This window comes from Aythya fuligula, chromosome 23 (genome assembly GCF_009819795.1).
Source record: "Aythya fuligula isolate bAytFul2 chromosome 23, bAytFul2.pri, whole genome shotgun sequence".
NCBI classification, from domain to species: domain Eukaryota; kingdom Metazoa; phylum Chordata; class Aves; order Anseriformes; family Anatidae; genus Aythya; species Aythya fuligula.
Window position 1 is genome coordinate 4341375 of NC_045581.1, and position 58212 is coordinate 4399586.

Below are 58212 nucleotides of genomic sequence, written 5' to 3' on the forward strand. Positions count from 1 at the left end.
TATGGTGCCAGTTCTGGTTTGGCTTAGCTCTGAAAGAGCGCCGCCAGCTCTGCTGCTCTCCGTGGCTGTGTGGCATGCTGGTGTAAGTCCTTCCTCTGCTGGGGAAGCTGCATCACCACCAAACAGTTCTGTCAAAATAAGATGAGTCGATCAGATAACAAAAAGAGAGTCTGTGGGACACTTTGTTTCTCCGTACAAGTCTAAACTGTATTGTGCCCATTGGTTTTCCCTTCTGTTTGCCTGAGTGTGTTGATAAGTTAAAGAACACTTAGTTTCATGTGAAACTTGATTATTTTTTTTTTTTTCCAGAAGTGGTTGGCTCTGAAGGCATCAAGCAGAATGGAAAAAAAGTTGCAGTTAATCAGAACTGGAGCCATGACAGCACTGATAAAGGTGCTCCCAGGTATGGTTTCTCTCTCACTTCTCGTGTATTTCTCTTGAAGCAGTTGAAGCAATGCTTGTGTGCATCATCTCTCTGGGCAGGGTGTAGCAAGGTGTAAAAGTGGTGGCAATGTTTCTTTGCCTGTCTAGCTGTGCTTCCCCTCTGCAGAGGCTCTTTGTTGACAGTAAATATATATAGCACCAAACTTCTGCGTGCTTCTGTATGATTGTGTACAGAAGGAATGAGCTGCAGTGGGCAAGCTGTTGATATTTTCATGTCGAGGGGAAGACAAATTGCAGAGGGCTTTCTGTCTGGGTTTCCTGGTTTTCAGCTGGAAACCGCATGGGGAAGTTGGTCTTTCTGGTCCCAGCGTGGCAGGTCTTTGCAGACACCAGTGCTTGAGGAATCTGCCTGCTGCCTTATCTGCTTCCACGTGCTGGCAACCCTGCCAGCTGCGGTCATCAGGGGTAGCAGGATCTGGAGCAGTAGCTGGCAACTTTTTGGGGAAGAGAATCACAGATTCTAGTTAAAAGGAAAAAAAAAAAAAAGCTCAGCATAAGCATGCTGTCAAAACTTGAGTGGGAATTTCAGCACTGCCTCTCAGAGCCAGTCGTGCTAGTCCCCCTATTTGGGCATATTTTGCTGTTTGGTGAGACAGGACCTGCTAGCGTTGTTTGTTTTGAATTCAGAGAGCTTTGGCTTAGGGCCACCATGTCTCATAGATACACTTTTAAAATGTTAGAGTTTCATTTTCCAGTTCCCAGGACTTTGTGGACCCTGCTGCATATCCTTCAAAGTCTGTCTCTGTGCCGTCCTTGGCACTCATGTGTAGGTTGTTGACCTTAAATTTATATCATGCACTTGCTTGTGGGAACTCCCAAGCTGTGGCATTACTACTGTTGCAAAAGGAGCCTGCAGTAAATCACAGAGCAACAAGATACTAAATAAAACCACCTCTGTCCCCATCTACTCTTTGCTGCCTCCTTTCTAGATAGAGCTGGGACTTTTCCACCATGAAAACAAACAGTTTTTCATTCTTCTGCTGAGGTCAGAAGGGTTGAGCAGAGGGAGATGACATCCACATCTCCCTGTTCCAGTAAGCAGGAAGTGTGGACGGCTTGGTGTACAGGTGAACAAGGTCTGCCCTGAATCAACAGGTCTGCCCTGACTCAACAGGCTGCACCAGCTTAGGGAGAACAGGTTGTCATTTCAGTTAGTTAAACTGGTTTTATCTAGAGAAGGCCTGAGCTGTTCTAAGAAATGCTCATTTCAGTCTTGTTTGCTTATTCTGCACAGTGAAACAGACTGGTAAATGAGAACCACGTCCTCAGCAGCAGAAATAAACTGTTCAGGGTGTGTTTTTATCCTGGGGTTCATCTAGCAGTTTTGTTTTCCCTTCCAGACAAAGCAAAGTCAAATCTGATGTGAAAGCTGAAATGGTGCGGTCCTCCGGCGTAATGGTTTCAAACATGGCTTCAATCTTGTCAGAACCACAGTTTGGATTAAGAGATACTATCGTTAAATCTCAGCTTGTACAAAGGGAGGATTCCTACACGTACATCCAGAACTTCAGGTGATGATCATTCCCGAGAAGAGCTTGTTTTGGGGGTGGGAGTAAGTTTCCTATGGCTGGAAGTGCATCAATTCTGTGCATTCCTGGCTTTCTCTCTCACTCCTTCTGTTTATTGTTAGCCTTGCAGTTGTTCTACTAATTTCATGAGAGCTTGGGTGAAATATATAATCGGGACAAAAACTTTACTGTGATTAAAATCCATTTATGCAGATTGTTGGATGAATTTATCATTTCGAACTGCTACTGCACAGCTCTATTCTTGTCTTTTTACACTCTATGCAAAAATGTGCATCCTTCTGTAAAACAGGCTATAAAGATGCTACTGTAATGAAATCGCTGTAGGAATTTAGACTTTGTCACATTGTCCTAATCCCTCCTGGAAACAAATTACTCCTACATAATTATTATTAAGTACATGGGCTAATACTAGTGGTATTTGCAGCTCTGGGATTTAACAAAAGTGAATTCTTTTCAGATTTTTTGTCGGGACTTACAATGTGAATGGTCAGTCACCCAAGGAAAGCCTCCAGCCCTGGCTGAGATGTGACACGGAGCCTCCAGACATTTACTGTGTGGGGTGAGTGTCTCCTTCTGGCTCTTCCTTCCAACCCTTGACACTGGCTGCTTGCTTGTGATCTGTAGCATGAGGTGTTCAGCCAAGACATCACAGCTGAGGAATGTTTGCGTTGCCTTACTCTGTTGCACAGCTCTAGAGTGTGTGTTTGCGTAGCCTGAAAGGGCTGTTATTCTGGTAGTGTTTGGGCTTTCTGGCACCGCAGTTTTACAAAATCTTTAATATGGTTCCATTTAATTCTAACAAATAGCTTTACGTTTAACTTGCCTCTGAAATCAGCATAACTGAATTTGAGTTTTAAGTCACAAATTTAGTGTGAGTATAAATTGTTTTAGTTCTTTCCTGGAGGGAAGGGCTGGAGTTATAAATAAATAAATAAATAAATAAATAAATAAATAAAATGCGTGCATACATGGATTTCTTCTTCTAATGCAGTTTCCAGGAGCTTGATCTGAGTAAAGAAGCTTTCTTTTTCAATGACACACCGAAGGAAGAAGAATGGTTTAAAGCTGTAACTGATAGTCTTCACCCAGATGCCAAATATGCAAAGGTAAATGGGGCTTTTGGGGAGGTTTGAATGTGGAATCATTTTCCACTCGGGCCTCTTTTCACTTTGCTTTTTCCTGTTTTCAATTGCTGTGTCTTCCAGAGGTTCATTGTCTGCAGCTTTTGCTCAGTCAGAAGTGCTCTGAAGGAGAAGTAGGTAGTGTTACTGTGCAGGGTGCCAAGGCAGAGGGCAGGACAGGAGGGAGCAGCTAGGCGCCATGCATAAATGAAGCTCCTGCTGTCTTGGGGGAAGTGAGTAGGAAGCGTCTTAGCATCTGCCATGTCTGTCTCCATAATGCATGGTGGAACGAGGCGTGAAGGTATCTTGGTAGGAACACTGCCTGTGTTTTGCCTCCTGCTCCGTGGGTCTGCTTTGTCTCCTGTCGCTTGTTTAAGGGAAGCTCCTTCTATGGGCTGCCAGTGCTTTGGCCTTTGCTTTGGGCTTCGACTTCCTTAACTGTGGTGTTGGTCCCTGGCTCCCTCTTGTGCTGTGCTGATGGAGTGCCTGTGTACTGTGTGGCGAGGTGGGCTGTTGGATGAGCCTCCTTCTTCATCTGTGTTTTGCTGGCCCTTGTTCTGGGCTGGGGGACAAGGTGCCTTCTCCCATTCCAGTATTTAATGCAACAGGATCTATTTTTCAGGTGAAACTTGTGCGGCTTGTGGGAATAATGCTTCTGTTGTATGTGAAAGCAGACCTTGCTTTGAACATCTCCGAGGTGGAAGTTGAGACTGTGGGAACTGGCATCATGGGGAGGATGGTAAGAATGACGACTGTGTGTGAGAAGGGGTGAGACTTCAGGGAGCCCTGGGGAGCTCCACTCCTTAGATGTAGTGGTTATTCCTCTAGCTAAAGGAGGCAGCTGCTTTTAGACACGTAGAGTCCCGTCTCTGTGACAGCTCAGGCTGTTGCTAGAGGGAATCACCGTGTGTTATCAAAAGCTCCTAGACCTTGTGGGAGGAGCTTCCTTGGGGGCTTTTTCCTGATTACGTGTGCTGGGCTGCTTGGGGCCCCACTCTCACGTAGCTTGATGCTGGCTGTGATTTTGCTCAAAGCAATTAATGTGAGGAAACATGAGTAGAAGGAACATGTCCATCCAGATTATAGTTTTGTGGAGGGGGACTTACTGGCCTCTTGCCCTTCTGCATCACAGGAATGAAGTCTGTGCCCTTTGGATGTAGTTTCATGAACACTGCAGCTATAACTTGGCAGAGGTGTTTTTGGCCAGCTAAGCCATGTGCTTCCTCCTCCACTTACTTTTTTTTTTTATTGTCTGTGTTGAAAGGTCTTGTTTGTTGCTAAACTGGTTTCAGGACTTGCTGAAGCAATTGACCAGCTCCCTTGTTGATTTGAATTTTCCTTTTGTATTAACTAAATCCTGAGTTACAAACTGTGTTCTCTAAATTTGCTTGCCATGTTCCCTTGCTGTGTGAAATCTTCACATGAGTTCCTGGCTTAAATTCATGATGCAATTATCACCAATTAGGTTTTCAGCCTTTTCCCTCTTCTGGAATTAAATGGTCTGCCTCAGTGTCTTCTGGCTTGTCCACTGCTGTTAACTCATTTCTGGATTCATCTGTCGTGTGCAGAAGAAAAGCTTCTGACCAGCGTCTTTGTCTTTATCTTTCAGGGTAACAAAGGTGGTGTTGCCATAAGGTTTAAATTCCATAACACTAGTGTGTGCATTGTGAATTCTCACCTTGCAGCTCACACCGAGGAATATGAGCGGAGGAACCAGGACTTCAAAGACATCTGCTCTCGGATGCAATTCTGCCAATCGGATCCAAATTTGCCACCTCTCACTATTAGCAAACATGAGTATGCTTCCCCTTTGATTACCTGATTCACTGCTCAAGGCAGAGCATTAGGAACATGGTGGGGTATAAGGTTCTCTCACAGGGATGTGAGAAGGGTGTCTAGCAATCCGATTATTAGCCTGGAAGGGCCAGAAAAGATTTACCATAACCCTGTTTTTGACAGTTCTGGCAATCACTTGTTTTTTTACAGTTTTCCAGGCCTTGTTTTATTTTCATGCTTGAAGTGGGAATGGGGCAATATGCATGAATCTTCTCAATTGGTTGTAGGATTTAGTCATTGAGGAATAGTAAAAGCACCAGTTAGTAAGAGATTTTGACAAACATGCAGAATGGGAATTAAAATCAGCCAAGGTAGGAAGAGTAGCTTTGGTCTACATTCTCTTTCAGTGTGATCTTATGGTTGGGTGACCTCAACTATCGGCTGGAGGAACTGGATGTGGCAAAAGTGAAGCAGCTTGTAGAAGAGAAAGCATTTTCAGAGCTTTGCCGATATGACCAGGTACTGATGCCTCCCTCACCTACCTGCAGGTGCTCCTTAGCCTTCTCAGTGCTCCCATTTAGCTCATATGGGAATTGTGCTTGAGCTTATTTTTCTTTTTCTTTTGTAGCTAAAGAGGCAAATGAATGCAAAAGCAGTCTTTGAAGGCTTTACAGAGGGAGAGATTTCTTTCCAACCAACATACAAATATGATGCTGGCTGCGATGACTGGGACACAAGGTACAGTGATTGCTTCATACGTGATGACATTGGCTGATGTTATCACTGAAGGTGGTAACAATAAAGTGGAAAAAAAAATGCAGAAATTGGCCTTGTCAGGAAAACACCGAGTCCCTGAGAGTGTTACTCCATCTGAACTGTGCCTGGAAACTGTAATTTTTACCTCTGTCCTAGTGAGAAGTGTCGTGTTCCAGCATGGTGCGATCGGATACTCTGGAAAGGGCAGAACATTGCTCAGCTGAGCTATCGCAGCCATATGGCTTTGAAGATCAGTGATCACAAGCCAGTTAGCTCTGTGTTTGATATTGGGGTAAGTATGTCTGTACCTAAGGAAACAACTCTGCTGACCTTGTGCTGTGTGTGGGGGAGGAGGGGAGAGGCTCTCATGCTGGATTATCCCCGCTTTTATGGCATCTACACAGAACAATGGCTTGTAAAGTGGGTTAGGTAATATATTGAAGTGGAATCATTGTTCATAGTAAGCTAGGGTTGTGTTAAGTAATACTTCACTTCAGCAGAACAATTTATGAGCATCTGTAAGCATTTTTTCAGAAGTGTTATTTTTCTTATTTTTCTTAACTGTTTTCACAGCAACTTGCAGTGCAGCCATGCTATATCATTGACAGCCCAGGAGTGTGGTTTAAAAAAAAAAAAAAAAAAAGAACAAAAAGCACTCTCAAAATGACTGGGTGACTTTCTTGCCTCTCTTGCTAGTTATAGCAAGGTAGCAAGGTCCTTTATTATTGGGTCCTGAGGAAGAATAAGAATATTAGTGCTCCAAGTGCCTCTTCATCAAATGTGTTGTATATGCTAGCATACTATTAAAACTGAGCCACTTTATATGTTTCAGGCTGTCCTGTAGAGGCACAGTAAATACCAATTGGTGCTGTGTGTGTCCTTTTCAGGTGAAGGTTGTGAATGACGAGCTGTATCGAAAAGTCTTTGAGGAAATAGTGCGCTCTCTGGATAAGATGGAGAATGCCAACATTCCCTCGGTGACCCTCTCCCAGAGAGAGGTAGGGTATGTTCATCTGCCCTGACTTGCTCGACATTGAGCATTCCTATTCCTACACCAGAAGTGTATTTGAGTGGTAGAAGTGTGTTAGATGGATACTAGAGCGTGGGGTCTGGTTCCAAAGAAACAGTATATTGACTTTCATCTGTTTTCTGTTTACAAATCCTTGAAATATTTGTTTCTGCTTTAGGTGCAGGCAAATTTCATTCATGGTACCAAGCTGAAATGCGCAGCTCTGTTACTCTCTGAGGTGGAGAGTGAGAGAGTAAAAGGGCAGTTTGTACCCCTTGCTGTTGCTTGTTTTTAGAAACATAAAATGTAAAATACTGAGGGATTTGGAGAAGGTCACAAAACCAGCATTTGCTTTGTGTGTTGGGAACTAAAACAGACAAGCAGCTGAGACATTTGAGGCTACAGCTATCTTGTTCTCAGGTTTCATTGAGGTTATTTGAGGGGAGCATTTGCTTTAAAGTGCACACTAATGCAAATGACTTGAGCATACATTGTAAACAAGTGTAATCCTATTTAATCCTGGAAGAGGTGGGATGTGGGAGCAAGAGGGTTAATCTGGATATCTTGCTGCTTAATGATTAAACTATGGGACGGGAATATGAGGAATTGCTGATGGTGCTTGGCAAGGGGGGATTGGCTGATGATGTTGATTGATGTTTGTTTCTAGTTCCATTTTGAGGATGTTAAATACATGCAGCTACAGATAGAGAAGTTTACAATCCGCAATGGACAAGTGCCTTGCCAGTTTGAATTTATCAGCAAACCAGATGAGGAAACCTATTGCAAGGAGTGGCTGATAGCTAATCCTAGTAAGGGCTTTCTGCTGCCAGGTGAGCTCCTCATTGTTCATTTCATGTTAATGAGCTAACATTGTCATCTTCTGGCTTAGTTTTCTCTGCTATTTTGACAATCTTATGTTTTTTACAGGCTTATGGGTTTAATATTGTTTTTTAACCATTATGGTTTTCTTATATTTTGGCAGATTCTGAGATCACAATTGAGTTGGAGCTATTTGTTAATAAATCAACAGCTACACGGTTAAACTCTGGAGAAGAAAAACTTGAAGATATCTTGGTCTTGCATCTAGACAGGGGGAAGGATTATTTTCTGTCTGTAACAGGAAACTACTTGCCCAGTTGCTTTGGGTCTCCCATTCATACACTGTGTTACATGCGGGAACCAATCCAGGACATGTCAGCAGAATCCATTCAGAACCTTGTGAGTTAAAGATAAGATTTCCTTCTGAGCCCACAAGAACCATTGAAACTAGGTAGTTAAGTCCTGTCTGTTACTACAGAGCCTTCTTTCACTTCCCTGGTCCATAGTCTGAGAATGCTGATACAGCCTGTGCTCCCTAGCATGCCATCTTCACACCTTGCAGTAATGCTTCATGTGAATGAAGCAACTCATTTCATGTAGAGCACTGACAGTAAGGCATTGTCTGTTCTGCCTGCACATTTAAAAAGGTGTGCTACTTCTAAACGTAGATCTTTTTCTCTGGAGCCTTTCGCTCCATACTAAATGGAGGTGTGTGCATATGTGAGGCATCAGTTTCCATAGAGCTGAATGTACATGAAGCATGTTTGAGAGCAGCTTGTTCTTTCTGCCTGCACTTTTGATACAATTATGACTGTTGGATCTGTCATGTATGAAGACTAGTGAGTGAAGCTGCACAGTTCTGTAACAAGTATTAATTGTCGGGTGTAAGCCCTGTGAAGCAATCTGCAGAGCTGAACAAGAAGTTGGCTAGCTCCTTTTTTTTCCTCCCCTCTCTCAGACACTGATGCCGCTGGAAACAAGTGATGCTGCTACTCAAGCTGAAAGGCCTCTGGAAATTCCCAAAGAGCTGTGGATGATGGTGGATCACCTATACCGCAACGCTTCCCAGCAGGTTGGCAGTGCTTGTGCTGGAATTGCAAAATAATTTGTTTGCATTACGTTTATTTTTGGACAAGATAATGGTAACGGCAGCCTTTGCTAACTGTGGATGTTTGGCCAATGGTAAAGAGTAAGAAAAGGACATCTTTGAGATAAGTGATCTTAGTACCCTGAGTTGCTGTGTTCCGTGTGTGGCATGCACCAGCAGCTGTCCTTCTGCATTGCTCTTTACTGCAGTCCCACAGCCTTAGTAGAACTGCTCATGGTGAGATTGGTAGTTATCAGCACCAATCTAGGGAGATTTTTCCAGCCAGTTCATAATGGCAGTGCTTTATTGACCCAAATATTTATTTTCCTTGAGATTGACTGATGGTGGTCTTTTCAGGAGGACCTGTTTCAGCAGCCAGGCCTCAGGTCTGAATTTGAGCAAATCCGAGACTGTTTGGACAAAGGAATGCATGATACCCTCCGTATCCTTTTAGACTGATGTCTGGTAGGGCTCACTTTGCCCAAACAAAAGATCTAAGCCAAGAAAGGTTTTATCAGTCTTCTGTGCTCCATCATGGTTTTGAAATTGCTGTCTCTCACCTTATGGTAGCTGAGATATGCAGATCTTCACTGCTGCTTGCAGTCAGTACTAATGCCTCTGCAGAGTCTTTGCTATGCTGATGAATGATCATTGATGAACTGCGTGAGTGTCTGACTGCCCAGGGAAACAGAGTTTGCTATGTGGACTCAAATCTGTGGACAACAGGAGTTCCTGGAGACCTAAGCAATGATTAATGTTTCAGCAGAAATACTACCAAAATAGACCATACTGTGCTCACCTCTTCCTTAACCATCTTTGGATCAGTTGGCAGCAACCACTCGGTAGCAGAGGCCCTGCTGCTCTTCCTGGAAAGCCTGCCAGAGCCGGTCATCTGCTACAGCTTCTACAACAGCTGTTTGGAGTGTGCCAACAACTACCTGCTGAGCAGCCAGGTAATGCCAGCGTTGCTGGGAGACCATTTCTGTTGTTCTGGAAGGAGGGGGAAGCAGACTGGTTTGTGCTAGACAAATAACAGGCTTTTGCTCTAAGAAACTTAATCATCTCATAATAGAATGGATCTAAGACCGATGTATCTTGGGTTATTAAGAGCTGTTTCTGTTGTGTTTGCAGACAGGTAGTAGATAAAGCTGCTAAGCCATTGCCATTTCTTCAGTATAAATGTTGTTTGTTTTCTCCACCCAGATTATCTCTAAGCTGCCAGAATGCCATAAAAATGTATTTGAGTATCTAATGGCGTTTCTACGAGAACTACTGAAAAATTCAGGGAAAAACCATTTGGATGTGAATATCCTTGGTAAGGAGAGCGAAATAACCATTTTGTTCAGAGGGGGGTTTCAGTTTGTGTAACACAACACGTTTCTCCAAAGTGCTTGCAGTCATGGCTTCTACTGTTTTGAAGCATTTAATTATCAAACAGTCCATAGAAACACACTGTCCTTGCAGTAGCCTGACAAAAATTTGTAAAGGGACACAGAAGAGATGCACGTGTTGTCAGCTTTATCTCACCCCATCCTGAAACAAGGCGCTCTCTCATTTTGACTGAGTGGGGTTGGTGGAATTACTTTTGATAGCCTGCTGTTGACTGGTGCTCTCTCTCTCTCTTTCTCTCTCAAAAATGCAGCTAGTATATTTGGTGGCTTGTTACTTAGACCTCCTCCTGGACATCCTACACCTGATATAGCAGAAAAGAGGAAAGCTCAGCAATTTATCCACCAGTTCCTCTTGAGAGAGGACACTTTACCGTGAATTCCAGATGCAGCTAATCTGATTTTTAAATATCAAACTACTGTAAAAAATATTTTTGTACAGTATACCAGCTTTTTCTTTTTTTTTTTTTTTTGAATATCACAGTATTTTATACAATCTATTGCTATTAAATGCAGCTCAGGCAGTTAGAATCAGGTGTCACTGTTAATAAGCTGTAAAATATATTGAATTTCTAAATAAGCTGTATGTAGACAAGCAAAACTATAAAAGCTGATATTTTCACTGTATTGTATTTAACTTGTATTAAAATTCAGAATTTTTAAGTCCTTGTTATTTAAATAAAAGCATCTCAGTGCATTTTTTCCAGCTCGTCTGCCCCATTTCAGTGTTGGCTGGTTTCGATTCTTGATTTGAGGGTGATTTAAGTCACACCTGTAAAAGGCAGGGAGGTGATCCAGTCCACAGTACTTCCAGTACCACATTGGCTGTGGTAGCAAAGCAGATGTGTTATATGAATATTTCTGGGCTTTCCCCAGTACTCTAACCCTGTGGGAACATGCAGCACCACGGGGCAGTGATCCAGTCAAAGTGAAAGAACCCAGTTTCTTGCAAACCTGTCGTTTCAAGAACATTTGCTGGCTGATGCCCACACTGCTGAGCCAGGGCAGCTGCAGGCAGGGACAAGATGAGCTGAGCACCAGTTATGACCTCAGCTGGAGCTTCTTGTGCTCAGGCATATGGTTCAAAGATATTCCCCCCACCATGGCAGGGGGACGGGAGCCAGCAGTGTGCCCAGGTGGCCAAGAAGGCCAACGGCATCCTGGTTTATATCAGGAATAGTGCAGACAGCAGGAGCAGGGAGGTGATCGTCCCCATGTCCTCAGCACAAGAAGGACATCGAGGCCCTGGAACATGAACAGAGAAGGGATGCAGAGCTGGTGAGGGGCCTGGAGCACAAGTCCTGTGAGGAAGGGCTGAGGGAACTTGGGGGTGTTTGGGCTGTGGAAGGGGAGGCTCAGGGCAGAGCTCATTGCTCTCTGCAACTGCCTGGAAGGAAGGGGTGGGGAGCTGGGGGCGGCCTCTGCTCACAGGGAACTGTGCCAGGAGCAGAGGGAACGGCCTCGAGTTGTGCCAGGGGAGGTTCAGGCTGGAAATGAGGAGACATTTCTCCTCAGCAAGAGCGCTCAGGCGTTGGGACGGGTTGCCCAGGGAGGTGGTGGAGTCCCCGTCCCTGGGGGTGTTCAGGGAGAGGTTGGACGTGGTGCTGGGGGACAGGGGCAGGGGGTGGTGATGGGGGCAGTTGGACCAGATTAGCTTGGAGCTCTTTTCCAACCTAACGATTCTAGGTTTCTATGAGCTGGGTGAGCTTTAACGTCCCTCGGAACCCAAAGCACACAGGACTTGGACTCGGTGACCCTTGCGGGTCCAACTGGGGACATTTTGTGCCTCTACACCTCTGTGTGCCCCTACCTCACAGCGGCGCTGCTGCCGGGCTCGGGACTCGAACCCCGGTCCTTCACCCCCGGAGCCCGAGCGCCTGGGCGCGGCTCCCCCCCCTCTCCCCCCTTTCCCGCGAGTCCCCGCGGCGGGGCGCGGTGCTCCCGGCGTGCCGCGCGCGGCCGGAAGCGGAAGTGAGTGCGCTGGAATCATGGTGCCGCCGGGGCGGGGAAGGAGCCGCCGCTGCCGGGGGCTCGGTGAGCGCGGCCGGGGGGCGGCGGGGGGCGGCCCCCGGAGCTTGGGGCGCGGAGGGAGAACGCAGTGAGAGCCCTGGGGGCGGCTCCCGGCGGGGCTCGGCCGCTCGAGGTTCGGGGGTGGCGGCGGTGGCGGGGGGGGGATCCGTGAGGAGCCGCCCGCGGCCCGGTGCCGCCGCCCGCGGCGGTCCCTGAGGGGCCCTGAGGGGGTTTCGAGGCCTGGCCCGGCCCCTTCTGACCCCCCCCGTCCTGCTCCTCTGTTGCAGATGAGCTGTCGCGGCCCGGCCTGAGGATGTCGCAGTGAGCGGCGGGGGAGCCATGGGGGAGAACAGCCCCGAGGGCACCGCGCTGTGCTGCGAGGCGGAGGAGGAGGAATTGAGCCGGGAGGACAACGGGATGAGGTTCGCCACTATCGCCGCTAAAAACGGGCTGGTCTCCTCCTCGTCCGGGACGGTGTACGACAGGACGACTGTTCTCATAGAGCAGGACCACGGCGTGTTGGAGGACGATGAGGATGAAGGACAGTGTAGCGATCACTTGCCTTTTTTACCCGAGGGTCATGAAGAAGGATTTCATTTAATAGCAGATCATGAAGGAATGTCCCAGGGTTACGTGCAACATATAATTTCTCCGGATCAGATTCACCTGACGATAAATCCTGGTTCGACTCCTATGCCACGAAATATCGAAGGAGCAACACTCACTTTGCAGTCTGAATGCCCAGAAACCAAGCTTAAAGAAGTAAGTAGCCAAAAACGTTTCTAGACTCTGTTCTCGTTTTGAGTAGTTTTTAGCTGGTGACCTCAAATGCTTTGAAAACATGTTTCTGCCAGGAGGCAGGCAGCAGATTCCCTTGTTCTTAAAGGTTCGTGTCTAGTTAGTTCTCTGCAGTCACTTCCTTACACGGGCTGTTGCTGTTAGTGACAGTAGCGCCCCGTGGAGGTAGGCGTGACCGTGTCCCACAGGTTGGTGTATCAGCAGCAGAGCTGCAAACGTCATCAGTTTTCGCTTTCATGCCCTGCTGCTCTCTTGTGAAGCAGCCAGGAAGTATTTCTTCATATCTGGTGACACACTAGATAACAGGAGAATGTGGCAACAAAAACCCATTTGCATTTGTAGTGTGTGTGATTTTTTTTTGTGGCCTTTTATTAGTTGGAGAACTATCTTCTGAGTTCAGAGACACGTAAAAAGAATGTGAACTCTGTTATTCTGTGGAGATCCCTGCTCCTGAGCAAAGCACATCCAAATTGCTGTTTAAATTCTGCCCTGTTTCAAATAGCTAAAATACGAAGCTGAAGGTGCCAAACTTAAAATTGCTTTATAGCTTTACTGTGTCACTCACGGGGGAACTGAGAAGAAACTTCAGAGTACTGGCTGAAGCAAATTTATATATTTAAAATAGAAACTCCTTTTAATTCCGTTTCCCTGATGAATTCTGCCTGAATGCAGAGTGGTGAAAGCTTGGCTTACTGCTTATGTGCAAAAGCAATGCAATGTTGCCTGCAATGCCAAGGCGTTTTTAACGACTGAGTGCTGCTTTTTTGGACCTTGTTTCGAGTTAAATTTATTCAAGTGTCTCTGCTAGGACTGGGGGTAGAAGCATTGACTTGATGTGTAACTGATAGTGTGAGCGAGGATTGCAGAAATGAGCCCTTGTTAGGAAGGAAGCTAGGTTCGAATGCTCTGAATAATTTAGATTAGCAGGGAACCTTGATTATCACTCACACGGCAGCAAGGAAATGTGGCTGTGGGAGGTCGGCTTCACGATTAGTCACAAAATTCTGGACCCAGGTTTGTTCTGTAAACCCATTTAAGTCTAAGGAATTTCTTTTACTCAATTATTCGTATTTGTAGCTGCTGAATCCTGCCTCCTTAGCTGCTGAAGTGTTTAATTTTGGTGTGTCAGTCATGCCAGTATTTTCTTTTCCTTTTTGTAGAAGGATCAGCTTGCAGTCTGCAATGTGTGAGAACAGTGTGTGCTAGCTGAATTGGTGGTGATGACTTTACCCATGCGATTAGCCTGCTTTATTTCTTCACCCTGCCCTTTTTTAAAAGGCTTGCAAGACCTGGAACTGCCTGGTGAAGTTCTTTATCTGAATTTATTTTCCAACTCCTAGCTTAATTTTCTAGCTGGGGGAAGGAATTATGCCGTAATTTGAAATAAGTGGAAATAAGCCCTGAGGAAGCAGAATCTCTTCTGTCTTGTCAAACCCCTTTTTAGTTCCATTATTTCAGATGCTTGTTAAGTTGCCAGGAGGAAAAAAAGCTTTAATACTCCTGTGCCTTTGGCTCAGCTCTGAGTGCCAGCAGTCTGATTCTTGGGTACTTCCAAAACATCTGAGGCAGCTCTAACAATTGAGAGGAATGCTTTAAAGTCCTAAACTTTCAAGTCAATCTTGGAGACCTATGAAGGGAAATTGTTACACTCCATTAATCCCTTCAACTTCCTTGTGTTGCAATACGCGTCTCTCATAATTGTCTGGTGGAAATACACGTGATTGTAGTCTTCTGTTTCAGTTTGATTGATTTGCTTTTGTTCAGTGTTGACACAGGAAAAAATATAATTTAAGGGGAATCTCTAGAACTGAAAATAAAGGCAAACAGCAACCTAAGTGGCCTTTGGTCAGTGTGATGTGCTCAGCTCTTGCGAGTCCTGTTGATTACTGGACAATTAGCTCCTACTTGTAAGGCAAATGCTTCGTTAAGCCTAATGAAGCCTCTTCCAGCTTCCCTCTGATGCATCTCCTGCGTAGCACGCTGTCCTCTGCAAGAAGTGTACGTGCTACAGCCCCGGCCTTTATCTCCAAAGCAACCCATTTCTGTGTGCTCCGTGTCCCAGCCATCTGTGGTTTCTATCACTGCCGTGTTTCTGTGTTGTTGCTTGCGTGTGGCGCTGCTCCCAGCTTCCCAGTGCTGGAACCACCAGCCCTTCGCGGTCAGCATCTGCATCGTTCTGTATGTAAGGCGCGTGTGATGTGCTCAAGTTCCTAATGTGAGATGAGAATTAAATGCTTTGCTGCTCTACAAGTCTTATTCACTTATAATGTGGTTTTAATATTGCTTCTGTTCGTGCAATAAAGATTTAGTCTCTGAGAAAAGGGGGGGACTGCAAGGCCTCTGCCATAGTCCCGCTGTTAAACTGGAATTGTCACCACCTTCCTTTGAGAAGTGCATCAGCAGCCAGGGACCAGATCCTTAATCACTAATTAATAAATATCCTCCTCTTCCTCTCACTGTCTAGGCGTAAACGCAAATGCACAGAAGGTTTCTTAGACTCCTCATCTGATTTTTAGGCAGCTCACATCTGCGTTGCTTCCCTTTTGCTATGAGATATCCTGTAATGCGCTGTGTAAAATGTTCCCCAGCAGCTGCCTTAACACTCCAAAGGGGAGCATTTCCCTCAGTACTGATACAAACCGTGCTGAATCTGATGACCCCTGAAGATAAAACACGCACGCGTTGATCTAATAAAATGTGTTTTCTGCCCTTGTGTCTGTGTTTTATCAGCCTGTGCTCTTGTGTTTTGGTAGCCGCAACACACAACCAAATTTTAATTATTTTGTAACTGTTGTAATGCCCAGATATTTGTTACCAACTTCAGCTGATTTGGAGGGTGGGTTGTTTTACAGTTAAATTACTGTCCTTCTCTCAAGACCACTTCGTATTATTAAAAGCAACTAGATAAGAATGCAAACATCTCCAAAACTTTTCAATTTCCTTGGGTGGGAGAACATCATGTGCTGTTGTAGGTGCCCACGCTGACACCAGGTTCTGGTGCAGCACACCACTGCCAGGGCAGTCACACACGTGCATTTCTGGGTTAGAAAAACTGTAGGAAGTGGAATGCTTTAGAGTAAAGCTTGGGTCAGAGGAGAAAGGCTGAGCTCCAGCCTGTGAATTTCGTGGTAGGCTGTCAAGTCCTGAGTGCAACCATAGCACTTCATTACGTGTTCTCCCAAGAGTTCATCACCTCTCCTGTGTGGAGAGCAGCTGAGGTAGCTAGTGTCCTTAGAAATAAAAGGAAAACTCTTGAAACAAACACAGTGTCAGAAGAAACTGAATCATGTCTCCACTGGCTTTTTTTTTTTTTTAATTATTTAAAGCTTTTGCAGTTAAGTGTACAGTAGGTCCTCTTCTGTGTCCCTTTTAAAAAAACAAAGCAAGAAACCAAATCCTTTATCCAGTGCTAGATGGAAACGTAGTAAGGATTGAAAGGAGATGGTATTCTGAAAAAGGAAAGTCTTTAGTCTGGTAAGACTTCTGAGCTCTAGTTTTTAGGAAGTCCCTTACTGTGAGACAGTTACCCATATTCTTTCTGCATCTATGGCAAAAAGCTTAGTTTGAACCTGTTCTTTCTCTTCTGCATCCTACGTAACTTCTTTAGCTCTCCTTTCCTCCCCGTTGAGTTTTGTGATAGCTAAATGTCTTTCACGGTGGCTACAGTTCTGGGGGATAATGTTTGTCAGCTGTCATGCACAACTGGAGAAGCACGGAGAGCAGCTGCTTGGCTGAGCAATTGTCAGCTCGAGGCTCCAGTTCGGAGGAAAGTCTCGCCCTGGATTAATCACGTAGTGAGACGAGTGTTGATATTAAAGCTTGGAAAACTCACCTCCAGTGAGCAATATGCTGTTAGCATCAGATATTCATGAGGTAGGAGTCAAGTCAGCGCTACCCAGAATGAAAACTGCTCCTAGTTAATTTACTCAGGTCTTCCTAGTGTCATAGTTCGGGTATTTGTATTCTTGTACACGTAACCTGCTGTAATGTCCTCCGAACAACAAGGTTTTATCAAAAGCAGGTGTAGGTGAATGCCAGCCTGCAGATGTGGTACCAACAAGAGGCTACAGCTCGAGACTACCCAAGAGATTTTGCAGCTCCTGTCCACTCACGTTTTATAAATCTTTCTTGAATCACATCCTAACAATTTCATACCCTACAAAACAAGGAAAATAGGTCGGTGTTACTATTCATTTATCTGCCCTTAATCCCAGTGAAAATTGGTGTTTGTGTTTATGCCGAGGCACTATCTGGCCATGCTGCTTCCTGGAGGGCTATTTAGATGTCCTCACGTCGTTGGGATCTAGCAGTCACGTTCATAAGAGGAAATGCTGAGCATGTGTGGCTCCCCTGACAGCACTAAGGGCTGCTACTTTGGACCTTCCTTCGGACCCTCTAGCACTGATGCAGTCTTCAACAGTGCCAACAACTGCTAGCGTCATATATAATGTGTCCCAGATCCCCTCCATTCTCCTTGTTCTTATGACATTGTGTAACGTGAATGGGAGACGAGTTTGGGGCAAAACAGTGTGGTGTGGAGTCATTTGGAGATCTCATACTGCTCCTACTGAGGGTCTGTTCCTTCACTGATGTGGTATTACACAAAGCGTTACTCAAATTACTTATTTTATGAAAGGATTAACAAATACTCAATTCCTAGGCACAAAAGAACGATGTGCTTCTGCTGTCTGGCTGCTTATGGCACCCACTGAAGTGCCAGATATTTCTGACAGGAGTGTGACTACAACTAAAGTGATTTTAAACTTACCTGAGCACAGGTCAAGGGGTCCTGTGTTAGTTTGTTTTCATACCCCCATCTGTGGTAATAAAACAATGAGTTTCAAACGTTGTTTTTCTGATGGGTGTATATATAAAGCAAAAAGTGAAGGACAGTTGTTGAGACACGAGATGGGTGGAAACCCTTGTTTATGTGTCATGTACAGGCTCATCCACTTCTCCCGGTATCAACCCACAATTCAGTATCTGTTAATTTTTTTTAAAGACGGTCTGTAGCCTCGTCTATGCAGCAATACTGGGTACTGTCAGGTTGTACCTTGGAAAAGAGGATTGCTGACTGTCCTGCTAGATTTTCCTCCTGTCTACTCATTACACTACCAGATCTGCAAGTTTCTGCTCCTCTCTTGTGACTTTGCATCGCCTTTTTAAACGTTTCAGACTCGACATCGTTTGGAATGCTCTTCTGCTGCTTGCCTGTCAGCCATCAACTCCTCTCCTGGGCTCTGTAATTACTTTTAGATGTTAAGGTTTCTCAATGGCAGCAGTCAAATGAAAGCCGTCAGTCTGATAATTAATGTTGGAGGGAGATTATTCGAGCATATCAGATGGCTTATTCCTTCTACTTCACAAGAGAGACTGAGATTTAATTAAGCGTTATGACTTGCACACAGGAAGCTTCTTCCGTGGTCTTTTTTCTGCCTGTAGTAGAGGCTGGGAAGACTGTCAGACCTAGTCCAGTACGAAACTGCTGCCTGGTGATGGAGATCGCTGGCTGAGAATCAGTGACGCTGACCTGTGATGGAAAGCACGTTGCCTGAGTCCCTGCACTTCAGCTGTTTACTGGTTAAGTCAAAGCAGAAGAGAAGAACAAAGCGCAACGAAGGCTGCCTTTGAGATAAAATTAAGTAATAAATGGTCTGATGGAGGCTGTAGGAGATTTTGGAAACTGTGGTTCTCGTTCAGGGTGTTAAGGTTCATCTTCCTTTATCTTCAGCCATTAATAGGAGCTCTGCTGTAAGCACTGGAGTGAAATACAGGTGGTTTGCTAGCCTATTAGGGTTCTTTTCAGCTATTGATTTCTAACTAGATGTATTTTGAATTATTTTTTTCCCTTTTTTCCCCCCTCTTCTATTAGTTTCCTATTGTTCTCTAAGGTCAGCCTGCTTTCCGACGTGTGCCACTCTTCTTCGCATAGTACAGCAGATGTATTAATTAGTCTGATGATTAAACTGCAATTCCCCCCTCCCTCCCCCCTTTTGCCTTTGAAGTCAGAATCTATCGCATCGTCTTTGATGTTTAACTGGCGTTCTACCCTGCCTGGATTCTAGAAATGCTTAAAAATTAAGCATACAATATTTTGTCTCCCAGGTTAAGAGATACCAGTGCACCTTCGAGGGCTGTCCGCGCACCTATAGCACTGCCGGAAACCTGCGCACTCACCAAAAGACACACCGTGGGGAATACACCTTTGTCTGCAATCAAGAAGGCTGTGGCAAAGCCTTTCTTACCTCCTACAGCCTCAAAATCCACGTTCGAGTGCACACTAAGGAAAAGCCGTTTGAATGTGATGTGCAGGGCTGTGAAAAGGCATTCAATACACTGTATAGGTAGGGATTCTCTGCGTGTTTCATGTAGACGTGGCTGCTGCTCTTTTTGCAAGTTACATCTACTTGTTGTTTGTGTCTGAATACAATTATTATTTTTCCAAGTACAGATGCAAATAAAAACTCCACAAAAAGTGAAAAAGCCATACCAAGATGGTATAACCATCCAGGATGATGAACTTGTAATAAAATAGTTTGTTTATTTTATGGTAGTATTGCAGATGCTGCACAAAAACAAGGAATTCTAAGATTTGTGTGAGGACTTTGAGAATGATATCAATTACTTCCATTAAGCTTTAATCCTGTCCTCACGTTTAAATGAATGGCTTGCTTGCCTCAGAGAGGGGCTGGCTTGTACTACAGACCATAAAAGGGATTTTTTGTGCATGCTTTTCAGGTTGAAAGCACATCAGAGGCTTCACACAGGGAAAACATTTAACTGTGAATCAGAAGGCTGCAGTAAATACTTCACAACGCACAGTGACCTGAGGAAGCACATTCGAACACACACAGGAGAAAAGCCATTTCGGTAGGTTGCTGGGTGGCAATTTTCGCTTCTCTAGAACTTCTGTAATGGATCACCTGTGCCAAATGGCAGCTATTACTGTCATTAATGAAAAATTATTCCCATTAAAAAAAAAGGCTAGCATTTGAGCATGTTTCTTCTAGAGTGCTCTTAGTTATTTGTAAAAGTGGGTGAAATAACTGTCTTCAAGTGACCGGAATAGTCAAGCTAGGAGAATTTTTTTGGACGTAAGTGTATTGCAAGATAAGCACGATTATAAAACATATTGGTGTATGTGTGATGTGATGCAGAGTTTATTCCATGAAGGAGACACCCACAACCCCAAATGACGACGTTATGCTTGACTTTTAAAGTCACATTCAGAGTTCTGCTTGCATATAGAATAACCTAGCAAGGTTTAACTACACATTTTTCCTATTGGGCAGTGTTGTGGTGTTTATTTTTTTTACATTTAGATGCAGTTCATAAAAAAGGAAAAGTTCTTCTAAGATCAGTCTTGGTACCATTGTTTTTATTCTTTAAGATAAGTCTGTGCAGCATGCATAGCAGCTGTAGGGACGTACCTGGTACTAGCAGAGACTGGTGGCAGGCCCCCTTTCAGAGTCCTGTGACATGAACATGACATGAGGTTGTAACAAATGCATGAAAGGAGCCTGATTCTAACTCTTCCCTGATTCAGGTGTGAGCATGACGGCTGTGGAAAGGCTTTTGCTGCAAGCCACCACCTCAAAACACATGTTAGGACACATACTGGTAAGTCCCAATGATTTATTTTATTTTATTTTATTGAGCCTGTGCAGTTTATACTAACTCTCAGAATCTCAATATGTATTTAAACTTGCATATAAAATAACCTAGCAGGGACATTTAACTACACATTTTTCCTATCAGGCAGTGCTGTATTTATTTATTTTTTTTACATTTAGATGTAGTTCATAAAAAAAAAGAAAGGTTCTTCTAGATCAGTCTTGGCACCATTGATTTTATTTTTTAAGTTACGCAATACATTCAGGACTCTTAAATACAGCTATGCAAATAGATGTAACTTAGTGAGTCAGCTATAAATCACTTCTTTCCTGGAGATATCTAGGAATGTATTCTGATTCTCCTCTATGACCTGTGTCAAGCACATGATAACATGAAAAAATGGGTGGACAATAAAAAATTCAGCTCATGTTTCTGCTGAGAACAAAGAAGCTGAACCACAGAGAAAAGTCACTTCCATTTATGCCTGACAGGTCTTGAATTTCATCAGCGTGTTTCACAGATGTCTCAGTAGTGATGCACAGAAATTAAGCATTCTGTTCTTGTGTCAGTTCACTTGATAAAATGGAACCTTTTATTTACAAGCCTCTTTCCAAGAATGACGAATGTGTTATGTGGCATTATAGCGACTCTCAAATCTATTCATACAAGTTCCAACATGTCGTATAGTAATTACCTACTGTTTTGCAGAGTATTATTAAGACTGTTTATAAGGTGGGACCCAGTCTTTTGAATAGGGCCATTGTGATAGCAAGTTAAGGAACTGCTCTTTCAGTTAGCCGTTGGTGCTGCTGGTTTGGCTGTAAGTAGCAATTTGTACAGAAACCAAGGTACTTCTTTTTCCTATCAAGATGTGCTCTGGTGCAGAAAGAGTTTGAATATACTTAACTTATGCTAAGGTTTCACTTTTTGTAATAACAAGTTGTGTTGGAGAAAAACAACCGTGTTTGTATAAAATACTACTGCTATTCTATGTGCTTTAAAAGTATCTTATGTAAGCTTGTATGTTTGTTATGTCCGGTTTTTGCTGCCTATAGGGGAGAAACCTTTCTTCTGTCCCAGTAATGGCTGTGAGAAGACTTTCAGTACACAGTATAGTCTCAAGAGTCACATGAAAGGTCATGAGAAAGGACATTCCTATAATGCACTTCCCAATAACAATGTGTCTGAGGTTAGTAGCTCTTCTTCCTAATGCTTCTGGTTTAGGTAGAGACAAAACCTTCCTTTGGTGAAAAAAATTATTTGATCTGTAACTTGTTTTAAAGGTGTAACATTTAAGGCTGAGATTTTCAAAAGAAATTATAACTAATCGATGCCTATCTCCCATGAAGTCACTGGTGGTGGCCTTTATTTTTTGAACTGAAAATTCAATTTCAATTCTGAAATTGCTGGCATTCAAGGTGGAAGTGTAGACTTTCTTTTCATAGGCTGTGTTCACAGCACACTGATAATAAAGAGTGGCATCAGCATTTCTGAAACTTGTAGCATGGCATGTGGTTACGAAGTTTTATTTAGAAAAGCACGTCTAAGTTTGTGTATTCATTTTAATCACATTAAAATTAGCTGCTGCTGCTTGGATGACTAGCAAGTACTGGCACAAGCATATAGGCAGTTGTATACATTATCAAGTTATTCCCTGTAGATTCTAATATTTCACTCAACACTTCGTAATATGTGTGTGAAGTAAAATAAACACTAACTGTTAATGACATGAATTTTTATATTCTACAGGCTGCTTTGCTCATATGCTAATTTGGAGTTCTAGGTTGCTTAATTTTTTTGCAAAGCAATGTGGGAGATGTTAAGATCCTTGAGAGCAGCTAAATATGTTTTGCTTAGCAATATTGTTCCTTAGATTTTAGAACTGAGACTCGGGTCATCCATAGGTAAAAACAAAACAAAACAAAAAATCTGTGTAGACAGAATAGCTCTGCTTATATTGTATGAACTTTAAAAAGTAATTAGAAACATTTCTGCCACTATTGTTTAATATTTAACCCCATTTCTTTTCTTCTTTACAGGATACAAGCCACTCGCTCTGTCTGAGTGACTTAAGCCTCATATCAACAGATTCAGAACTACGGGAGAACTCTAATCTAGTGAGTTACTGTCCCTGGATTGCCTCACCCATAATTTGAGTTTTGTTTTTTCCTAGCAATGTATCTGTCCTGTTGAGTGGAACACAGATTAGATACGTATGACTGGTTGCTTCTGTTTCACTTGCTCCAGCATGCTCTCCTTTAGACTTCCCTTTCGCTAGTGGAAGAGACATATTGTGTCACAAAATAAAATAACTCTAGCATTCATTTTCAATATGAAAATAACATTTGGTCAAAATGAATCAGCTTGAAGTGAATAGTGTATACAAATTAGATATTATGGTACTACCCAATATATGCCAGAGATGTAGCTATGATCAGCTCTGAGCTGTAGGATTAGAGCTGGCTGAACAGTGAATGAAACAGGTAGCTAGCTGATACACTATCCAGCATGTTTCTTGTGCTTCAGTGGGGGAATTTATACATGTCCAGACTAAGCATGGCAAGCTCGCTTCTTGAAGGCTTCAGACAGGAATACAGATAAGCAAATATTAAAGCAAGCTATTGTTTTTATACAGCTGAGTAAGATCTTTATTACTGAAAAGGAAAAACTTATTCTGCAACAGAACTAGTAGGACATGTTTAAACCATCTTCATCCCCACTGTTTGGATTTGTTCCCTGGTCTTTCCTGTTTAGATTTTGGTTTTAGGTATTAAGTTGGGTCACTTGTGTAGAGTAATCTGTTGAGTGACACAGTCACCTAATTAGGTTATTAAATATTAGCTGCCAGGTGTCGTTTAAATAGATTGCATCTTTTCACAAACACATCTGTGAATAAACTTGTAAGTACTTGAAGAGCCTGTTCAGGAAGCAATTGCACTTTACTGGCACTTTCAGCACAGAGCTTTGGCTTATTTTTTGCAATGGCTCTGATGTCTAACAGCAGAATAGCCAAGTGAAAGAGATGGATTTTCTTCCAAAATACGCAGTGATTAAATCAAGCTGTTTTAAAAGCTCAGCATCTGATTTTACCATAATGCTGTTCTTGCTTGCAGTTAACTGTTGACTGAGCTTAAATTTTACATGGAGGAAAATTATATGCTGATGAGAGTATGTCCTTATTTTGTGCTTCAACATGGAAGCAGCATGCAGGTTTTTAATATATTCTGTTCTGATAGCAGTGTGGGTGACAGCAGTGCATAGTTCAGAATATAGTCTAAGCAGAGTTATTTTATTTGTGCTCCAGAAGAGGTTTTGCAAAAAAAAAACAAGACCAAATTAATGTCTGTTTCAGTTTCTAGTAGAGTATTACAGTAAATAAATGTTGAACAAAGTATAAATGAGAAGAATGTATTTGACTTTTAAAGGCTTTGCTTATTTTTGTAAGGATTTGCTCATTATGTTGGTAAATTTTATTTTGGGTAATAAAAACTAAGTGTCATTTTACATTTTATGCTAGGTACATGAACTATGTACCTTTCCTGAAGGTGGCTGGTTAACTGGGCATGTGTTTCTGACGTTGATATGTTGGCTGCCTGGGATTCGTGCAAAGTTTATGGAGACCTGAGATGGAATGTTATCTGATATCTTCCTGTCTTTTCTATTTGCCAGACACATGGACAAGACCTGAGCACAATCTCACCAGCAAGTATCTTTGAGTCGATGTTTCAGAGCCCAGATCATACCACAAATCAGGAAGACTCTAAGCAGACAGGTACAAATTGTTTCTGCACTATTTTAAGAGAGAGTTTTTTGACAGTTTTCCCTCTCTGCGTGCAAGTGTTTGAATCAGCAACTCAGACTGAAAACTACTGCCCCACATAAGTTTAAGTAGCAAACCGACAACTTCAGCTTCAGTGTTGAAATATTTTTGTGTTGAAATACATTCACGGATGGTGTAACACTTGGGCAGTGACAAGGGAACTGACCATGTATTTACACAGGCTGTTGTACAGTGATGTTCTTGAACTTCATGTCTGTGTTATCTTTGAACTTCCTCTCTTGATGGAGCTGCATGAGCCTGCTGATGCTTTGGAGAGAGGGCTGAGGGGATTGATCAGCTAATGTGTATCAATCAGTGTTATCAGCTTCCTGAATTTGGACCTACTTTTAGATTTCATTGCCTAGTATTGTATGTTTTTGAGCTCAAAGTGGTAGTGCTTTATTGAGCAAAAATCTATTAGCTAGCTGATAAGTTTATTGAAAAGGTTGTTTATTCAGACATTATGACAACTGACGTATTTATATATTTTCTTTGTTTCTTTTGGCAGCTGCCTTGATTGAAGCTTTTAATGGTCATGCAGACTCAGTCACTGCTGTTCCGCCTTCTGCAGGAGATTCAGCATCGTTGTCTCTTCCACTCGTACTGCAGCTTGGCATCTCTGAGCCTTCGCATTCAGCACTACAAGCCTCAGCAGCACCCGCTGCTCCCTCCATAGGAACCAGCTCACAGCAAGCTGCATTTGGAAATCCTGCAACTGTTTTACAATCCCCAGAAGTGCCTGTTCCTCACAGCACACAGTTTCCAGCCAGTCACCAAGACTTCCTGCAGCACACTCAGACACCACCGCAGCCCGTTGTACAAGGACTTTCAGTGGTTGCTGGGGCTCCTGCCCCGACAGCACCAAGTGCCACTGAACCCCTGCCAGCTGTGGTTCAGACTGTGCCTGTTGGTGCGAACTCTGTTCTGACCAGTAATCCAACTATAACAATTACTCCTTCTCAAAGCACCGCTATTCTACAGTCCAGCATTGTCATGGGAGAGCAAAACTTGCAATGGATATTAAATGGTGCCACTGGTTCTCCACAAAGCCAAGAACAAATGGTTAGTATATCTAGTTTAGCTTTGAAACAGCTTGAACCATCCCTGTTCCTCATAGAGTCTTTCCCCTTGGGAAAAAAAAAGGGGATCAAACCTGGAATTGTAAGATCCAAACCAGGATGCAGTATTATATAAAGCTTATTGTATTAATATTGATAAGAACGTCAACAATGCAGCCCCTAAAATAGAGAAATAAATAGAGAATAGAGGCAGAGAAATCCCAAGGGCATAGAAATCTTGTTTTCTCCTTCTTTTCCCAAGTGACAAACTTCTCACAGAAGATAGCAACCTGGTTTATCCAGGACACTGCACCATATGGCCTGAGAATATGTTTTTTATTCTATTCCTTTTGACAAGTACAAAAGACACTGTAAAATTTCAGCATTCAGACATTTTGTAATCTCTGTCTCTTTGTAATGCAGCCTCATAAAGATAATACGTTTTCTGGGAAAATGGGATGTTTCTGGTTCTCCATTAAATCTGGATATTGAAGACTGTGTTTTATCAACTTTAGGTTTTGTCAGTTGCAAATAAGTAAGAATGAAAGGCTGCAAGTACAAGCAGTATGAGCAAGCACGGCAATTTTTTTAAGAATTCAGTCATTCAGCTGTCAAAACAAGCTGTGATAACAGGCACGTAGTGCAAAGGGAGATTACTCCCCATCTTTAGGACTACTGAAATATTACTCTTAGTTTCGGAATAGCCAGAACATAGCAGGGAACCAAACCAAATGCTAATTTTTTTATTAGTTTCCCCGCGTGTTCTCTTTGGAAAGCGTATATTTATGTTTCTTTTGCTTGCAGCTGTTTGGAGGTTGAACAGTAGAAATTTGTTTCGAATCATCTCATGCTCTCTTTTTCTTTTTTTTTTCCTTTAAGCCACAAGTTCCGAAAGTAGTAGAAAAGGTTTTTTTTACCACTGCATTACCAGTAGCTGGCAACACAGGTAAGCATGTTCAACACAGAACCTTCTTTTCCCTCTTTGCTTGTTTGCAGCAGTGTTATCTTAACCAGGATTTGTGGTGATTTGATTGCTTGCAGAACTCTTGAAGAAAATTGTTCAATTTTTCAAATCTTCCTGAGGTTTTAAGTGCAATCAGTAGACTTATGGCTTTGTGCTGAGATCTGTCTTGTAGTATTTTTTCTAACAACTTGTAAGATAACCATAAATTAGATCTAGGATTTATAAAAAGATGTGCTGTATAAAAATAAGTATTTCATAAAAGTAGAATGATGTTTTAATGGAACATATGTAGAAGAACAAAAGACAAATGCAAGGACGTAATTTGTGTTCTGTTCTTTTAAATGAAGACATTAAATGGGCAGTAAAGTGGTAAACTTAATCAGTTCTTCAGCAATTGTTTTTGGTAAGTACTATCTGCAAGATTCATCTAAATGATACACAGCCATAGACGTTCTGTTCTACAATGTGCTTTCTGTACAGTATTATTATATTGCAAATCTGAATCAATCATAGTCAAAAATAGGTAAGATCTCTTTAGACCGGGCTTCTTAAGTCTGGGTTCAACCTGTACAGGCTGCTCATCAGGAGAGAGCACCTCTAATTTATTTATTTATCATCTGCTAGGGGTATTCGTTGTGCTTGAAAAAACAGTGTGTAATCTCTTCTGCAAGGTGCATACGATCAAATCTAACAGTGATTTGTCTCTCCCCGTGGTGGAATTACGCACTTTGGTTATGTGTGTCTTGAACTCTGTTTCCCCTTCAGGAAGCCCCGTTCAGCAGATTGGTCTCAGCGTTCCTGTCATCATTATAAAGCAGGAGGAGGCCTGCCAGTGTCAGTGTGCCTGCCGAGACTCTGCCAAGGACAAAGCCACCAGTAAGAAGGAATGTCCCTCACCTGAAACGAAAGCTTCGGAGCAGCCAGCTCCCCAGCTGCAGCCTCAGACCTTTCCTTCCTCTTCCCCTTCTCCTTCGTGTGGGCAGAGCAGTCAGATAGTTACCCCTTCAGACTCGCAGACTGAAACGTTAAGTGCCATGGATGTATCGGACTACCTGTCCCTCCAAAGCCCTGAAACCCCATCCAATATAATTCCAATTGAAGCACTACTGCAGGGTGAGGAAGAAATTGGTTTGAATAGCAGCTTCTCTAAATGAAGATGTTCCAGATTTTCTTTTGCACCTGGAGGGTAAAACCCTTCTCCTTAGAAGCAGAAACTGAAGGATCGATTCTTTTTCCTTCCTCTCTGGAAGTTTTGTGGCTTATTTCTGCTTCACAGATGTCATCTTAGTCACATCCCAGGTACATCCATCTTTGAGAATCTATCTAAAAAAAAAAGAAAAGTCAAAAAAAAAAAAAAAAGCTAAGTTATATATGAACTGTTTTGGCTGCACTGTCTGTCACTTTTGCTTGTCATATGTGAACACGGAAGTTAAGGTTACTCGTGTGCAAAAAGATTTTAAAAAGAAAAAGGGGGGTTAGTTTGTCTCCAATTGCACATCACTTATGTTTGGAATTTAAGGTACTGGCAGCGAGTGGGTCTTTGTTACAACTCCTTGGGTCTATAATTTTCTTTTGTCTCTTGTGTCTGATACTAACCATGCACTATAAGGGGAGCCCGGGAAAGGAAATTGCTGTAGCAGAAAATGGTTTTATTGTAGTAGAAGGTGATTTATCTGCAATTTTTTTGGAATGTGATTGTCACATCACTGTGTTGGGAGGTGATGCCTGGATTTGCATTGTACTAACGCAATTACTAAAGCCTACAGACATTTTTGGGGAGCTTATTTCAGCAGAGCACAGGGTGCTTGTGCTCCTGATAGATCTGTTCATCTAATTTCATTAGGACTTGAGATGTGTTGGCAGGTACACTGCTTCACAACACGGAAACGCAATCGGAGCCCCTGCTCGCTCAGACTCACGGGTCTGTTTCCTTTGCCTCTCTTTGAAGGATGCAGTGAGTTCCAGACGTAGTCAGATCGGTGTCTGCTGCTCTTTTGATTTACTTGGCTCTGTTCAGAAACAAGTCATCCTCTTAAACAAGCCCTCTGACTGTTTAATCAGGAGCATGGTGCCTTTGCTGGTTACTATCATCTTTTGTCAAGAACAAACCTAGGAAAATTTCCAGAACGATTTGCCGCAAATTCCGTTTGAATTCAGTGAGTTTATCCTTCAGTTGTCCAGAAACGCTTCCTCCTTTCTGTTAAGCTATTTGATTTCTGCCTGAATCTGCCTCCAACCTACTGCAATGCCAGCTTTTGTGCACGGGGCTATTTCTTGACTAAAAGATGTTACACGACATAGTAGTTTTTCATATCAAACTGAAAGTCTATATTCTAACCTACTCAGGGTAAATAAAACACAAACCCCCCTTCCACCAAAAAGCCTGTAATGTTGCAATAAATGCAGTCTCATTCTAAATGGTTTATTTATGCTGCATTATTTTAAAAGATGTAATTTTATAGTGTTTTATCCATCTTTATGGCTTTGCCTGTCAGTCTTTTTGTGTTAAAGGAAAGAATATTAAATAGTCTTTATTCAGTTTACAGTGTTGTTATTAGTGAGATACAAAGATAACGACTGTAAGCCAATTAACGTGGAGTGTCTCTGTGCACTAAATTTAGGAATGCAGTCTCCTAGTGGATAGAGATCTTTCACTGCTCTTTGCTCCTATTTGATCAAAGCTGCTCTCTGCACCTGCTGGGGACAGAATCGTAGGAATGCAGCCAGACCTCCCCAGGATCCCTGAGGATTTGGAGGTTTTTAACCCTCTGGTGACATGCTCTGTGTAGCCTTACCAACGTCACTGTCACGGTTTTAGCCGAAACAGTGGCTTCAGCTATCTCTCTTTCGATTCCCTTGCAAATGCACTGCCACAGCACAGATGGAAGCGGGCTGAAGGGGGCTGGCTTCTCACCTCTCCGACATTTCCTTTCCACTTTTTAAGCGCCGAAGGGTGAAGCTAGGGTTGTGCCACTAGGGTGAGCGTGAGGGAGGAGAGGCTGTGCTGCGTGTCGTGCCACTCGACTAGGGCAGAGCGCTTGGGGTTTTGCTAATTGCAGTGACGAGCTTAGGGGCATCAACTGAACTGGAAACGCGCTGATTGTGTTTCCTCTCTGAGCGTTGGCTCAGCCGCGGTGCTGTGCAGCCCATCACGGAGGGGATGTGGGTCCTGCAGCAATAAGGTCTGCGTCCATAAACTGCGGATTGACAAAGCATTTGATGTTTTGTTCCAGTCATGGTAACCCTTGAGGACAGTGTGGTGGTGGCCCTCTGTTTTTTTTTTTTCTCTTTTTTTTTCCCCCTACAGTATCATTTTGTGATGCAGTTCGGTTGCATGGCAGCAAGAAACTGCTTTGAACACAGAAAAAAACAGCCTCAAGCCTGCGTGGCTGGGGCTGTCTGCCCACGGATGAGTGTCCTCCGGTTCCCTCGTGTAGAGCTTGGCCTTGAAGGAGCGTGAGAGGCGCCTGGGGTGTGCGTGGGGCTTCACCAGGGGGCAGAGGCCACCGAGTGGCCTCCTGCCTTCCCTTGGCATCGCGGTGTTTGAGGGTGCGTGGACGTGCGTGCGTGTGTGTGTGTGAGAGAGTCTGCTAATGCAGGAGCACATAGGTTCCCCTGGAGTCGTGGGGTGTTCTCTGAGGGGGACAAGGGTACCAGATGTGCCCCGAAATGTGACAGCTGGGGGGTTTGGCAACCTCTCCCGAGCCTTTCCAGCCTTCAGGGAAGCATTTTTCCTCGCTAGTCTTGCTACTTGTGACTTAGTTCACCTAAAACTCGGTGATTAGGCCAGATAGCATCTTCAGAAACTCCTTTGTGGTAGAAATCAGTCAAACATCTACCAAAGGCTTTGAAATTGGAAGCTAATTTGGAGGTGTGGTAATTAGCAGCAGTAGGATGCTGCTTAGATCCTTTCTGAGTGGAGATTAGAGGTTAACCCCTCTGCTGCTTTCTCTTCACAGCTACTGTGTCCTGTCGTTGTTTTAGGAAAAGCAACGTGTTCCAGCTTCATGCTGACTTCTAGGTGCTTTGGGTGTGCAGTTACCCTCTCGTGTGCGTGTCAGGCTGCAATTTAGGCAAAACTAATTAGAGCTTGTCACGAGCCAAGCGGCGTGATTCTGTGAGCGCAGAGCCTGCTCTGCCACGAGCTGTGCGGCCCGCCCGTTGCGTCGTAGAGCTGTGTGCTGCTGTTTAACTGTCGGTCTGTTTGCCCGAGTGTTCCACGCTGCGTGTGCCCCACACGGCTGCTTGTGTTATCCCCAGCACCGTGTGATCGCTGTGCTGCTGGGGTGGTCATTAACACGCTCGGCTGGGAGGAGGTGCGTGAGCAGCTGGCAAGGGGAGGCATCGGTCACAGCAAAACCCTGAGATCCTTGGTGCCAGGGAGCTTTCTGCCCTTCTTCCCCCGTTGCCCAGGCATTTCACATATTCACAATACAATTTTTAGTAAGGAATGGAGTTTCTACCGTTGCAGATCTGGTAAGATGTTGGATTCCCGGAAAGGGGCGCGTTCTGCTAGTGTACTAGAGCCTCTGAGATCAGCGTGCCCTCCGTCTGCGAAATTTGCATTTCCCAAATCCCTTTCATGATCAGTCAGAGAGCAGAGCTGCTCTGGGTCGTTCTGTGTTAAAGGATTTGCTCTTCGGTGGCCTGTGGGGATTTACTTGGTTCCTTAGACTTTCTAGATGGGTGCAGGGGCTTAAATGTGCCGAAGGGGTCTAATTACCACCGTCGGTAGCTGTAGCAGCCAAGCAGCGACCCAAGCAAGCAAACCTGGCATGAAGCTGAAGGCTGTAGAAGTTGCTTTTCATGCTCATAGTTGGTAGAGGAACGAAAAATCAGCACTGTTCCAATGCTGGTACTGAATTATTTAGAACAAAGTACGAATTGGGCACTTCTGTAATGCTAACTGTGTCCTGAAAGACTAGTTCGCAGAACCTCATACTGGTATCTAAAATGCACTTTAGGTTATTTTATCTTTAACCCAATTGCTGCAATTTCTTTTGTATATACTTTCACAAAGTTTATTTTTGCTCTGAGTAAAAGTTAACAGGGGTGTGCAAAGATGAGCACTTAACTTGGTGCAATACTTGTAGCTAAAGATCATTGTCCCGCGTGGTCGGTCTGTCTGTGTCTGTCTGATGGAGTGTGTTTAGTGACGAGCTCGGTGACGTGTTGCCCTACCCTGTCTGTACCCGAGAGAAATTATGCATCATTAGCAAACGTCCAATCTATGCAAATATCCCACTGAGAGCACTGTGCTTTAGCAGGCCTTTTCTCTCACGCTTTCTGGGGAGCTGCTTGTCACTTCTGTAGGGAATTAGTACCTTCCCCTGACCCCGTTCCTCGCCTCCGACCCCGTTCCTTGCCTCCTCCCTTCTCCCTCGTCCTCCCCTCTCCCCCAAAGTGACACAGAAGTGACGAGCTGTTCTGGAGCAGGCATGTTGCACCTTTACAATTTGTCTTCACGAGATCGTTTTTGATGTCCTGTTCTCTGCCTTACTTCACGGAGGATGGCACTGCCGCAGTCATCCCAGATCTTGTTTTTTTGCAACTGCAGCAACATTGCTGAACTGTTTACAGTACTCTTCCTGCACCGATTAGAAATGCGGCTCGGAGAACCAATTAACGAGTGGCCTGCTGGTTGTGGAGCTGCTGGGGGAAATTCGTTAGGGCGTAATTGACCTTGGGGTTGATTGGAGATGAAGAGCTATTGCTGATGGGTGGGGGTTGGAAACAGCTGGCAGCCAGGGCCGGGACGTAGAGCAGAGGGGAACCTCGGTGTCGGGATCCTCGTCCTGCTGCTGGCTGGCTCCGCGACCTCGGGCAAGACACTTAACCTCTCCGTGCCTCAGTTTCCTCCCTGTAAAACAAGGAAGTTGAAACCTTTCTCTGTAAAATGCGTTAAGATCTACGAGGGGAAAGTCCTTGGCGTTAGTAATCTGAGCTAGCTGGACAGAATTGTGAGAGTTGAATTGGACCTAAGGCAAAAAACAAACAAACAAACAAAAAAAGCATGTCTGGAAGAAACCCTACAAATTTCTGATTGCCTAGTTTTTAATTGGTATACTATTTTCTCCTTACCATATTTTGGAAACAATGGCAAGTTTTTATAAATGTTAACTGTAGTTGATACTCATGGACAGGGCTGAACTTTTAACTTTTTTGCGTCTTGTCTCGATATATATCCGATGTTCTAGAAGTTGGATTCTGTGTCTGCACTGAGAAATGCAAATTAAACTGGATATTTATGTAGTAGTGTACATAGTCTAAGTGTGTGTGTTCTTGGAACTAGTTTAAAAATCCCACACCATGCTTTTGGTGGTGTGCAAGCTGGCCAAAATTTGGTTCATTATGCAGCGTACACTTTCTCAAATAAATGCAGTTTCTACTTTTTTCTTACAAGAAATTTTTTTCATACGATCTTTTTCAGCAAAACCAAGGGTATGTTTTTGCAGTACCGTAGCTGACAGTAGCTGGTGTTTCTCGCTGCGTAGCTTTGTGTCCTCTTCCACTTGCTTTTTGAACCAGAGCTGTCTGTCTGACCCTTGTTTTGGAGAGAGAGAGTTGCAGTTGCTGTTCCATTTCACACTGACTAGCATCAGCGAGGCGGGCAGGGCCGCGCTAACCTCAGGCCTGGCGGGTTATTGAAGTCGTCCTCGGCATCGACATCTGCAGAACTGTCAGACCAGGGAGTCCAGGAGAACCTTAGGCTGTCTGTTCACTGCTTTCGTTTTGTTTGACACGTGCGGGGAGCTGGGCAATGGTCTTGGAGATGAGAAAAGAAACGAACCCCAGTTTTTCAAGAATGTGTTTATGGTATTAAAGGAATTTATTTAACTCTGAAACATGGGAACAAATGTGCTTACATTGAGCAATGTGAAGATGTTAGTTACAGGTACAGTACTTCCAAAGGAAGAGCATCTCCAAAACCCAAAAAAAAAAAAAAGAGTAAATATGAATTTGTATTTTTTGAAGAATGTAAAATGTGAAATAATGGTGTTTGCTTAATTGCTCATTTTGTATGAAGTTAATATTGTACTTTGAAATATCTACAAAGAAGTGGAAATTAACTTTTTTGGAATTGAAAGCAATATTAATACTAATGGAATCCTAATTAAATGCTTATTTAAACATTGTGTTACGATAGTCTTTCCTCAGGGCACTGATCCGTTGTTTGGGAGATGAGTGTGAGCACAATGCTCAGAGAGAGGATCGGGACACGAAGTGATTTCCACATTCTGACAGACAACAGCATTTAACCCAGTCAGTTCCTGCCTTTCCCCACCAGCAGCATTCAGGAACAAACTTCATAACCTCAGTTCAGTCAGGGATGGCTCAGAGTTAGAGCAGCTGTTGTGAATCTACAAATTGCTCATTTCTGCTAATGGCAAGCTCCTGTGTAGCCCCTTCCCTGCAATCAGCAGCTGTGCTCGAGGCAGGGCTTATAATTTATGGCAAACATAAATACAACACAAACCATTTGAAGATGTACAGATGAGAAAAAACGAGACTCCTCTGGTCCAGATGGCAGCTTTAGCATCCTTGAGTGGAAGGTGTTAGTTGTTAAGCACTTTGCAATAAATACAGTGGGAACTCAGAGGATGTTACCAGCTACAAGGAACACAGACTGCATGAAGCAGGCTTCAGGGCAGCAAAACATTCCTGTGCAAAAAATGCAGGTGAAAGGCAGCTGCAAACCTATGAATGCAGCAACCTGTGGCTGGTTCATGCACCTCAGCTCACACATCTTTTACTTCAGGAGCCCCATTATCAGCAATATCGGGGTCACTGCCCACAGAACAATTCACAGCTTTCATGCTTCTAACATCAAGTTAGTCATTAACTGTTCCTGATCCTGTTAACAGTGGACTCAGGGAAAGAGTCAACACTTGAGACAAACTAGCACAATCTGTTTAGAAGATCTATGGCCTCCACATGAGCAGCAGCCAGCCTCTTCTTAGGCAGGGCATCTGATAACAACCCCCAATCTTGCTTTAAGTGCAAATCGAGCAAGATATTATATCAGTGCAAGACAAGAAAGCAAATTCCAAGGCCACAACTGGGGGAATAAGCTACATTCCCTGACTTTATAATAGAGTTGTATTATTATTCTTTATTCCTGGCACTATGTAGAAAGTTTTGGAGCCTTTAGATTAAAAAAAAAAATAAATCCTTAGTCCCTCTTAGTTGTGCTTGCACAGCTGTGCTCACATCCCAGACCCTGTACGAAGACAAACTCTCGGAGAAATCCCCCCGAGCAGACAGAGCGCAGTCCCTTCAAGGCATTTCAGGGGTCGGCCTCCTCTTTCTCCTCCTCCTCCGCAGGCAGAGCCCTCCCGCCGCCCGGGGCGGGTTCCTGGGGAGCGAGAAAGGAAAAGAAAAACACCACTGAGCACAGCACAGGCGGCTACGGGGCTCTAGGGGGGTGGGGGAGGAGAGGCGGCCCCGTTCTCCTCGCTTACAGCGGGCGGCGAGCGGCGGGCGGCGCCCAGGGCGGCCCTCAGCCCCTGCAGCTCCGCCGCCAGCTCCTCGCAGGCCGCGATGCGGGTGCGGAGGTGCCGCTGCCGGGCCTCCAGCAGGCTCCGCAGCCCCCGCAGCCGCTCCACCTGCGGGCGGCGGAGAACAGCGGGTCACGGCCGGGCAGGACCCGGTGTGTCCCGGTGCGTCCCGCTCCGTCCCTCCCTCAGGCCGGCAGCACCGACCAGGCGCGGCTCCGGCTCCGGCTCGCTCCCCCCGGCCGCCTCCATGCCGGAGCCTCCCGCAGGCCTCGCTGCTGCTGCTGCTGCTGCTTGCGTTGCCATGGCAACGGCGACCGGAAATACGCCGCGGCTGCTTCCGGGCGGAAGCGGAAGAGGCTGCTCGGATGCTGAGGGCGCTGGCTGGGATGGGAAGGGGCGGGGAGGGGGCACCGGGACCGGCACCGGGACCGGGACCTGGACCGGGATCGGGGCTGGGCCGCGCCTGTAGCAGCCCCTTGGTGCTCCCCGGTGCCGCCGCCGCCGCCCCGACGAGCCCCCGAGGTGCGTGGGAGGATCACGGGGAGAGGCTGAGGCCGCGGCCGGGCCTGGGCTGAGGGGAGGGGGGAGGCTGAGGGGGCCCTGAGGGGGCGAGGCCGGTTCCTGCTGAGCCCCCGTCGCTGTCTCCAGGCTGGGCGGAGGTGCTGGCGGCCGCCGCCGGTGCCCTGCAGGCTGGCGGGCTGGTGGCGGTGCCCACCGACACGGTGTACGGCGTGGCCTGCCTGGCCCAGGACTCCCGCGCCGTGCGGAGCATCTACGGCCTGAAGGGGCGCAACGGGAGGAAGCCGCTGGCCATCTGCCTCGGGGACGTGGAGCACATCTACCGGTGAGCTGCACACCGGGGGCCGGGACGGGCTGGGGCATGGAGAGGCTGCTTTCAGCGGTCTGCAGGGTGTGAGGCTGATGGGGAAGGGCTCTTGCAGCTGCCTCTCACCTGTCCTTCATAGCCCGATTCTCCCTGCATAGGTACTGCCATGTGAATGTGCCGGATGAGCTGTTACGGGACCTGCTCCCCGGACCTGTAACCCTGGTCCTGAAGCGATCGGAAGAACTCAACAAGGACTTGAATCCCTTCACCTCGGTAGGTCTGTGCCGTGGGATGCACCTCCGTGTCTTTGGTGGGCAGCATGCTGTTTTTATGGTTCTGTCATAGGAGCTTTCATTCTTACGTTTTGGGTATGCTTAGCAGCGATTGGCATTTTTTTGACGCTCATTCCTGTGTTGCTGTGTTCCCTGTGGCTTACCTGAGCTTGGCACATCCCAGCATTACGTGCTACGTCACGAAGGCACGTCTGTTATTACTGCCGGTGCAGCAGGTCTGGAATATTAATTTTCTGTGCTGCCAACTGTAGTTCAAAGGCTTTTAGCAAGGCAAGATTAAAAATGGTCTGCGGTGACTGCATGTAAAACCGTGCTCTCTTCTTCCTTGTAGCTGGTTGGCGTTCGCATTCCAAACCACCCTTTTATTAGGGAGCTGGCACGAGCTTGCTCTGGACCCCTGGCTTTAACGAGCGCTAACATCAGCAGTCAGGCGAGCACACTGACGGTTTCGGTAAGGCTCCTTTTGCTACGAAGTGGGATTCTTGTGGCAGGCTGCCAGAGCCCTGGGCGCTCACGATTGCAAGTCAGTCATAGCACTAAAACAAGGATTTCTCAGCTGTTTCCTAAACAAAGGAAACAGTTTCCCTAAAAATTGTGGAAGGTGGAGCTTAGAAGTAATATTTACATGCTTGTACTCACTTTTGAAGCAGGTACCAAATCTGAAAGACAGAAATTGCTGTAGGGGGGTGGCAGTGGAACGAGACTACTGGTGTCTGTGCAGCTCCTTGCAGCCTGAGAACCAGCTTTAACTCCAGGAGATGTCTCTTTGCTTATCTTGGGGGGGATAGTTGGGTACAATACTGCGACACCCTTTGGTCCAAAATGTCTTGCTGTTTTTGTGCGTATGCTCTTTAATAAACAGCAGTGCAGCTATGCACTCGTGATCTGAGAATTCTTGTAACTTGCCTGCATATGTGGAAGGTAAATCTGCTGTCAGATATTAAAATGGGACGTGCTTGTGACAGGGAAAAGAGATGATCTGACAGAAAAAGGAGACTGCCTCCCTTGACACTAGACTGCCCAATGGTATTTGCTACAACACGATCACAAACCATCTTTAGGGTTGTTAGCCATGTGTCTTTTTTTACAGGAATTCCGAGACCTTTGGCCTCAGTTGTCCTTAGTCATTGATGGAGGCCCCGTAGGGGATGTCCAGAGCCCAGAGTGCCGTTTGGGGTCAACCGTGGTCGACTTATCTGTGTCGGGGAAGTACACCATCATCCGACCTGGCTGGTGAGCACTCTGCTACGTGGAACTTTTTCTTTACTTTATAGAAATGAGGCCTTCAGGTTAGGGTGGGTCATGTTTTGCTTGTTTCTTCATAGAAGTTAAACCTTCAGATTAATGCGTTTAGCTTAATTACCAGCATACTCAGGAATCGTGAAAGAGCACTCCAAATACCGAACATGGGAGATCCCTTTCTGGAAGCTTCTACATGAAACACCCTCATTTCTGCAGTTCGTGTTCTCCTGAATTCAAAATTACTGCATCTTTAGCTGATTACTTTCCCAGAAAATGCAGTTGAATGCTTAAAACCCCCCGTTTTTCTCTAACAGTTCTGTTTTGCCCCACAGTGCGCTGCAATCCACAGTTGAAATCCTGAGGCAGAAGTATGGCTTGGTACCGGAATCATCCTAAGACTTCAGACTCCGAGGAGGCTCTGCAGAGCTGGTGAAGCTGGGCACCGTGTGCCTGTGCGTTCAGCAAGTGGCGTTAATGGCCTTGTTTAATGAGGTCGATGGGTTATGGCAGGTTAATAAACAAGGGGTAATGAGAGTGACAGTCGATGGGGATCTATTAATTACTGTTACATCTGCTGAAGCCTGAGAATCCAACCCGGGTATTTCTGCTGATCTCTTTGTGCTGCTGTACCGTTCCCCCAAACCTGTCTGTTTTATTTACCTCATCTAAAATAAAATAATTTGGATGTTGGACTGTTCTCAGGATGTGATGATGCAGACAGCGTCACTGGTCCTCCTTCCCCATAAAACTTATTCCACATGTTCATTTATTGTATCTATGCCAAAAGGAAAACAAGGATAGAAAAGAATTTTTTGGGGCTTTCATGAATTTATAGCTTTGTTTTTCTCTGGCTTTTTCCCTGTTTTAAGTAGAATCAAAACCTGCTACTAAGGTGAAACTGGAGGTGCTCTTGAATATTAACAGTATCCATGTCTCCTCCCTAGAAAAGTGTTGCTCAGAAAGATCTGACCTCCTGCTAACACAGGGAATAATGCCAAGCTCTTGGTGTGCTGCTTGTCATCTTTTAATGTGGGTCTTCCTCTCTTGATTTTGTTCTGTAACCAGTGAGTAAGCTGAATAGGGAACGGATGAAAATTTGCTCTGGTATTTACTCTTCAAGGAAAAGTAAAATTTATGGAGCTATTAACAATTTAAAAACTGGTAAGGAGCTTGCATGTTTTTTCTATAAATGCTTATTTTTAGTTACTGTTGTCTGTCATTTCTGACAGACTTAAGTGCTTAACTAGAACATGTATGAAATAATCGTGAATAGAACCTCGTTTCACATCCAGAGCTGCTGCTTCTCATTTTATTGATATAGACAAGTATAAAGTAATTTTATGGCTAATTTAGAAGGGTCTGACCATGACAGAAAAAGGGAAAACTACTGTGAGCTGAAGTTCTTTCAGAGAACAAATGAATGGTATTTTCAGCTGCATTTTTATTGCAAGTGGCTTTTTTCCATGGGTTCTAGAGGGAATAAAGCAATTTCAGGTCTGAATTTTCAAAACTTGGCACGCTAAATGATCAGTTAGGAGCTTTTAGTATAGATGATTGCATTGCCTCGGTTTCCAGCACATACAGTAGTGGCAGTAAATAGTCACTAGCATTCCAGCTCTAATTCTCTGTAGGTATTTGGATGCAGTGGACCACGGTAACAACGTGCAGCGCAGAACTCCTTGGCATAGAAGCACTTGGGTAAAGTGAAGGGTATGTAACTGCATGGCTTAGTTTCATCTACAGTAGACAATTTAGAGAAATCTTTATTTCTTTGTACAGTAAACTGATAGGGAAATGTTTTGAAGGTTGCTAGTGGAGTGAGGGATCCGTGGTCATGGCAGGCAGCGGGCCAGGGGCTTCAAGTTAAATGCATGCTGGAACCCAGCTACCTATGTAAAACGTCCCCGAACATACACACCGTAAGGAAAACCCCATCTTTGGCCCACAAGCCAGCACCCCTTGCGAATTCCAGAAGAGCTCTGAAAAGTTCCTCTCTACTACATCTGCAGGCAGTGAGATTCAGCTGCTCCTTAGAGATTTCCTACTCCTTATAACGCTTCCTCCCGTGAGTTCGTAGCTGGGACTCGGGCAGTCCTTGGGACACTTGCAGGTTGCTGCTGGCGTTCAGCGACCCGGCGAGGCTGAAGGTTCTGTGGCTGCATTTCCTTGCGTGCTTTTTTCTGAAGCACTTCTCCGTGCTGCAGCTCTGTCGGCAGGATGTCTTTGTGAGTCAGGCGAACGCTGAAGTCACATCAGCCACTGCTCTTTCTCTTTGCTGAAATGTTCTGCCCACCTGCGAGTCAGCTCCAGGTACATGTTGGGCTGGTGGGGAAGGTAATCGAGATAAAGGCGCGTCAGCGTCTTCTTGGGGACAGCTTTCTCGATCTGGGTGCCTTCGTGCCATTCGTTGAAAGACGTGATGGAGACTATCTCCGGCCTGACCGTGAGGGCAGCCTGCAGGGCTGTTTCGTAGTACTTCCCGTTGACTCTGTTCCGAGTGTTGTGGTTGTTCCAGGGGCGGATGCTGGTGTCGATGTAGCCCGGGCCAACGCTGGGGATGAACATCAGGTTGTTGGAGTCGCAGAAGGTTTTGATGGCTTTCCAGTTCTGGTGGGATGAGCCAAAAGAGAAGCCGTTGGACGCAAAGTACGTGTACATGCCGTCGTATCCCGCGGAGAGGATGTCGTTCTTGTGCCCTTCCTCCACCAGCAATGCTATGAACACGGCGTCGTAGGCAGTGTTGCGGAGGGAGTGGGAGCCTGATGGTGTGAGAAGGTTGGCCCAGGATTCGGCTGGTGTCAAGTAGGAATCGTAGATATAAAACAGCGGGAGGCTCCTGCCAGTGCTGGTCCTGTACTTATAAAAAGCTGCGTGTGATCCGTATCTAGAGAGAGAGCAGAAAGCTTATTCAGAGACTCGGGTGATAAGCCCTCAGCAGGTATCGCCATTATAAGGCAAGCATGATGTGAGACTTGACTTGCTGTAGGGGCCTCCTTTTTCAGAACCCTTCTCTGGAACCTTTATCTCCTTTATGGGAGTGTTTTTAACTGTGGTGTTTGTGTCCTTCCTTTCCTTCTGAAAGAAAGGGGAGAGGTGCTGGCCTACATGTGATAAGCTTAGAAACCCCGAACAGAAGAAAGCAGTTTGGGGTTTTGAAGGCGAGGCATTGAAGTGCTAGAGAAAGTGGGATTTGATTATGACCCCTGGTCAGCATTGCCCTGCCGGCTAGCTCTAGGCAGCTCCCTGTGTGCTGCATTTTTGGGGACTGTTCTGATGCATTTCATTCCAAGCTCTGCACACTGTTTATGCTTAAAGCAATGTTGCACAGCAGGATTTACCCTGCAGGAAGAACTTACTTGTCCATGATGTATTTGATATTCTCGTGCACAGTGCGGTCGTCGCGCCCTTTGTATGGCTGGATGTGGAAGGCAACCTGCAAAAGCGACCGTGGAGGGGGTTATTTTCAGCACTGTCACGTTGCTCTCTGTGCTCTGACCCCCCAGAGGACCCTCGATCTGTGCTGGAGGGCCTCCTGCCACCCCTGGGTGCCGGGGGACCCCTTCATGGCCCACGCAGAACACAGCGGGCTGCTCAGTGAAGTCAGAGCTTTCACTATTTCCACCAAAACGAGTGAAAAGTGAACTGAGGATCCAAATTACTAAGAAAAAAGCTGTCTTTAGCTGTTTAAAAATTGCTCCCATTGTCTAATTTTAAGTGGTTTTTTCTTTTAACGCTGAAGCAGAGGAGCAGGGCCTCTGCCCAGGCACAGCAGCAGCTTCATGCTGGAGCCGAACAATGAGCTTAATGGCCTCAAAGAGCAGCCGAGAGCCTTACCTTTATGGCATATCTTTGTGCAGCGTCCAGTATAAACGGCACGAGGCTGTCCGAGGGCTCCCCGCTGTCATCGGCTAGGCCAGGTGGGTACCACGACAGCACCAGCACTCCTGTGGGGGCACGCAACGGGTCTCGCTTAGATCCGTTTTCTTTCTAAACCTGCAGCAGCTTTCTAACCCCTGCAGCAGCAGCGCAGTAAATATTTCGTGTCATTTTAACACTTTAGAAGCCCTGGGGTGTTTAAGGGCTGGTTAGGAGATCGCGCTCTGAATTGTTGGTTATGGGGTTGTGGTGGGAGCTCTTTGAGGCTGCAAGAGGAGGGGTCCGGGGGGTAGTGGAAGCAGGAAAGGAGCAGTGGATGAGGTGGGAGCACCCTGAAGCGGCTGATGCTGGGCTGGGGGCTAGCTCAGCACCCTGGGGGTGCCAGCAATGTGTGTCACAGCCCCTGCTGCCATCCAGCAGAGCTCAGAGCCCGGTGAGCGCAGCAGTACCAGCTTCAAGCACCGTGCTGGGTTTGGGGGGCCACCTTCCCCAGGGCTGGTGGCCCAAGGGGATTTGGGCTCCCCGGGGCAAGGGACTGGGGGCTGCAGGGGGGCTGCGGGGCCCCGACTCTTACCGATGGCAGCATCGCGGAGCTGGCCCATGTGCTCGTCCACCACGGCGGGGTCGCGGGAGCTGTAGGGGCCGAGGGCGGGGTAGAAGCTGGAGCCGATGTCGTCGGGAGGCCGGTGGCGCCCCCGGGGGTAACTGGCCGACACCTTGGGGTCCCAGTGCGGCACCAGGGCGTGGTCCCAGTGCAGGTAGCGGCCCTCGAAGCGGGGGCTGCCGTACCAGGCGTAGTAGAAAGCGTGCAGGTCGTAGGAAGGACCGGCCCCCGGCGGCATCCCGCGGCCACCGGGGGGTTCGGGGGGCTCGGCCACCCCGGGGGGGACACCGGCGGGGAGCCCGGCGGCGGCTCGGAGCGTGCGCAGCGCCATCACCGTGCCAAAAACGAAGAGAGAGGCCAGCAGCAGCGCCAGCATCCCCCGCCGCCTCCGCCGCGGCATCGCCCGGACCCGGGGCTCGGTGCCGGGGACCCGGCTCGGCCCCGTCGAGGATGCCCCGATCCGCTGGGTGCTGCCGCCGGGGGTGGGGGGGGAGGCTCGGTGCGGCTCCGCACCGCCCCGGCTCGGCTCTCGGTACCCCCCGGAGCCCCCTGTTGGCTGCGGTCGGGGCTGCAGAGCCTCCGCCCGGCCCCCGCTGCCCCCCCGCCGGCCGCCGTTCGCCTCCCCCGCTCCCGGTCCTGGTCCCGCTCCCGGTCCTGGAGGCTCCACCGGGGGCTGAGCCGTGCCCCGGGGTGCCAGGAGCCGGGGGGTGGTGGTTCCCTGCTTAAAGGGTCCAAGGCTTGTCCCTGGAGGGGCTGCGGATGGTGCTGGGGGGCACCAGGCACCTGAAGATGATGCTCAGCATCCTTGTGATGTTCTGCATCCTCGCCTGTGATGCTCAGCATCCCTCTGATGCTCCGCATCCTTGCCTTTTGGCTGATGGGGGCCTAGGGTGGGAGAGGGGAGGCTGCTGAGTGATGGGGAGGGATGTAGGATGCTCTCCATGCCCGGTTCCCGAGTGAAACCCTTGAAACGAGTGGTTGGTGAAGGATTAAACTCGTTGAAGGAAAGGAAAACACGCTCCAGCAAACACTGAAATGTGACTATCAGAGCTGTTAAAGGAAATAACGTTTTAATTGGGTGAATCTGTTATGCACAAATGTTACAGGCGATAAAACGCCTGCTAAATGGAAACCCAGTAATGAGATAAACCTGTCGGGGGAACCAATTGCCTGTAAACCAGAAACAGGCTTTTGAGGCTCCCCAGCAGGTCTGGGGCATCCGTTATTTGGCTGAAGCTTGTGCCGCCCCACATTGGGAACCTTCTGGCAGCATTTCCTCACCCCAGCCACCCATCCAGGGTCATGGTCTGCAGGAGGCACAGGGGTGAGCATGAGCAAGATGTGGAAACCACCAGGAGTTTGCCCTTCAGAGCTTTAGGTGGTTTTTGGCTGCGTTAGATGTGTGCATTGACTGTGGAACTGGATGCACAGTCATTGGACTGTGTGATACTTAAAAAACGGGAAAAAACACCTTAGCTGTGAGATACCGTGTGTGCCTGGAGCAGTCTGTACACAGCTAACAGGACTCCCCTTGGACTCAAAGACAGTCCCATGTTTTAGACAACACTGAGACATCCCCTAGAGCAAACTGGGTATGGCTGGTGCCCTGCACAGTGATGCCAGCAAGGTTTCTGCTGCCGCCCCCCGTCCTGCAGGCTCTTGGGTGCTGCTGTCTGCCTGGGGCTGGAACACCTTGGTCCCTGGGTGTACAGCAACACCGTGTGTGTGCTTTCTTCTCACACCTCCCTCCAGCAATTGCTGCTCACTGGTCCCCCCTCTGGTGCCTCTGCTCCTTCCAAGCTCCTGTCCTGCTGGAGATCCTGTGGAAGCACGTATTTCAAGTCGAAGTCCCCGCTGCATTTCGTGCTTCACCACATTTCACTGCTACAGATGGCACAGAGCTGGCTGGCCTGGTTCGTGCTCGGGGTTGGCACTCACATCTGCCTGGGCCTCTTCAGGGACTTGGTGGGCTTCGTTCTCCCCTTTGCCTCTCCCTTGCTGTCATCTGCTTCAGATGAGGCCACTTTTTAATCTAATTTCACGCCCGCCACATGTGGGTGCAGGGAGAATTGTGCTGAGCCAGCTAGCTCAGGAAGTCACTTGTGATGTGTTCTTAGTCTTTTTTTTTTTTTTTTTTTTTTCCTGAGTCATTTCTTTCATTTGCTTATGTGAAGGACGTGGCTGTCTGTGCCCTTCCAGTTGGCAGACCCTTGCGCCTGAGCAGCCCTGAGCCACCAGGACCCAGCTGCAGGGAAGGAGGCGCTGGGGCAGCGTGCGACTACTTTTTGATGGACAATTTTAAATTGCTCTATTCAGCCCATCATCCCACAAGTAGCTGCTGTCATTTTCTTCCAAATAGCTACCTTCGGGCTACTTGGAGAGGTCAGGCTGCAGAGAGGGATGCTCTTGGGAGGTGGGAAGAGCTTTTTCCTTCCTGTATCTTGTGCCAAGGACAAGGACACTGGATGGAAATCTGCAGACCAGTGAATTCGCCATCACTCTTCTCCCTCTGTGAGTTCAACGGCTTTAAAAACCATCTGTGACATTTAATTTATGAACTGGCAGATGAAGGCAGGACAGAACCACCTAAATACAAATATTCGTAAGCGTTGAGCAGGGGGCATGTGGGTACAAGTCGAGCTGTGTGGGTCTAACACAGACACATCTAAAGAAGAACAAGGGTGGCCTGGCTCAGCCAGCGTCTCTGCTCCCTGTGGGATTTGGCACTCCCATGGTATCACAAGGGGCTGTGGGGTGGCTCAGCTTTTCCTGGAATCCCACCCTGAGCCCACCCAACTAAACCCCTGTGGCGCAGAATGCCCAGAAACCCAAGTTCCTCAAAATTTTCAAACCAAGGCACTTTTCACTGCTGCAATGCTGGCAATGACACTTGTCATAGATGACTTCTGCTGTCTTCCTCCACTAACATCGCCCGTACAGGTGTATCCGCAGAGCCCGTGAGCTCAGCAATACCCACAGCCTTTCACTCCCAGCCTCCGGAGCCCCGTCTGACCACTAGATAGTGCTCGGCCACCGCAGGGAGTGTTGCAGCAGGCCTGATGGTTTGTTCCTGTGCTTAAAAACATTCATAAAGGAGTGCTGTGCAGGGGCTCGGAGCGGCGCAGATGGCAGCTTGTGTGCTGAGCTGCCTGTGCAGGGGAGAGGCTGCAGGGGAGCAGGATGGAGGGGCTGCTCTGCTGCTGCTTGCTGCATGAAAAACCCATGCTGGGATGATTCCTCCCAGCGTCTGAGTGTCACGGAATGGTTATGTATCTTTATTGCTCATGAGCAGCTGTCTCAGTCGCTGCTAATGGACTGTAATCCACACAGAGCTGACCCCGAAATGATGGCTTCACAGAAATTGCCTGTCTGCGGAGCTCCTGCTGTAAAAGCCTGGAAGCGCCAGGCTGCGTGAGGTGCTGTCATCTGCAGAGCGTGTGCGTGACGGGGCTCCGGGTGCTTGCCCTTCTCGCAGCCTTTGCTCTTCCCTGGTCTTTTCAAATCAGGTACCCCGCAGGAAATCTGCAACAGAGGAAAATAAAAGAGGGATGGCTTCCCTTTGGTCTGCTTGCTCAGGACCCTCTCTCTGCCACAACTTTGAGCCCAGGGGACAGAGCAGGGCACAAAACATCCACCCTCAAGCCGGCTGCCTGGTGGTGACATGGGTGATCCATGCGCCAAAGTCCTGATGACACCGATCCCAAACAGAGCCAGAACCAGCTGTCCCGAGGCCTGGCTTCCCCCTTGCTAGTGGTGTGAAGGTAAAGGCTGTTTGGGGACTCATTGTAACAGCTCACCTTACTGAGCCTTTTCTCTACTTTCTGTTGCTTTCTGTATTTGCATAGTGAGCTTGCCCCCCCGCCTCATTCCTCAGCTCATCAGCTATTCATTGATCTTTGCCAGGCTCCTCCAGCGCTCATTTATCACTCTCACACCCGCTATCCACTTTCCAAATGTTTCCTATTTTTCCGGTGATGTATTTCCCTGTTCAGACAAGCTAATCTTGTGCCATCAATAATCTGGGTGCAGCTGTGCTCGTGACCTCCGCACTGGAACAGGCCCAGCACGGGGCGACAGAGCCGCAGGGACCAGCCAGGGTGAACCACGTCCACCTGCCTGCTGGGAACCTGCTGCAGGAGCAACTTCCTTGCCTTGGGGACTGTAGAATCACAGAATCCCAGAATCATTAAGGTTGAAAAAGCCCTCCAAGATCGTCTGGTCCAACCACCCCCTACCACCACCACCACCCCCTGCCCCTGTCCCCCAGCACCACGTCCAACCTCTCCCTGAACACCCCCAGGGACAGGGACTCCACCACCTCCCTGGGCAACCCATCCCAACGCCTGAGCGCTCTTGCTGAGGAGAAATGTCTCCTCATTTCCAGCCTGAACCTCCCCTGGCACAACTCGAGGCCGTTCCCTCTGCTCCTGGCACAGTTCCCTGTGAGCAGAGGCCGACCCCAGCTCCCCACCCCTTCCTTCCAGGCAGTTGCAGAGAGCAATGAGCTCTGCCCTGAGCCCCCCTTCCCCAGCCCAAACACCCCCAGTTCCCTCAGCTGCTCCTCACAGGACTTGTGCTCCAGGCCCCTCACCAGCCTTGTAGCCCTTCTCTGGACACACTGCCAGGCCTCGATGGCCTTCTTGTGCTGAGGGGCCCAAAACTAAACGCAGGACTCAAGGTGTGGCCTCACCAGAGGTGAGTACAGACAGTACAGGCTGAGTACAGTAAAGCAGGTGCAGATCCACGATGCCCACACAGCCGCCAAGGGCTGCTCTCCTTGTCCTGCTAGGTAGAGAGCTGGAGGTCTTCAAGGAGCTGAGGAAAAGCCATGAGGCAGAGCAACCTCACTTGAAGAGGGCTGGCTTTGCTGCCTGCTCTGTGGTGCCCAGAGCCTGCTCTGTCTGACACGGCCTCGCTTGGCTTTTGTGATGGCAGAAGACAAGGGAAATGTATTGTTGTATCGGCTGGTGCCTCTGTTTCTGGCTCATTCCAAGCTGCTGGCATTCAGTGTCCCTGCAAGTGACAGCTTTATTTGTGCCACTGGCATCAAGAGGACGAGCCGCATGTCAGGCATGGGTGAAGCGGCTGGTGACCTTGTTCCTTTGCAGGAAATGCAGGCTCTATAAATTACTTCTTTCCTCTGGCTTCTGGGTGTCTGCAGGCCATCGTAGCTGTCACGATGATGAACTCAGCACCAGCTAACGCGACCAGCCTTTGTGTCAGCATTTGGGCACTGTCAGCACCGGCACAGAGCGAAGCCAGGCAGATTTGGGGTGGGAGTGGAGGGGGCTGGGATGTGAGCAAGAGCTGCTCCTCGCCGGGGAACAGCTCAGCAGTTTCCCGTGAGATCAGATGATGCAGTGTAATTGCACGAGGTTTAACCAGAGCTCCAGCCCGTGCTCCTGGGAGGATGGGGATCGCTCAGTCCCTGAATGCTGTGGGAGGAAAGTCCCACATCAAGGCTGCTGGACCCCTCTGTGGTTACATTTGGGGTCTGTGCAGGGGGCAGAAGCACGGTCCTGAGGGGTCCCAGTCTGGCAAGTTGCCACTGCCAGCAGAGGTCCTGCCATGCAGCTCCATGTGTTAAACAAGGAAAAAGGTTTGCAGTTGCTCTCGTTATTATTTACACTGAGAAATCACGTTAATTGGACCAAGGCAGGTGTGGGCCTTACAGAAAAACCAGCTGAGCAGCAGCAGTGCTCTGGCTGAATATCACCAGCAGAGCCTGGGGACAGGGAGGTGCCCAGCACCCATGGGTGCCACCTCTGCAGGGGCTTGTGTGGGGCAGAGGCAATGCAAAGCCAGGTGGTGGTTGCACGCAGCTGAGAGCAGTCCTTAGAGCATTTTTGTTCTGCTTGGTGCTCAGGGCTGCAGTGGGTGACTTGCAGTGGGAGCAATGAGGAGCATGCAGGACAGAGCTGCTTTCAGACTGAGCCCCAAACCTGGGGCTTTCCCCTCGTGGGCTGGCTCTGTGCTGAGCTGAGGCTCCCATGAGGCCAGTCCTTGTTCTGCTGCTGGTGAAGACCACGAGGCTGTTGGTTTTGGTGCTTGTTTGGTGGTGTTCCACCCCTAAATTGTCACATCCCTAAATGGGGACCCTGCTGCTGGGCTGGGGGACTTTCTGCAAAGACTTGGAGCCAGGAGCTGGGCTGTGGGGGGACGTGGAGCTGGTGGCCACAAACTCCAGGGATGCTGCAAGCTGTCTTTTGGTGAGATGCCTCGTGCAAATGCTCTCATCGCCACTTAGGACATGCTGATCAGACAAACAGCTTCTGCTGGAGTGAGGAGAGATGCCTATTTAGATCTTGTAGGTGGAACTATAAACACTTTCCTAAGCCAATTCACAGGAGCTGCGCAGATTCAGGGTGACTCTTGTGTTTGCAACCCTTGTTGAAATCACATTGGCATGAGCGCTCGGAGCAGGAAATACATGGCTTGCATTTTAATTAGCGCTTGACCTCCAAATAAAGATGCGTCTTTAGAACCTCATTAGCAGAGCTGCTTCGAGCTCATCTAGCAGTGATTCCAGTGAGCTACACCACGCCAGGCAGCTTGGTCTGCCTTGAGGGCAGGGGTGGTGCTGCTGAGTGTCTGACCCTTTCCATCCCTCTTGAAGCCACTGGGGAAAAATATTGTAAGGGATTTTTGTCCGGAAGCCTCGGCTGAGTTATCAGTTTTGCCTGATGGGTGGGCAGTTGCTGGGAAACTTTTGCTTCTCACCTGCACTCTTATCTAGTGGTGGTTATCAAATGCTTCCCTGCGTGCCATGACGCAGTTCTTCCTGCAGTTGCTGGTGGTTAGTGGGCTGTGGCTCTTCATACCCTTTTTAAAAAAAAAAATTGTGTGGCTGCTTCATGGCAGAGGGGGGAATTTTCACAGTGGGGTAAGTGAAGCATCCTTTATTGAGGACTTCAGTTTGTGGTTTGGAGAGCTGTAGGAAGCAGGGCGTGCTTATTGCAGGGAGAAGAGTAGGCAGGTGTAAGCGTATCAGAGCCCAAAGGTGCCAGGGAGGCCCTTCCTCATCAGGACGTCCTTCTCCCTTGGGGAAGCCAAGGCTGGGATCAGTGGCATGCCCAGGGTGAGGTGCTGTGTCTGGGGACACTCTCACATCTCTACCTCCGTGTCCAGAGGGTGCTTTGCCTCTCAAGCCACGGATGTCACTGAAGGCAGAGCAGCCAAGTCCCACTTTGGTGGGTGCAGCAGAAGCACACCTACAAGGCTGGAGCATCCTCCCTGTCCCACAGTGGCTGGGAGACCTGTGCAGTAGCATGTTTCCAGCAGAAAACCGCCTCTCCCAGAGATCCTGCTGGCCAGGGCATCTGCTGGAGGGGGCCAGGGAGAAGTTTTCCTCCTCCACCACCACCCGAGCCCCACAGTGTTGCTTCTCCAAGCCCTTGCTCTACTCCACAATCCAGAGCAAAGACAACCAGGCTTGGGCCAATTAAGCTGGAAACATAACATTACAATTTGTAGCTGATTAAATCTTTCAAACAATATTTATGTTAATCTCCTTCTGATTTATTTTCTTGTAATGCCTCGAGTAGGAGATAGTCCACTGCATGGGGAAATGGCTCCAGATGGAGCACGGTCCGCCTCGCCAGATGCTTTGAAGCTTGGAGTGAGGATTTTTCACTCACCGTGGGTGTAGCCAGGAGAGCTGATCCTGTCCGGTTAGGCCATTTTTGTACATGGAGGGGGATGCAAAGCTGCAGTTCTGATTTTTTTTTGCCACAGCAAGGAGGCTGCCTGTAGAAGGAAGGGGTTGTGAAACAGCACGTGGGAAGAAAGGGTCACCTGGCGGTGCTCTGCTTTCGGAATGCTCTACCTCTCCTACACACACCTCGTGTCTCAGAGCCAGGGCTTTGCTACTGCAGGAGGAGGCTGCTGTAAAATGCTCCTTCGAGTTTACTGCGGGAAATTACAGGGGCCTACTGCAGAAAGCAGCTTCCTTCTGCATGCTGCGCATGCCTGTCCACGGACACCGTGCTGCAGCCCCTCTTCCAGCTCCAGACTTGGCTGGATGCCTGGCAAATTTCCCCAGGATGCTGATTTAAGGAATTAGTCTGCAGAAGCATGGATGATAGGGACAGAAGGGACCTTGCAGCCATCTGGAGAGTCCCCTTCCCCAGACAGCAGCCCCTCGCCCACATCCCTCCAGACACATTTGTCAGATTTACTCTCAGCTCCCTTTGCCGGAGGAAATTCTACCTGGCTGCTGCTCATTGTCTTCTTTTCCAGTTCCTTATAAGAAAATGTTTATTGGTACCAGAGTTTTTCAGGGTAATGTGGTCTGTGTAGCCCATCTCTCTTTTTTTTTTTCCCTCCTAATTTTCCTAAAGGCTGCAATTTGTCCTTTCTGGTCTTGACACGTTGGAGATGGCTGCTGGGGAGCCAGCGTTTCAGCACTGTCCAACCCCGCCAGCCGGCGCTGAGCAGCTTCTCTCAGCTCTCTGAGCTCTTCTGGGCTGAAAGTGCACCGCTGGCAGCACTCACACAGTGTGCTTCTTCGTCTCATTAGGGACTGATGAAAAAAAAGGCATGGAAGCCAGGCTGAGGCTGCTCCCAGCAGAATGTCCTCTCTGCAGAGAGGCGACTGTTGTGTTGCCATTTCTGTGCCCAAGAGCAGGACCAGGCTTTCTGGCTGGGTGGGAGAAGGTCCAGTCCTCTCAGGAAAAGATACCACTGGACTGTTGGGGCCAGGAATCGCTGCTGCTGGGTGCTCGGAGGTGCTTGTCCCCAGGGACGTGCCTGGGGACGAGGGCAAGGGGTGCCATGCAGTGCCACCAGTGCCATGGGCTGGAGCCATGAACAGCCTCAGCGTGCAGGCAGGATGGCTCCAGAGGTCAGGGGGTTTTCACTGCGGAATTGTTAAATTAACTATTCATTTAATTATATTTTGATTAAATTAGATTTTTTTTTTTTCTAATTTCACCGGCAAATGATTCTCTGCATAATTAATGCTGGCTGATTCTGCTAATTCCCTCACTGCTGCTGCGGGGACGGAGGTTTCGGGGCAGCAGGCTGACCCTGCTGCTGCCTCCTGGGAGCTGCTGCTGGGGGTTTCCACGGCACAGGAGGCTCCTGGGGGAGCCCTCTTGTCCCGGGTCACCCTACCAGTCCCCTCTTTGCAGTGAACCCATCCATTTTCTCCACGAGCCAGCTCTCTCCTGGGTCTATAATGATGTTCCGCATTAACTCTGCCCACAAGTAGCTGGGAAGTGGGCAGGCTGCACCTCTGTCAAGTGCAATTACTTCGTTACGCTGTGACGCGAAGTGTCATTAGCCCAGGCTTGCTCTGACAAGCTTTGGGGTGGGGGGCAGGAGCCTGCTGCACAGTGCGAGCGGTGTGGCTGCACTGCATGGCTCTGGGGTCTTGTGGATCCCTCATCTCCTAAGGGACACCGTCACCCTCATGGGGACCAGCCTGTCCCTGCCTCACTCAGGTCCCAGAGCAGTTTTTAGAGACCTCTATGGGGAGAAAGCTGTGGCAGTGCTTAGGAGGATAGCAGCCAGGCATGAGGTTATGGGAGACCCCAAGAGCACAACTTCATCCTGCTGCTTTGCTTGGGGACAAAACCCTCAAACCGCAGCTTCCCAGGGGCTTGCAAGAGCTGGTGAAGCCGTCCTTACAGGGGGCTGAGCTGACGAGCTGTCTCCCGGTGAGAAACAAATTTAGTTAACCTCAAATTAGTCAGGAGAATGGGAGACTCTTCTTTGAAACGGTGTCATTCAAACCGTTGCACCTGAAATTATCCCCAGTAGAAATGCAGCTGGAGATGATAATTAATTCACCACGCTCCCTTAATTAATTCTGCAGCCTCTTGCTCTAGCGTGCCTTTGATGAGCCACGTCAAGCAGCCGTGCTGGGCAGGGAGCCCCAGGGTGGGCAGCGGGGTCCCTGCTGGCTCTGGTGTAGCTGGCTGTCAGAAGGTAATTTTCATTTTTTTTTCCCCTTGGTTTGTAGTCGCATCCTTTAAATACCCTTCAGTCTCTGACAAGTTTCTTGAGGCGCAGAGAGACCGCTTCCAGGTGCCTGAAGGGAGCAGAAGTGGCGAGTCTGGAGGGATTTTGGGTTTTAATCAGGGAAGCTCATCTTTTAAAAACCTGCAGCGGGAGCAGGACAGACACTTTAATTCTGTGTGCTTGGTCTAAAGAGGTGGGGGGCTCTCGCCCACCCTCTGCAGGTCTGTGATGATCAGCAAACCTAAAGGCAGCATCCAACCTCCTCCGAAGGGGCAGCACCGGCACAGAGCCTGAGCCTGCGGCTCCACTCGTGCTTCCCTGCTCAATGCTTCTGCGAATAACCTCGTGGAAATGATGCCAATTAGGCCGGCACAGCTCTTGTAATCCGGATCCCTGTTGTGCTGTCAGACTTGATTCAAATTTAATTTGCAGTAGGTGTATATCAGGCAGCTTTTTTACTTAGCGCAAAACCGAGAGGAAGATAACATTGATGGAAAAAATAATACGAGTTCATATTCCTTTTACCTTAAGGAAGGAGAAGAGGTGCCAGAAAACTTAGCCAGATTTACATTTTAATGGGAAACGTTACGACTGCCTGCTCTGGGAGTCACAAATTGCTTTCTGGATGGGCCCCTTGCCTTCACACCTAAGTGCAGGGAGTTAAACCTAGCAACCCCTGATGAGATGAAAGGGATTTATAAAACACAGCCGCTGCCAGCAGCCGGACACGTGGGACAGCCAGGCGGGGTCCCCCTGCCAACCTGCCCAGCCCTGGGGTTTTGCCCCTGCTGATGCCCCCCCTGTTCCCAGTCAATGGGCCCAGGTGGAGGCAGGCCGGTAAGCGGTGGTGTGCCCGTGCTCCTGGGGGGTTTGCAGCTTTTTGCAGCGGTGTTGGCTGTGCTTGCTGAAGTGCTGCTGCAGCTCCTGCTGCTGAGAGCCTGGCAGCTCCCTGCCTGCGATCCACAGCCCCAGACATGAGGTGCTCCAGCAGGGCTGCCAGCCCCGTGTCTTAGACCCTGCAGGGAAAAAAAGCTCTGCCCGGGCAGTGCTGCCTTAAATTTCTTAGCGTTGTAAAGCTCTTTGAAGATGAAAATGCAGTGCTGTGCTGCCTCTGACAGTGCTGACACCTGCAGCTGGTTCTGGTGCTTGCAGGAGCCCAACAGGCGCTCGCCTCTGCTGGGACTGAGCCTGGGGAGTCGCAGGGCTCAGACTGGGGAAGCATCTTGTCTCTCCCTGCAGCAGCTCCGGGCTCAGGCTGGCCAGGCGGGGCAGCTGGTGTGCTGCTGTCCAGCCCTTGCACTTGCAGCAAAAGAATATTTGAGCTCTTTGTAATTTCCCTGGGTCTTCCAAGTCCCTTGCTGCTGCTGCTGCTGGGGTCCCACAGATATTCCAGCTGTCCCCAGTCTCAGCTCCCTTTTTTTCTGCATACTTGTCCTGTCCTGGTGCTAACAGCCCTGCCTGCACTAGGGATGTGTTTGGGGGATTCACCAGCCTTTGAGCTTGTTTTTCCAAATAATCTCTCTGCACTCAAAGGCAGCTGGTTTACTACCTGCATTAGATTCTTTCTCCCAGCAGCGGGTTAGCAGAGCTCTATTTGCCTGAAATATTCCTGCTAGTAACACCTGAGGTGCCTGAATAGCTGAACCAGCCTTCAATAATGCAAGCAGCTCAGCTCACCAACTATTTGTGTACTTTGAAGTGTTGCTGGTGATTATTTTTCCTGTTGTGAAGAGGGGGGTCGCAGCTCTCCACGGGGTCTCTGTGGTGTCCCTGCCTTCGACTCCTGCTGCCTCCTCCAGGCTCTCCCAACCTCTGGGGAGCAGAATGGGAGCGTGGAGGGGAGGCAGCAGCGGCTGGTGGAGGAGATGCAGGGGATGGGTGGCTGGGACTGCACCGGCTGATGGCGTGTCCTCGCCCGGCGGTGCCGCGCTTGCCGCCAGGCAGATGGTGAAGGCAGCGAGCAGGAGGCTTCAGGCAAAGGCATCGCTCAAACGCGCCGACACTGTGCTTGTTGGGGATGCTTCCAATCCAATAACAGAAGCAAAAGCATCGCTGTTAGAGGCTCGACCCGAGCAGATGCTCTGGCACCCACAAGGCTGCTTCCCTGGGTGAAGCAGTGTCACTGTCTGGAATCCGAAGCAGTGATAAATCGTAGGTGACCTTCAGTAATTTATTACTGCCTCGTGCAAAGCAGTGCCGTATCTCTGGGCCAGTTTCTGGGCATCTGCCTGAGATCACAGTAATTCCAATCTTTAGCATCGTAATAGGTTTGTCATGGGTTAGATAATGATAAAAGGCGGGGGACGGAGGCGGATACCGAGCTGCTGGAAGCAGAGCAGGGCACGCACCAGTGCCGACTGCCACAGACGTTTGCTGGCGTGGGAAATGCCGCCCTGGGCTGCTGCTTCTGCAGCACTGAGCAGGCTCTCCCAGTGGCACCAGTAGCTCTTCCCCACTGGGACGGGGAGAGGTTGTCTCTAACGTTTCCATATCGCCAGGCATTAGCAGGCGCTGGGCTGCTGCTGCACACTGTGTTCACAGAAGTAAGACTAATGCAGTTAGTGAGAAGCGATGGGCGAGGCGCTGAGGATGCTGCGCTGTTTGCGGTGCTCAGATGTTCCCTTAATGATACGGAACCGCTCGGGGCGTGCGCTGTGGGTTTAGATTTCACAGCCATACACTGAGCTCGTGCCCAAATGCTGGGCTGGAGGCAGCCAGGCAGGAGCTGCAGAGCTCCTTGGCTGCATGTGAGGGTGGTTTGGGTAAAACGGGTGAAAGCTGAATACTGGGGGCTGGTAGGTCTTGGTCCTTCAAGAGTGTTGGTGGGCATCTATCTGGGCCTAAGATATATACCTTCAGGTGTTTCAGTATGGTCAGTTTTGAAATCTTGAGCAGCTCTGGGGTGTTTTGGGACAGATTGAGTGCAGAAATGTCTGTCGGGAGCTCAGGCAGAGCCACAGGAAGGACAATTGGTGCACCCCATGATCAGCTGTGCTGAAATGGAGCAAGGGCCTGGGAGCCTTCCTGCTGCTGGTGGTGGTGGCTCTCAGGGTTTGCCCTGATGCTATGCCAAGCCCTTGTCCTTTCTCTTGCGTGTTCTGCCTCCACATCAGTGTTCCAGCGCCATGGAAGGATGCTGAGGACTCCCTGGGATGCTCGCACCCAGGCCAGGCCCCAAAATACTTCCAGCTTCCTCCAAGTGAGAATAACGTGGGCTTAGCTGGAGTGAATGTCATCCCCCCTTACAGGGAAAAAGTCACAGGGAGAAAAAAAGTGCTTCTAAAAGCCAAAAACTTCCCCTGATACTTCAACGTTGAGGCAAAATTTACATTTTGATTTTGGAAATCGATAGCAATTCACAAATAATTCTCCCGCATTGCTACAGGTCATCCATCAGCTGTGGGCCTCTGCTCAATAGGAGCCGTTATTGGCTTCTGTTTGTTTGTTTGCTCAATATTAGCGGTTTGTTCAGCTGTTCTCCAGGTCTGTATTATAATGACAAATTACAGACTTTGTTTTTTCCCCGAGAAGTCTTAGGAAATGCAGATGGATGACATCATTCCAGTGCTGTGGAGCCAGGACAGGAGAGCAGCATCAGCTGCGAGCATCTGGGATGAGATGTGGTCGCATCTCCTCATGGGGACGGGGAGACTTTGCTGCTACCAGCACGGGGCCTGGCCGTGTACCCATGGGCAGCAAAGGTGACACGTCTGTACCCCTGGGGACACAGGACTGATGAATTCTGCTGCACGACGCTGTGGGAAATGCTCACACAATGATGGGAGTTTGGTTAAAGGTTGGGTTCTGGGTGGCCTCGGTGCCTGGCAGCCTGAAGTGGCACTGGGGCCGCATCCAGAGGCTGTCATTAACCAGCATTGATGTTTCCTTTCTGCTTAAACCTGTGATTTTGTTCTGCTTTCTGAGCTGAATAGAGCGAGATAAAGCCCTCTGACGCATGAGAGCACCTTTGAGCTGCCTGTCAGTCCAGCAGTGGGGAAACTGGGATGGATTTTGTTCAGCAATGCTGCTGTCAGTCAGGAGTAAACCAAATCACCTGAAGGCTAAGGCACGAGGGCAGCACCTGTGTGATGTGCAGGAGAGACCCAGCAGCACCTGGGTGGTGGCTCCAAGAGGGTTTTGGGGTCAATTTACCCAAATGAGAGACTCCTCAATATTTAAACCACCTTCAGCCTTTGGGTGCAAATCTCCTGCTTCAGGCCTGAGATAAAAGCAGCAGACCTGAGCCGTTCTTGAGGATTTTTTGGCACCTGTGGGTGCAGTGAGTGGTGAATACCAGAGAGGATGGAGTGGGCTGAAACCATCCCAGAGCCTCTGGGTTCTGCAGGGCCACGGCTGCTCGCCAGCACTGGGCCCCTGCTGTTATGGGCAAATTGTCTGCCAAACGTCTTTTTAATACTGCAAGAAATAACTTGATTAGTAATTATTGGTGCAGAACACTTGGGGAGCTTCTGCAAAACGCAAGGACAGGCCGTTTCGCTGGAGCTGCCTGTCAGTTTTGTCATCTAATTATAAGACTGTTCAGTGCCACAGCTCTGGACAGAGAGAATAAAAAAAGAAAAAACCTCAGTGTAATTGTATTGGTCATATTTTGTAGGCACTAATTACTCGCTTAGCAATTAATGTTTCTATGGCTGACTGGGGAGCTGTCATGGCCTTGGTGGGGGATGAGCGGCTCCATGCTGCTGGCTGGGCAGCTCCAGGGTTTATTAAATGAGGGTCTGAGGGATAGAGGAGGGATCCCCAAGGGGGGAGCTGATGGGGATGGGGCAGACTTGGGCAGTGGCAGGTCCCAGGCATGGTGGAGGAGGTGCTGGGATTCTCTGCAAGGGCAAGCGAGTTGGGATGAGAAAGAGCAAGGACGACCCTGAAGGAGAGGAGTGACAGGCACTGAGGCTATTTATTGTTTGCTGTTTGTTCCTAACAAGCATCATTTTCAGCTTAATAATGGTGGCAGGACGTGAGCTGGGTAAAAATTAACTTGGACCCTGCCATCTGAGTGGTCAAACAGTCAAGTACCTATTTTACGCTCTCTAAACAGACATGGTAATTTTTCCCTCCACACACTGTTTTACACCAGCTTAATTCCAACAGTAAATTGAAATCAAATGAAAAGCAGCTTTCCTGGCATGTGTGCAGGAGAACAGCAGCCTGTCTCGGGAGGCTGTGTCCTGGAGCACCAGGTAGGCTCAGTGGACAAAACCAAGAGCCGGCAGGCAGGCAGAGGTGTTGTGCCTGTGTCCGTATTTGCTCACTTGCCTTGTTTTTGTGAAGCTTGTAGAGGAGCTAGTGCTCTTGTCATCCATGGTGCTGTTGCAAACTGAGGTTATCTTCAGCCCTGCATGTGTCCAAGTCTTTTTTTTCTCTCCGTTGGCATCATTCAGCCAACGCTCTCTGTCTGCAGCCCGTCTTCCTCCAGCCTCTTTCTTTCAGCTGAGGAGCTCCCCAGTGCTATTGCCTTGCCGTGAAGGCACACAGAAACCATCACAGCTCGCCCCACCTGCTGCAGATGCTTTCTGGGGTCCCTGGGGACTGCAGTACACTAAGGACAGGGGCTGGCAGCCACCAGAGTGCAGGTGTGGGACACGTGGGTGCCCACAGCTGGGACAAGGTGCTGGGCCTGGGGCCAATGGCTCCACCTGAGCTGCCCATAAATCAAAATCTCCACGTGAACTTTAGCAGCACCCATAAATTCTTCATTTATCATTATTAGAGATACGTCAACATTCAAAAAATTGATTTATAGCTGGTAATTTAGATCCTGAATTGTCTTTGATACAGTAAACTATTCATACCCAAAGCCCATCGTGCAGTTTTCTACTTATTAGGAATTAATGACTCATAAAACGGGGCCAGAACAGATTGTTAGTGTGAATGAAGGGAAGGCTGTGACTGTTAGTATTTCCCTCCTGAATAAGTATGAAGGAATCCCTGCTAAGCAGGGAGTTGGGTCAATAAACGTGCCCTGGGCTGTGCGACGTTTTCTTGCCCTGCTCAGGGGATGGTGGTGCCACGAGGCAGAGCCCTGCCAGTCCCTGTCAGGCTGTGCCGTCAGGTGCTCCCCTCTTAAATTTTACCATACATATGTTAAACCTCCAGTTCTCTGCACTGGCAAAGCTTTGAAATCCTTTATCTGCAGGAAAGACCATCTGCTGCTCCAACACCATGGAAACGGCTTTCGGTGGATAAAAACTTTAGTTTATCATTTTAATTCAGCACCGAATGCCGTAAAGTCAATAATTTATTGTGCGGTTTACAAGGTATTTCTCTAAGTCTCTAGTGCGGCTGTTGTTGGGCTCTTTTTTTGTAATGTTGTAGTGATTTTGTGTTTGTGTAAGTGCCACAGAACTGACATTATATAGCGAGACAGATTGTCCTGTCTTAAACAGCGCCTCATAGTAAACTAGCAACAGCTGCTAAATTGATATGCTGTGTTGACATACCTTCATAAATAAAATATTAACACCAAAAATAAAACTCTTCTAACATCTAAATTAAATGGAATCAAAGCTTAAATCATCGGCTAACTACGTCTGGGCATGGCAGGTCGGTGGGACGATGGTGCTGGGTCCAGCAGTGGGAGAGCTGCAGTGCTCTTGGCAAAATTCTGCTGCAGCTGACAGCAACCACAAAGGGAAGGCAAAATTTTGGGAACGAGTTCAGGTGAGGTGTGCTAACAAGTCTCATTAAGTGAAGAAC

The 58212-nt window shown here is 47.7% G+C and overlaps 4 protein-coding genes across 6 annotated transcripts in view; 3 read left to right on the forward strand and 1 right to left on the reverse strand.

Moving 5' to 3' along the window:
• INPP5B (inositol polyphosphate-5-phosphatase B) overlaps nucleotides 1-10374 on the forward strand; it is a 16992-nt gene extending 6618 nt beyond the window's left edge. The window contains exons 5-21 of one of the 3 annotated variants that reach the window (XM_032202412.1): nucleotides 310-403; nucleotides 1785-1955; nucleotides 2431-2532; nucleotides 2965-3079; nucleotides 3717-3833; nucleotides 4704-4891; nucleotides 5278-5389; nucleotides 5499-5608; nucleotides 5783-5918; nucleotides 6514-6624; nucleotides 7303-7465; nucleotides 7618-7853; nucleotides 8413-8526; nucleotides 8899-8983; nucleotides 9367-9494; nucleotides 9745-9856; nucleotides 10184-10374. In XM_032202412.1, the coding sequence (XP_032058303.1) occupies nucleotides 310-403; nucleotides 1785-1955; nucleotides 2431-2532; nucleotides 2965-3079; nucleotides 3717-3833; nucleotides 4704-4891; nucleotides 5278-5389; nucleotides 5499-5608; nucleotides 5783-5918; nucleotides 6514-6624; nucleotides 7303-7465; nucleotides 7618-7853; nucleotides 8413-8526; nucleotides 8899-8983; nucleotides 9367-9494; nucleotides 9745-9856; nucleotides 10184-10308 (2219 nt within the window). In that variant the 3' untranslated portion in view covers nucleotides 10309-10374. The remainder of the gene's footprint in view (nucleotides 1-309; nucleotides 404-1784; nucleotides 1956-2430; nucleotides 2533-2964; nucleotides 3080-3716; nucleotides 3834-4703; nucleotides 4892-5277; nucleotides 5390-5498; nucleotides 5609-5782; nucleotides 5919-6513; nucleotides 6625-7302; nucleotides 7466-7617; nucleotides 7854-8412; nucleotides 8527-8898; nucleotides 8984-9366; nucleotides 9495-9744; nucleotides 9857-10183) is intronic. The other 2 variants (XM_032202410.1, XM_032202411.1) reach the window with 2 other exon arrangements.
• Nucleotides 10375-11914: 1540 nt separating this feature from the next.
• Nucleotides 11915-33122, forward strand: MTF1 (metal regulatory transcription factor 1). Its single transcript, XM_032202305.1, has 11 exons — nucleotides 11915-11963; nucleotides 12227-12701; nucleotides 18843-19081; nucleotides 19476-19607; nucleotides 20284-20357; nucleotides 21407-21540; nucleotides 22391-22468; nucleotides 24021-24123; nucleotides 24680-25233; nucleotides 26109-26175; nucleotides 26959-33122. The coding sequence occupies exons 2-11, from the start codon at nucleotides 12279-12281 to the stop codon at nucleotides 27345-27347; spliced, it is 2193 nt and encodes a 730-aa protein (XP_032058196.1). The 5' UTR covers nucleotides 11915-11963; nucleotides 12227-12278; the 3' UTR covers nucleotides 27348-33122.
• A 1612-nt stretch (nucleotides 33123-34734) lies between these two features.
• Nucleotides 34735-38343, forward strand: YRDC (yrdC N6-threonylcarbamoyltransferase domain containing). The gene is made up of 7 exons (XM_032202473.1): nucleotides 34735-34748; nucleotides 35098-35213; nucleotides 35340-35535; nucleotides 35676-35790; nucleotides 36142-36261; nucleotides 36901-37043; nucleotides 37385-38343. The coding sequence occupies exons 1-7, from the start codon at nucleotides 34735-34737 to the stop codon at nucleotides 37446-37448; spliced, it is 768 nt and encodes a 255-aa protein (XP_032058364.1). The 3' UTR covers nucleotides 37449-38343.
• Nucleotides 38344-38473: 130 nt separating this feature from the next.
• Nucleotides 38474-41961, reverse strand: MANEAL (mannosidase endo-alpha like). Its single transcript, XM_032202299.1, has 4 exons — nucleotides 41503-41961; nucleotides 40887-40996; nucleotides 40409-40485; nucleotides 38474-39936 (listed from the first exon to the last, which is right to left on the reverse strand). Exons 1-4 carry the CDS (start codon nucleotides 41930-41932, stop codon nucleotides 39300-39302), a joined length of 1254 nt encoding a protein of 417 aa, XP_032058190.1. The 5' UTR covers nucleotides 41933-41961; the 3' UTR covers nucleotides 38474-39299.
• Nucleotides 41962-58212: the final 16251 nt, after the last annotated feature.

Bases quoted from the DNA above. Each gene is read 5' to 3' on its own strand.
- MTF1 (XM_032202305.1), top strand. From the start codon at position 12,279: ATGGGGGAGAACAGCCCCGAGGGCACCGCGCTGTGCTGCGAGGCGGAG. The intron at 24,124-24,679 runs GTACAAATTGTT...TTCTTTTGGCAG, and splicing joins GGAAGACTCTAAGCAGACAG to CTGCCTTGATTGAAGCTTTT. The intron at 25,234-26,108 runs GTTAGTATATCT...TTTTCCTTTAAG, and splicing joins CACAAAGCCAAGAACAAATG to CCACAAGTTCCGAAAGTAGT.
- YRDC (XM_032202473.1), top strand. The intron at 35,214-35,339 runs GTGCGTGGGAGG...CGCTGTCTCCAG, and splicing joins CGCCCCGACGAGCCCCCGAG to GCTGGGCGGAGGTGCTGGCG. The intron at 37,044-37,384 runs GTGAGCACTCTG...TTTGCCCCACAG, and splicing joins ACCATCATCCGACCTGGCTG to TGCGCTGCAATCCACAGTTG.
- MANEAL (XM_032202299.1), bottom strand. From the start codon at position 41,932: ATGCCGCGGCGGAGGCGGCGGGGGATGCTGGCGCTGCTGCTGGCCTCT. The intron at 40,997-41,502 runs GTAAGAGTCGGG...GTGCCCCCACAG, and splicing joins GCTCCGCGATGCTGCCATCG to GAGTGCTGGTGCTGTCGTGG. The intron at 40,486-40,886 runs GTAAGGCTCTCG...TCGCTTTTGCAG, and splicing joins CACAAAGATATGCCATAAAG to GTTGCCTTCCACATCCAGCC.